The sequence below is a fragment of the Chiloscyllium punctatum genome, chromosome 11 (genome assembly GCF_047496795.1).
Source record: "Chiloscyllium punctatum isolate Juve2018m chromosome 11, sChiPun1.3, whole genome shotgun sequence".
NCBI lineage: Eukaryota > Metazoa > Chordata > Chondrichthyes > Orectolobiformes > Hemiscylliidae > Chiloscyllium > Chiloscyllium punctatum.
The window spans coordinates 94,031,297-94,083,415 of record NC_092749.1 but is presented as its reverse complement, the minus strand read 5'-3'; the positions used below and the strand labels follow the sequence as shown (position 1 = coordinate 94,083,415).

At 42.2% G+C, this 52,119-nt stretch overlaps 1 protein-coding gene across 1 annotated transcript; it reads right to left on the bottom strand.

Moving 5' to 3' along the window:
• Positions 1-20,336: 20,336 nt before the first annotated feature.
• vsx1 (visual system homeobox 1 homolog, chx10-like) lies at positions 20,337-43,207 on the bottom strand. The gene is made up of 5 exons (XM_072581307.1): positions 42,580-43,207; positions 39,439-39,520; positions 36,999-37,122; positions 36,310-36,490; positions 20,337-27,333 (listed from the first exon to the last, which is right to left on the bottom strand). The coding sequence occupies exons 1-5, from the start codon at positions 42,941-42,943 to the stop codon at positions 27,059-27,061; spliced, it is 1,026 nt and encodes a 341-aa protein (XP_072437408.1). The 5' UTR covers positions 42,944-43,207; the 3' UTR covers positions 20,337-27,058.
• Between the last annotated feature and the right edge of the window lie 8,912 nt (positions 43,208-52,119).

The following is a 52,119-nucleotide window of genomic DNA, read 5'->3' as shown; positions in this document are numbered from 1 at the left end:
ATGCACAGGACCTGGTCAATATTCAGGCTTGGGCTGAAAAGTGGTGAGTAACATTTCTAGGCGAAAGTGAGCACTGCAGAGTCGAGAGTGTGGTGATGGAGAAGCACAGCAGGTCAGGCAGCATCTAAGGAGCAGACAAATCAACATTTCAGGCAAATGCCCTTCATTAGGAATGAGGCTTGTGGGTCAGGGCTGAGAGATAAATGGGAGAAGGTGGGGTTTGGGAGAAGGTAGCTCAAAGCGATAGGTGAATGAAGGTGAGCGAGAAGGTGATAGGTCACAGGGGGGAGTGATGGACGGGTCCGGAGGGTGGTGCCGAGTTGGAGGCTTGGGACTGGGATAATGTGGAGGGAGGAGAAATGAGGAAGCTGTTGAAATCCACATTTATCCCATGTGGTTGCAGGGTGCCAAGGCGGAATATGAGGCGTTCCTCCTCCAGGTGTCGGGTGGTAATGGTTTGGTGGTGGAGGACGCCCAGGACCTGCATGGCTTTGATGGAGTGGGAGGGAGAGTTGAAGTGTTTAGCCTTGGCACAGTGGGTTTTGTGGGTGAAGGAGTCCCAGAGATGTTCTCTGAAATGATCCACAAAAAGGCGTCCATGTAGTTGAAAAGAACTTCAGGCAACTCCATGTCAACAGCACCACTTGTGAATATAAGCAATAAATGGGTAGGGCTTTCACTGTTTTGTTATACTTTGCTTTAATCAAAAACATTGGGTATATTTTGTTGTTAGCATTCTTGTACTAATATCCGGGCTAAATCCAAGGCACCATGAAAATGGGAAAAAATCATAACAATTTACATTCTCACAGAGTACACTGATAGTCCTGAAAATGTCTGCATTTTCACAGTCCACACTGACCCCCCTGAAACTGTCCCTGTTCTCAGATTCCATGTTGATACCCCTGAAATTATCAGCATTCTAACTTTCCTCGATAGCACCCCTCACTGTCGACACTGACATCCTGAAAATGACCAATTCTCACTGTCCACATTGACAACCCGAGACTGTCCCCATTCTCACTGTCCACAGTGACACCGCTGAATCTGTCTCCATTCTCACTGTCCACAGTGACAACCCGAGACTTGTCCCCATTCTCACTGTCCACAGTGACAACCCGAGACTGTCCCCATTCTCACTGTCTATAGTGACAACCTGAGACTGTCCCCATTCTCACTGTCTATAGTGACAACCCGAGACTGTCCCCATTCTCACTGTCTATAGTGACAACCTGAGACTGTCCCCATTCTCACTGTCCACAGCGACAACCCGAGACTGTCCCCATTCTCACTGTCCACAGTGACAACCCGAGACTGTCCCCATTCTAACTGTCCACACTGACACCGCAGAATCTGTCTCCATTCTCACTGTCCACAGTGACAACCCGAGACTGTCCCCATTCCCACTGTCCACAGTGACAACCCGAGTCTGCCCCCATTCTCACTGTCCACAGTGACAACCCGAGACTGTCCCCTTTCTCACTGTCCACAGTGACAACCCGAGACTGTCCCCATTCTCACTGTCCACAGTGACAACCCGAGACTGTCCCCATTCTCACTGTCCACAGTGACAACCCGAGACTGTCCCCATTCTCACTGTCCACAGTGACAACCCGAGACTGTCCTCATTCTCTCTCTCTACAGTGACAACCCGGGACTGTCCCCATTCTCTCTGTCCACCCTGATACCCCTGAGACTGTCCCCATTCCCACTGTCCACACTGACACCCCTGAGACTGTCCCCATTCCCACTGCCCACTCTGACATCCCTTCAACTGTCCCCATTCCCACTGTCCACACTGACACCCCTGAGTCTGTTCCCATTCTCACTGTCCACAGTGACAACCCGAGACTGTCCCCATTCTCACTGTCCACAGTGACAACCCGAACTGTCCCCATTCTCACTGTCCACAGTGACAACCCGAGACTGTCCCCATTCTCACTGTCCACACTGGCACCGCTGAGTCTGTCCCCATTCTCACTGTCCACGGTGACAACCCGAGACTGTCCCCATTCTCACTGTCCACATTGACAACCCGAGACTGTCCCCATTCTCACTGTCCACAGTGACACCGCTGAATCTGTCTCCATTCTCACTGTCCACAGTGACAACCCGAGACTTGTCCCCATTCTCACTGTCCACAGTGACAACCCGAGACTGTCCCCATTCTCACTGTCTATAGTGACAACCTGAGACTGTCCCCATTCTCACTGTCTATAGTGACAACCCGAGACTGTCCCCATTCTCACTGTCCACAGTGACAACCCGAGACTGTCCCCATTCTCACTGTCCACAGTGACAACCCGAGACTGTCCCCATTCTCACTGTCCACACTGACACCGCTGAATCTGTCTCCATTCTCACTGTCCACAGTGACAACCCGAGACTGTCCCCATTCCCACTGTCCACAGTGACAACCCGAGTCTGCCCCCATTCTCACTGTCCACAGTGACAACCCGAGACTGTCCCCATTCTCACTGTCCACACTGACACCGCTGAATCTGTCTCCATTCTCACTGTCCACACTGACACCGCTGAATCTGTCTCCATTCTCACTGTCCACAGTGACAACCCGAGACTGTCCCCATTCCCACTGTCCACAGTGACAACCCGAGTCTGCCCCCATTCTCACTGTCCACAGTGACAACCCGAGACTGTCCCCATTCTCACTGTCCACAGTGACAACCCGAGACTGTCCCCATTCTCACTGTCCACAGTGACAACCCGAGACTGTCCCCATTCTCACTGTCCACAGTGACAACCTGAGACTGTCCCCATTCTCACTGTCCACAGTGACAACCCGAGACTGTCCTCATTCTCTCTCTCTACAGTGACAACCCGGGACTGTCCCCATTCTCTCTGTCCACCCTGATACCCCTGAGACTGTCCCCATTCCCACTGTCCACACTGACACCCCTGAGACTGTCCCCATTCCCACTGCCCACTCTGACATCCCTTCGACTGTCCCCATTCCCACTGTCCACACTGACACCCCTGAGTCTGTTCCCATTCTCACTGTTCCCATTCTCATAACATTATTGGAGGATCTGCGGCCCTTTATGAAGCCCATCTGGTCCTCTTTAAAAATAAAAGGTAACACAGTCTCCAACCTTAACACAAGAGCCTTACAGAGGATTTTAAAGTCCACATTTAAAAGTGAAATGGGCCTGTAAGAAGCACAGTCCTCTGGAACCTTCCCTTTTTAAGAATAAATGAAATATTGGCCTCTGTTAGAGATGGCAGGAGACGATCGTGACTGTACGAGTCATTGAACATGTTGAGCATCGGGCCTGACAATATGTTTATACATTCCTTATAGAATTCACTGGGAAATCCATCAGGACTGGGTGCCTTTCCACTCTGAAGCTGCTTCACAGCCTCCTGCACCTCTTCCTCTGATAAGGGGGCATTGACAAAAGACTCTTGTTTAGGGGTTACACCTGGGAGCTACATAAACTAAAACCACTACAATCAACAAACCCACAAAGCTAAAAATCACACAACACCAGGTTAGAGTCCAACAGGTTTAATTGGAAGCACAATTAAACCTGTTGGACTATAACCTGGTGTTGTGTGATTTTTAACTTTGTACACCCCAGTCCAACACCGGCATCTCCAAATCAAACCTACAAAGCTATCAAAGATTATAAACAACAAAAAACAAAAAAAAGTCAACCAACATATAAAGTGCCAATGGCACTGAAAAGGGGAACCCAAAGGGGCATTTACACATCCTAGAACCCAATTTCCCATCCCACTGCCAATACTGCAGCTAGGGCATTTAAATACCTGAACTGGGCATAAAGTGCCTGTAGTAGGCATCTTGCCATCCCAACCATTTTCTCCCCTCCTAGCTAGAGCTGCACCATAAACACAAGCTGAAAAGAAAGAAAATACACCATGAATTAACAATGTGAACAAAGAAATTTTGAAAAAATGGTAAGTACACCACCCATCCTTTGGGATAACTTAACTTAGAAGTGGAAAGTACACATTCCAACTGCCCCGAACATAGTTTAGACCAGATTGTTACCAATAAAAAAAGGAAAAGAAAGTCCCGACCAGACTTCGTGTCTTTTTTTAAAGACACACAGAGACATATCTGGATAACTCTACTATTTGTACATACTAAATTGTTCAAATTAAGTTAATTTGTCCACAAAGTCTCTCGCCTTCTTCAATGTGTCAAAGAGATGTACAGATCCATCTAAGGTGATCTGAAGCACCCACCGGATACTTCAGAGAGTACTGGAACCCAAGCTCCCTCAGTCTTCTCTCGACACCATCACAGGATTTTCTTTTCCAGATCACTGCCGCTGAGAAGTCCTGGAAGAACATGATTTTAGAGCTCTCGTAAACTTGGGCCTTTGGATCCTTCCCCTGGATTCTGGAAGCTCCCATGATTCCCTCCTTATTTTGATAGTAATGAAACTGCACCAAGGCAGGATGAGGACGTTGATCCAGATCTGACCTCCGCGCCGTGACCCGGTGAGCCCTCTCCATCTTCAAGCCTCTCATTTCAGCTTCCAAGTTAAGGAATTTCAACAACCAGTCCTCAATAAATTCTGCAGGCCTCTCACCTTCCTTACCCTCTGGCAGAACAACGATCCGAATATTTTTTCTCCTGCCCCTGTTCTCGAGGTCATCAACCTGGTCAAGCAAATTACGGACCTGTGTCTCCAGGGCTTGGATCCTATCCTTGGAGGAATCTGTATCGGCTTCCACCACTGTGACCCTGTGTTCTACCTCATCCGTCCTTTTCTCCAGGTCTCCCATCTGCAGTTCATGCTTCTGCAGCATGATAGAGATCAGGGCCAGCTTCTCCTCTATCTGTTTGCCCAATATCTTGTGAGATTTCGTGAGGTCCTTTACCAGGACCTGGTAAGAAATCGACTCCGAGGATCCTCCTGCCTGGACTGCGGGCCCAGCCTCAGATGTACCTCCTCCCTTCTTCAGCATCCCTGGACGGTGAAAACCGAGGTAAGTTGCTCTCTGATAGTGTCCTGAAACTCCATGGAGGAAGTGGGAGGATTCAAAGGAGAAATTGTTAAGGGTGAGGACCAGTTTGGCCAAACGAATGAGAGTGTCGGTGGAAGGGTACTGTTGGGGACGTCGGGAGAGGAAAAAACGGAGAGCTTGGAGGCCCTGGTCATGGCGGATGGAGGTATAGAGGGATTGGATATCCATGGTGAAGATGAGGCGTTGGGGGCCGTGGAAACGGAAGTCTTGGAGGAGGTGGAGGGCGTGGGTGGTGTCTCGAACGTATGTGGGGAACTCCTGGACTAGGGGGGATAGGACAGTGTCGAAGTAGGTAGAGATGAGTTCAGTGGGGCAGGAGCATGCTGAGACAATGGGTCGGCCAGGGTGGTCATGCTTGTGGATCTTGGGAAGGAGGTAGAACCGGGCAGTGCGGGGTTCCCGGACTATGAGGTTGGAAGCTGTGGGTGGGAGATCTCCTGAGGTGATGAGGTTTTGTATGGTCTGGAAGATGATGGTTTGGTGATGGGGGGTGGGATCATGGTCGAGGGGGCAGTAGGAAGAGGTGTCCTCGAGTTGGCCTTTGGCTTCAGCAGTGTAGAGGTCAGTGCGCCAGACTACCACTGCGCCCCCTTTATCCGCTGGCTTGGTGGTGAGGTTGGGATTGGAGCAGAGGGATTGGAGGGCTGCGCGTTGTGAGGGTGAGAGGTTGGAGTGGGGGAGGGGGTAGACAGGTTGAGGCGGTTAATGTCCTGGCGGCAGTTGGAAATGAAGAGGTCGAGGGCAGGTAATAGGCCAGCACGGGGTGTCCAGGTGGATGCAGTGTGTTGGAGGTGGGCGAAGGGGTCCTCAGAAGGTGGGCGGGAGTCCTGCATCATCCTTCTGTCATTTAACTTCTGCTTTCTAGCCAACTGTTTTGTTCAGCACGTCCCGTGCTGTCCATGTCTCTGTATTAGCTTAATGACTTACTTCTCTAACTTTTTTAATGCATGATTGTGTTTCTCTCAGCATAGATACTACCTTATCCAATTCCTGGCATTTCCCATCATTATTTTAGAATTGTAGGGAACTGCCCTAAGCCAATGAATCAATGAGTATTCACAGAAATTCAATGCAGTGAAAAAAAGACTCTGCAGTTTTTAAAACATTTAGTTGATCATTACTCATTAATTTATATGAAATGCATCTATTAAAATCATCTACTACAGTAGTGACTGGGTTGAGGTTCTTCAAGTGAACTGAGAGAGAACTCACCCATATTAAGAGCAGACTGATCACACTCCTGTGTAATTTCAAACTCTGCAGTTTGTGTATATGGCAACACAGGATGGATCAATTCAGAATTGCCATGGCGTTTCATAAGGAGGTGAATTTAGCACCCTCTATTTTCTGTAAAACAGGTTCAGAAATAGACATTATGGTCTATTTTAGTAATTCAGCAAACCATTAGAGTACCAAATATACTATTTAATACAACATTTTATAAACTTAATGGTAATTTCTTTATACTTACTATTATTTAAAACAAAATAGGATGTTGGTATGTTCAAAGTAATTCCAAAATACACACTTACTTATGTTTAAATGATTTAGAAAATGTGTTTATGATTTACCCAAGCTTCTAAACTATTATTATTGCAGACCTATGTCTTGATATCCTTATTACAAATAAGGTTATTTTGCAATGTGTTTCATTTTATCTATTTTCCCACTCTTGGATTTATTGTGCTATTACTACAGACTCTTGCTTCTATGGAATGGTCATGCACTCAGAACTTCATACACCATTTTCCACCAAATCATTAATGCAGTAATGGTTTTGTACTCCGACCATTATGATTAATATTGCAGCCCAAGATAGTCCCCTTGTTTCTATAGTGTATGACTCTCATCAGATGTTTATAATTTCTTCAGACACAGATTCATACTGCTGTTTATCACATTATTACTGCAATACTTGGTTCATTTTGTTTCTTTAGGATTATTATCTCAATCAGATTCTTATTCCTATTTCACTAGGATAATAAGTGCACTCTCAAATTCTTACATTTATAAAGTTATTGTTACAGTTTGAGGGTTTTTAATTCACTCATGGGATGTGCGCATCACTGTTCAGGCCAGCAGCCAGACTTTCTGATATGTCTTTCTATAGATTTGTTACTGCAGTTGAAAATTCTAGTCACTGTTTCTTTGGTGTTATTACTGCAGTCAGAAATCTTAATGCTGTGTCTGCTCTGCTTCTGCAGATGGAGATTCTTACTTTTCTGCCTATTGTATTATTGCTGAAGTTAGCATACTTGTTCCTGTTTGTGGTTAATTGAGCAGTCAGAAATTCTACCTTCCTTTTTTATAATTATTAGTTCTTACCCCTATGTTGAAGAACTATACTGCACTTAAAGATACCAACTGTCATTTCTATCTGGTTCTTACTACAGTCAGCAATTCTTACTTCTGTTCTTTGGAACTTTATAATCTTGTTTTTAACAGCCTATTACTACATTCAGGAATTTCGATCCTGCTTCGTGTCACAAAGCTAGTCCCTTTTTTTTCCTAAAAGCTGTTCCTTGGCTCAAGGAGACTCTGTCCTTGATTATTTTCAGAGGGGTAATAAACTGGGCCGGACTCCAATCAGTTTGATTTGGTACAGAGATGAAAAGGATTTTGAGAGGCCTTTTGTTTCTATGTGAACAGATGAGACTTCAAGCCAAAGTGGTCATGTTTTAGAAGTGACCTGTATAAAGCAAGGGGAGTGGTCAGCTCTCCAGCTGAGCTGAGCAGTTTTAGTTCAGTCTTGAACTGGTTGGAAGTTCAACAGGGAGCTGTGTGGAAATTCTCTCTCTCTTTCTGCCCTTCAACTTCAACCTGTCAGCATATGTTCCATTTACACTGGTTTTTAAAGGGAATTTGCTTAGTGAGACTGTTGTGAATATTTGGAACAGCATAATTAAGTCTAGTTAGATAGGCTGAGTTCTGTAGGGGTTCTTTATTCTGTTCTTTGTGTTTCATTGTGTAATTTTGTAAATAAATATTTGTCTATTTTGAAATCTCGTAGTCAACCTACCTAACTTAATCCAGGTCATTTTCACTACACGTTTACCGAAACAAATTGCAAAGTTATGGTCTGGGCTGCATGCTTAAGCATGTTTTGAGTGGTCTGGCCTAGTCCATAACAGATTGAAGGCTCTTTGCAGGATTTTAAACAGTGAATGATAGGTGTGAGTATCTTTATTTTGGGTGTTGGTTTGGTTTGGTAGACAAAGTTTGGGATGGAAATGGCTCTTTCAGTCACCAAAGGTTTTCAGGATGTGGATGCGGTGACTTTGGAAGTTTTGCAAAAAGTGACTAAGACCAAGTTGCAAGAATTAGCAGAGAATCTGGAATTGGAACTGTCAGCTTCTGTGAGGAAACATGAGATAATTACAGCAGTAGCTCAGCATTTAAACTTGCTGGAGAAATCATCAGAATCTATTGAGATGGATGGCAAGAATTCAATTGCAAATGAAGCAGCTTGAATTAGGGACGAGAGATAAGGAAAGGGCAGCAGAACTGAAACAGTTTGAGTCACGATTAAAAGCAGAAGAGAGGGAAAAAGAGAAAGCAGAGAAAGAAAAAGAGTGTGTTTGAACTTCAAAAACTGACACTTAAAAAGGAAAGTCAGCTTAAACGGCTGGAGATAAAGACTGAGGTGGGCTGAGTGAGGAAGAGACTGAAGAGCCTGGTAATCAGAAGCCTAGTGAGAAACTGTTTAAGTATATTCAAGCATTGCCTAAATTTGGTGAGAAGGATGTAGAAGCCTTTTTCATCTCATATGAAAAGGTGGCTAGACAAATGCAGTGGCCAGTGGCAATGTGGATGTTGTTGATCCAAGCGAAACTTGTACGCAGGGCTAGTGAGGTGTTTACATCTTTAACAAAAGAGGTATCTAAGGAATATGAGGAGGTGAAAAAAGCCATTTTAAGTGCATATGAGCTTGTACCAGAAGCCGATGGACTTCAAGGAGGGACCCTGGTCAAACCTATATTGAGTTTGAAAGGATCAAACAGAGTAATTTCGATAGATGGATAAGAGCTTTAAAAATCAAACAAACCTAAGATGCCCTTACAGAGGTAATTATTTTGGAGGAATTCAAAAATTCACTATCTGAAGTAGTGTAAATTCATTGAAAGAGGAGTTAAAACAAAAAGAGGTTAGCAACTGAATTGGCTGATGATTATGAGCTGGTCCATAAAACTTGATTTTGCTTCCTGAATCAATTTCAGTCCATGAGGGATAGAAATTGGGGCAAAGAGAAATCCTCATGTGGAAAGTGAAAGGTAGATCTCAGTGAAGATCAGAAGGGTAATTTACCACAGGGTAAAAACGAAACCCTTGAGGGGGACAAAGAAGTTAAAACACTCCAGTGTTTTCATTGTAATAAAGTGGGCCACACAAAATCAGTGTTGGTGGGCTAGGAGAAAGCCAGATGTAGGAAAACGAGAAAAGCCTAGAAGTTTTATTGGACTAGTAATAAAAAGCACAAGGGAAGTTAGACAACTGCCTCAGAGTGTACAAGATGATCAGAGGTTGACGAAGAAAGAGGTGTCAGATCTGCTTAGAAAATATACATGCAAGGGTAAAGTTTATTCACATAGGCCAGGAGTAATAGGTAAGGAGGTCACAATATTAAGGGACATAGGATCCTCTCGGTCTGTGATGCTGAAGAACGAGGAGATATGTACTCCTGAGAGACTATTGCCAGAAAAGGTACTTGTAACAGGAATTCATGGTGCGACAAAAAGTGCTCAGTTATGTAAAGTGAGGCTAGAGAGTCCAGAGAAGAGTGGAGAATTTGTGGTAGCAGTACTGGACAAACCCTCAGATGCAGGAATACAATTTGTCCTTGCAAATGATATCGCTGATTCACCAGTAGGCATGCAGCCTACTGTAGTTGAAAAGCCAGTGGAGATGCAGACAACTGAAGACATGGAAGATGTTTATCCAGGAATTTTCCCTGATTGTGTGATCACATGATCACAGAGGCACAAGCTGAAGCAGAAGAGATAAGGAAGTTGATATAATGTTATTCGAAACTTACTTTGATCAGATAAGTGGAGCAGAGAAGGAGCAAATAAGTAAACATGCCAGTACGTTTAGCTCTGCTAAGCTGATCGAATTACAGCAGAAAGATGAGGAGTTAAAACAGTTATATCAAAAGGCATTTACAAAGAAAAAAAGTGAATGCATTCCTGTGTATTATTACTTAACAAATGATGTCTTAATGAGGAAATAGAGACCATCACACATTCAAGCAGATGGGAAATGGGCAGAGATTCATCAAATAGAAAGGAGGTGCTGCCAGAAGCATATGACTTACCACTTGGAGATCATTTTAGGGTGAGGAAAACACAGGCTAAAATACAAAGACAATTTTACTGGCCTGGACTACACAAGGATGGAGTTGAATTTTGCCAGACATGTCATACATGTCAGCTAATCGAAAAACAACAGGCAGTAATAAAACCTGCACCTTTAATACTTATTCCAGCATTTGAGGAGCCTTTCACATGAGTCTTGATTGATTGTGTAGATTCCCCACCTCAAACAACAAATGTGAATAAGTATTTATGAACAATAATGGATGTGTCAATCAATTTCCAGAGGCAATCCCATTATGCAACATCACATCTAAAAGGGTTGTAGAAGAATTACTTACTGTTTTTACTAGATACAGAGATATGGAATACCAATAGAGGTACAATCAGATCAAGGATCAAACTTCACATCCAAACTATTCAAGGAGGTTATGGATAACTTGGAAATAAAGCAATTCAAGTCTACTGCGTACCGTCCAGAATCACAGGGAGTGCTAAAGAGATGGCACCAAACACTAAAGACCATGTTGAGGGCTATGGTCAGGATTATCCAGATGATTGGGAGGAGGGAGTTCTATTTGTACTTCTTGCGATCAGAGATGCACCAAATGAATCGACCAAATTCAGTCCATTTGAATTAATGTTTGGGCATGAAGTAAGAGGACTGTTAAAATTGATTAAGGAGAAATGAATAAGTCAGAATTCAGAGACCACCCATTTGGACGATGTGTCAAATTTTAGAGAACAATTAAATAGAGCTGGAGAGTTGGCTAGACAGCATTAAAAAATATCACAGCATACAATGCAACAGGAAGCGGATAATCACAAATTCGCAATTTTGCAACTGGGGATAAGGTATTGGTGTTACTTCCAGTAACAGGTGAGCCCTTGAAAACAAGGTTTAGTGGCCGTATCAAATCGAGAGGAAATTGAGTGAGGTGAACTACTTGATAAGGAGTCCAGACGGGAAGAAATCTCACAGACAGTGTCATGTGAATATGCTCAAAAGGTATTTTGATAGGGAAGGAAAGCAAGAGGAGAAGGTGTTAATGATTACAGCACAGAAGGAAGAACCAAGTTCAAAGGATTCTGAATTGGACATTCCTCAAATCAATTGGACAATGAGGAAGTTGTCAAAAATTGGGATAAATTATTGAGTTACCTTCCACAAGAAAATCGAAATGACTTTAAAGACTTATTACTATCACATGGGGAGATATGCGGAAATAAACTGGGAAGTACTAACCGAATTGTGCATGATGTAGATATAGGAGATGCTGTTCCCATTAAGCAATATCCTTATAGGCATAACCCTCTAAAGTTGGCACAGGTTCAGAAGGAGATAGCGTGCATGTTCCAAGATGGCATAATCGAAGTGAGTTACAATGACTGGTGCCAAAGCCAGATGGTACCCAACGGTTATGTGTGGACTATCGCAAAGTTAACGCTATTACAAAGACTGATGCGTATCCAATTCCATAGTTGGAGGACTGTGTTGAAAAAGCGGGACAAGCAATTTACATTTCTAAGTTAGACTTGTCAGAGGCTACTGTAAGTACCTCTGTCAGAGACAGCAAAGGCTATTTCAGCTTTCGTAATGCCAAATGGACTATATCAGTTTAAAGTCATGCCATTTGGTATGAAAAATGCTCCAGCCACATTTCAGAGACTGACTAATAAGATCTTTGCCGGATTACCCAACTGTGTGGTGTACATTGATGACCTGGTGATTTTTAGTCACTCATAGAAAGAATATTTACGGAATTTATTGGACTTATTCGATTGACTTCGGAAGGCAGGCTTGATGGTAAACCTAGCTAAAAGTGAATTTTCCAAAGCTCAAGTCACCTTCCTGGACCATGTTATCGGACATGGAAAAATGGCCCCATGGGATGCAAAAATAAAAGTAATTGGGGAATTACCACACCGTCAACAAAAAAAGCGGTACTATGGTTCCTGGGATTGAGTGGATTTTACCAAAAGCTTTTGCCGAACTTTAGCAGTGTGGCTGCTCCACTCACTGAATTGTTAAAAAAAAGGCAAGAAGTTTCAGTGGATAGCTGACTGTCTAAAGGCATTTGACAGCCTAAAAACTCTGTTGACTTCTGCCCCAGTATTAGCCACACCAGATTACATGAAACCTTTCAAGGTTGCTATCAATGCTAGTGACATGGATGTCGCTGCGGTGTTCCTGCATGAAGATGATGGAGAGAATAGAAAGACCCATTGGGTATTTTTCCAGGAAGTTGAACATTCATCAACAGAAATATTCAATGGTGGAGAAAGAGACATTAAGTCTGGTGTTGGCATTACTACATTTCAGTGTTTATATTACCATGGAAAAATTCAAGGACAAAAATGCCAGACTGTTTAGATGGAGCTTGTTGTTGCAGCCATTCAATTTGACAATTGTGCATGTGGCAGATTGAGAAAACGTGATTGCCGATGCATTATCAAGGCTTGAATGAGATGTAGAGATGTTCGGTGGTGGGTCTACCACAGCCTGAATTTGCATGGGGTTGTGCGTGTTTGCATGTTTATAGTTGGTATAGTGGTTTAGACCACTAACCGGGTTTTGAAGGGTCAAAAATGAAGCCGTCCTTTTAAGGGAGGAGGTGTCACAAAGCTAGTCCCATTTTTTTAAAAGCTGTTCCTTGGCTCAAGGAGAGTCTGTCCATGATTATTTTAAGAGGGGCTCTGATAAGTTTGGTTTGGTACAGAGATGAAAAGGATTTGACAGGCCTTTTGTTTCTATGTAAACAGATGAGACTTCAGGCTAAAGTGGTCATGTTTTAGAAGTGACCGGTATAAAGAAAGAGGAGTGGTCAGCTCTCTAGCAAGCTGAGCTGAGCAGTTTTTAGTTCAGTCTTGAACAGAGAGCTATGTGGAAACTCTCTCTCTCTCTTTTGTGCCCTTCAACTTCAACCTGTAAGCATGTGTTCCATTTATACTGGATTTTAAAGGGAGTTTGCTTATTGGGACTGTTGTGTATATTCGGAGCAGCATAATTAAGTCTAGTTGATTAGGTTGAGTTCTGTAGGGGTTCTTTATTCTGTTCTTTGTGTTTCATTGTGTAATTTTGTGAATAAATTTTTGTCTTTTAAAATATAGCAATCAACCTCGCTAATTTAATCTGAGTAATTTTCACTGTATACTTAACGGAACAAATTGCAAAGTTATGTTCTGGGCTGCCTGCTTAAGAATGTTTTGAGTGGTCTGGCTTAGTCCATAACAGATTATTACTGCAATCAGAAAGTCTTCCTCTGGTTTCTATGCCATGGTTCCACAAAATCATAGAACAGTTACATTACAGAAGGAGATAATTTGGCCCTTGGTGTCTATCTCAGTTCTCTACAAGAGCAAGTTATTTAATCCCATTTCTATCCACCATTACCTCATAGACCAGAAAATGTATCCAGGTCTGTCTGTTCCAGTAACCTTTATCAAACTCACAAATAGTTACAGAAAGTAAAGTTGAAGAGAATAGTGCAGGTATACAAGTAATAAACAAAAGGGACAGTTCACAATACATGCTGTAGAAAACATGCCTTGCAAACTTGAGAAACAGAAATTTTCACTCCTGAACTGCTGAATTAAACAGCTGAGTCTTAAGCTGCAAACCTTTTCAGGATTCTCGAACAGACAAACTTTCTGTTGGTCACAAAATTACTTGCTTATAATCTTGGTACCAGGAGATTATTTTTCTGTCATGCTAGACCTGAAAACGAAAGACTTGGAGACCTTTTGGCAGCATATTGGCCAATTTTAAATGGGGTATATCTTTCCAATTGGAAGTTAGATTGACACCATTCAACATGGCTGCTGTGGTCCACTTGTACATGGGCACTGCATACATAACATCACTCCATTAGTGCAGTGTAAAAGCTCATGGTGCACTTTCAAAAGGTTGCAAGTCTCAAGTAATACTTACTGTATCTTAAGGTCATTGTGTCCAAAAAGCTAACAGATTTTAATCATCGAATCCCTACAGGATGGCTATTTGGCCCATTGAGTCCACACCAACCCTCCAAATAGCATCCCACCCCAACTCAAACCTATGCCTGAAACCCTGTATTTCCCATGGCTAATCCACCTAGCCTGCACATCATGGGCAATTTTAGCATGGCCAATCCATAGAGACTGCACATCATTGGACTGTGGGAAGAAACCAAAGCACCTGGAGGGGACCTGCACAGAAACAGGAGGGTGGGGGGGTGGCGGTTGAACATGCAAACTTCAACAGATAGTCACTCAAAAATGGAATCAAACCCACGACGGTGGTGCTGTGAGGCAACAGTGTTAACCACTGAGCCACCACCGTTCCTCCTATTAACATTAATGTCAATAATTCACCATAAAGTACAGTCAGACTGGTTTCAGGATAATTAAAAATAGCCTTCAGCCAGAAAATTAAATAGGAATACTGGAGTAGATCCAAAGTGAAGTGCTGAGATTGGATATATGCAAGATTGAACGAACTGGCCCAGAAGGCAATCAGAACTGAACACACTGTACATTGGGTCTATCAAACACGGGGGAGGGGGAAGCATACAAAATAGGGCTCCTACGAAATATACTTACATTTATTTGGCACTGGTGACCTTATTTTTATTGTATAATACGCAGTGCTCTGATACTAGAAGAAAATTTAAAATCAGCTCATTGATTTTGCACATACTGCGCGGTGCTCCACCTAGTGGTCACGTTGTGAACATTGGGTAAAGTTCGTGAAATTGGGAACGCAATGGATCACAACAGTAACAATGCACTAGCAAATTTCATACTTTGACTGCTGTAATTGTGTTATAAATGTAAGATTTCTTACTTCTGTTTTTGTTTAGATTTTTTATGGCAGTTAACAAATTATATTCCGGTTCTTAAAGAGATGAGCCGATTTGTGCTCCTTTTTCTATGGGCTGCTGCTGTAGGCAGGATGGATCAGCACTGCCATTTTCATATGGTTACTATTACTCCCACTGAGTAGTACTCCAGATACTATTGTAGTATTACTGCTACAATAAATTGTTACTCCTGTTTCTATGGATGTTTGTAATGAACTTATGTAGATGGGCTGTGACACACCACTAGAGCAGGTGGGAGTTGAGCCCACAGATGGGGGCATTACCACTGCACCATAAGAGCCCCTCAGCTTGTTTCAATTACCACAGTCAGCCATGGTTGCGGCAAACAATTACTATTAAAGTTGGAGATTCATATTTCTGCTTGAGATGCTGTGGTGTGTCTCTGAGTCAATATATCAGCATGCCTTTAAAATAACAATAAAATATGCTGCCCTTTGTAAACCTAATAGCTTAATGATGGCCCAGAAGTTGAGGTGCTATGAATGTAATATTTGTATATAATATATAGGGTTAATAAATGTCTGTTGGATCTTCAACACTCCATACCTAATTTCTTATGTGAAATAGCATAAGCATTACAACCATTAGCTAAAAGACACTCATGTAGGCAAAATCCACAACGATAGAGGATCATTACTACAGTAAGAAATCCTTACTTCTATTTCTATAGGATGATTACAACAGTAAGAGAAAGGTGCTCCTGTTTCTCTGACAGGACCATTATGGCAGTGAAAATTCTTATGCATGTTCTATAAAGTTAATGTTGCAGTCACAGATCCTTATTCCTCTTTCTAACAGTCATTAATACACTCAGAGTTGTTAATACTCTCAGAGATTATGATTCCTACGTTATAAGCTTAAAACTGCAATCCGAAATTTGAACTGCTTTTAGCATTTTAAAAGAACAAAGAACAGTACAGTACAGCACAGGAACAGATCCTATGGTCCACCAAGCCTGCACCAATTAGTGACACTTTTCTAAATTAAAAGCCTTTTGCCTATATGTGATCCATATCCCTCTATCCCTATCTATCCACACATTCCAAAGACTCATGAACAGAGTTGTGGCTGGGTTAACAAACTGTGCAGCCTATTTGGACAGTGTAATGAGTTTTAGTAAGTCCTGGAAAGATCACATGGTACAGTTGGCAGAGGTCTTTGAGCAACTGCGAGAAGCAAAACTTGTGATAAACTTAAATAAAACGGAATTCACGAAAGCAAGGGTGATGTTTTTGGGACGTAACATTGGGCATGGAAGGTTGACCCCATGGAATGCAAAGACGAAGGCCATGGAGGAATTTCCATGAACAACCTCAAAGAAAGAGGTGCTTCGATTCTTAGGACTCAGCGGAGTTTATTGGAAGTTTGTTCCAAACTTCAACAGTGTAGTGGCACCATTAACCAATTTGCAGATGAAGAACACAAAGTTTTGGTGGACGGAACAATGCCAGGAGGCATTCGACCATTTGAAATTGATATTAACCACCAAACCAGTTTTAGCAGTGCCAAACTTTTCAAAACCCATTAAAGTCTCCATCGATGTGAATGACATAGGAGTTGGAGCTGCACCCCTACAGGAAGATGAGGCTGGGATTGATCTGCCAGCTGGTTACTTTTCAAAGAAGATCAACGTCCACCAGAGGAAATACTCCACAATTGAAAAGGAATTATTGAGTTTGGTACTGGCCTCACAACATTTTAATGTGTATGTCACAAACAATGCATTGGAGACAGTCGTGTACACTGACCACAATCCGCTTACATTCTTAGAATGCTTTAAAGACAAGAATAGGAGACTATTTCATTGGAGTCTTATGTTACAGACTTTTAATTCAAAAATCATACATGTTGCAGGTTGGAAGAATGTAATTGCAGACGCATTATCGCAGATTTAACTGAAAGAGTTTAGATGAGATTTGTCTTTATTTAATGTTTTATGTATATGGGAAGGAGTTAAGGTGAACTTATATTAAAGTTATCTGTACGTTAGGATAACGTGTTTAGAAAGCAGAGGAAAAAAAGAAGCCATCTTTTCATTATGATGGTTCATTTTCTTCTTAAGTGGGGAGGTGGTATGAAGATGTGGGTATAGCTGTAAGAGAGTTAAAAGCAGTGGAACTACCGGACACAGCACTAAGTGTTCGTAATAAGGCAACAATGTATGTAACACCGGGTTGAACAATTGGAGTAGTTCATTGCCTGGATACAAAAACAAATTCGAGTTCAGCCAATCAGTTTAAATTATACACCGATAAAAATATCAATTTCCAATCAAGCTTGAACTGATTATACTGACAATCTTAAAAGCCAATGACACAATCCAATGCTCTGTGGTATAAGAGCAGGGGAAAATTGAACAGTTGAGGGGAGATCTGCCACATCCTAGCATGTAAGAGACTGCTTGAAAAAATATTTTTCTTAAAAGTCCCTTTTTGATCAGTAACCTGTAATGCAGAAATTCCTAACAAGGAGGAAAGAAGACACAGGAACATCCGAAGACAAGAACCTACAGCTGCCTGGTTTTGAGATAAGACGTGTTGTTTTGTAAATCTTAATTGGGAGTTTCATCGGGCTAGTATTATAGAAGGGAAGGTAAAAGATAGGTTAGACACAGAAATTGTAAATAGTGGTTAGCTAATTATTCTCTGTTATACTTTAAGAAATAAAGTTGTTCATTTTTATTTTACATTGTTCTTGGCCACTCGAATTTTTACAGATTACTGTACGGGATAAATTTTTTTTTGTGTTGTTGGTTTTAAATTAAGCAGGAGAGTTTACCCAATGTCATAACAATTTTTTCTAAAGCAATGATAGATAATTTTTTTTAACAGTAAAGGGAGTAAGGGTTATAGTGAGAGGGTGGGTAAGTGGAACTGAGGCCATGGAAAGATCCACCATGATTTTATTGAATGGCAGAGCAGGCTTGAAGGGCCAGATGGCCTACTCCTGCTCTTGTTCTTACGTTCTTATGTTTTTGCTTATCTGTGAGCTAGTTTATCCCTTATTAACCGTAGCATTTCTCAAGGTGTTCACTCAAAGTATTCTTGATTGATGTCAAGTTATCCTCACTTATGTTATACATAGCTTCTAATCCACTAAAGGTTGTAACTCCTCTCGTAATATGTTTTATAGCCAACAATTGTTATTAAATCCCTCTCCCAAATATGCATTCTTTACAGCTGAGGCAAGATGAATAATTTCTGGTGTTGGAGGAAGATGTCAAAAGCACAAGTGACATTCCCACAGTACTCATTGAATAGAGGTTATTGGTTAATGGTAATCAATCAAAATCATGGCAGTTTTGGCCTTTGATCTAATTCAAAGCATAGAGATCTACAGTTGTCCTCTTAGTAATATCTCAACTGAGATCACGTGAGGTGAAAGTGATTGCGTTTGATGCCAAGGCAGCATTGTTGGCATCAAGGAACTCCAAAAGAACTGGAATCAATGGGTATCAAACTCTCCACTAGTTGGAGTCATACCCAACATAGGAAGATGGTTGTGGATGTTGGAGGTCAGTTATCTGAGCTCCAGGACATCTCTGCAGGAGTTCCTCGGGATTGTGATCTAGGCCCAACCATCCTCATTTGCTTCATCAATGACCTTCCCTCCATCATAAGGTAAAAAGTGGGGATGTTCGCACAATGTTAGGCATCAATTGTGACTCCTCAGGTACTGAAGCAGCCCATGTTCAAATGAAAGAAGATCTGGACAATACCCAGGCTTGGGCTGACAAGTGGCAAGTAACATTCATGCCATACAAATGTCAGGCTTTGATCATTACCAATAAGAGACAATCTAACCACCGCCCCTTGATATTCAATGGTGTTGCCGTCACTGAATCCCACACTATCAACATCCTGGGGGTTACCATTGACCAGAAACTCAATTGGACTCACCACATAAACACACAAAAGCAGATTGGAGGCTTACTGAGGCAGGTAACTCACATCTTGACACCTCAAAGCCTGTCCACACGGCACAACTCAGGAGTATGATAGAATGCTCCCCATTTGTCTGGATGGGTGCAGCTCCAACAATACTCAGGAAGCTTGACACCATCTAGGACAAAGAAGCTGCTTGATTGGCATTACATCCACAGGCATCCACTCCCTCAACCACTGATGCTCAATAGCAGCAGTGTGTACTATCTACAAGATGCACTGCAGAAATTCACCAAAAATTCTCAGACAGCACAGGCCAAACCCATAACCACTTTCATCTAGAAGGACAAGGGCAACAGATATTTGGCAAACCCACCATCTTCAAGTTCCCTTCCAAACCACACATCATCCTGACTTGGAAATATATCCCCATTCCTTCACTGTCACTGTATGAAAATCCTGTAATTCCCTTCCTAATGGCAAAGTGGGTCAACCTACAGCAGATAGATAACAACAGTTGGAGAAGGCAGCTCACCATCACCTTCTCATGGACAACTAGGGACGGGCAATAAATACTGGGCAGCCAGTGACACCCAAATCTCACAAAAATGAATAAATATTCTTGGTACACACTAAACAGCCAAATCAGGATCTTTTAAGGGAATCAACTTTATTTCTTAGGGTTAATTGAATGAAGAAATTGGATTTCCCTGTAACGTCTTGTTAATTTGGAGAGGTTGCAGAGGAGATTTACCAAAATGGTGCCAGGGTTATGGAACTTCAGTTGTATGGAGGAACACAAGGAATGGAGAATATTTTCTTTACAACTTGGAAAATTAAGGGGAAATTTAATAGAGGTATTCCAAATGATATGGGTTTTGATTAGGGTAGCCAAGAAGGGATTCTCTCCACTAGCTGGTAAGTTTAAAATCAGTGGTTGGCAAAACAGCTAAAGAAGAGAGCAGTATGCATTGTTGTGCAAAATGCAATGGAAAGCAATGCTTCAGAAGGTGGACAAGCAGGTTTAATAGTAACTTGCAAACGGGGAACTGTATGTGTATTAATGTGGGAACCCTTGCAGGATAACAGGGAACGTGGACTAGGACAGGCTAACTGAATGGCCATTTTAAAGAGCCAGCACCAACAAAGTAGGCCAAAGTGTCCTCTTTGTGTGCTGTATGATCCTAATGTTACTTTCATTCCTGCATTCCTTATAACATTATTATCTTCACAATTACAATCAATGGCATTCTATAAACTCATCCACAATTATGACCTCAATCATTGCAAAGTTGCAATGAGAAAGCAAAGCACATTTACTCCGATTTGAAAGTTTATTCTGCACCAAGCGTCTAAAACATATGAATAATTACAAGTGGAAAATAGATAATATATAAAGATTTATATAGCTGTACAGCCAATAGTGCTTTCTGACAAACATGACAGGGCTAAGACTATTAGTCAAAAACAGAGTGCTAGTTTCACAGAATTCTTTGTATTTGCCAACGAATAATTTATACTTTCTGCTCTGAAGAATGTTCATACTGAAGTGAGAGTCATTTCCACAATCATACACTATGTTAGAGAAGTCATTATGGCTTATTGAGCATTTTGTGTTTCACTTTGATACAATGTAGGCTATGTATTAGGCAGCAGTAGACAATTAGGCCTAAAGTGGACACAAATGTACAATTGAAGCACAAAGAATGGTGTGTTTGTTTCATATTTCCAGCATCCACAATACTTTGCTTTTATTCAATTGTACAAAGCTCTGCCTAGAAAGGGAAATCTAGATTTCAACTGTTGCTGGTGTTTTGTAAGTCATAGATAGTCAAATCCAAGTCAGTCCAAAGTTTCTGATGCTTTCTTCAGGTATTTTAGACTGTGCAGTGCTGGATGCAACCAATATAACCAAAGGCCCATTGAAGGCTTTATGTTCTAATTATATCTATTCATACTATTAGAACCTAAGCAAAATTCTCCAATTTCTTTCAGCTATTCAGTTCAACGTGTCTGTGCTGTCTCTTTGGGAGAGTTATCTAATTAAATTCACTATCTCCATACTTTCCTACAGACCTTGGAGAAAAATATCACATATCAGTCCTTTGTAGCTTCTTTAAGTATAGTTTATTGATTTTTAATGCTGATTATCATTCCAAAACCAGTCTTATTCCTTTATCTGTCGACTTCACCCACATGCTTGCCATTGTGTCCCTGAGTGTATTTTTTTCATGGTCACTAGTTGTGGGATGTCAGCCTGACATAAAACAGCATAAATTCTCCAGGCATTAGAAAACAAGAATTCATCATGTTTCCATACAATGAAAACACCTCATCAGGATTTGGGTGTCACTGGCCAGGCTAGCATTTATTGTCCATGAGAAGGTGGTGGTGATGAGCCACCTTCTTGATCTAGAACAGTTTTTGTGTTATAGTTATATCTACAATCTTATTAGTTCCAGAATTCCACAGTATACAACGGTGATGTAGCTTCAAGTCAAGGTGCTGTTTCCATACATCTACTGCCTTTGTCCTTTTCGCTGGTGTACAGACTTTGGTGAATCAGTCGGACAGTTACTCGCCATTGAATTCCCAGCTTCTGACCTGTCCTTGTAGCCACTCTATTTATATGGCTAGTCCAGTTCGGTTTGTAATTAATGATAACACCCCAGGATGCTGATAGTGGAGTATTCTGCAATGTTAATGTCATTGAGTTTCAAGGAGAAATTATTGTATTCTCATTTGTTGGATATGGACATTGTCTGGGTATTTTGTAGCATGGTTGTTGTCCAGATCTTGTTGAATGTGCTGAACCCTGCACAATCATCAGCGTAGTGCAACATCCCCATTCTTATTGTTACAACCAGCTCAGGTGGTGTAGACAAGTCACCATGTCACTAAGAGGTTTGCCGATTGTAGTTGGATGTATTCCTGTACATTTTGTCATTTGACCTCCCGCAATCTACCTTGATGTTGCAACATTCCTGTTGCTGATCCCTTATTATATTCATTCTTGCCCCAAGTCTCCAGACCAATTGGAAAGTGAACAACGACCTACTGGAATAATTTTTTGAATGTCAGTAATACAGTCTTTTCTCTTTAAAAACCGAAAAAAAAGCTGCAGATGAGAAACAAAAATAGAAATTGCTGGAAAAGCTCAGCTGGTCTGGCAGATCTTCTGAGGAAGGGTCACTCGACCAAAAACGTTAATTCTGATTTCTGTCCACAGATGCTGCCAAACCTGCTGAGCATATCCAGCAATCTCTGTTTTTGTTTCAGTCTTTTTTTCTTGATTTGTTTACACAATATATGGGTCATTAGCAAGGCCAGAGTTTGTTGTCCATCAGTAATTGGCTTTGAGAGGCCGATAATGAGCTGCTGTCATGAGCCCCTTTTGCCCATCTACTGTGGGTATACTTACAGGGAAGACATTCTTGAATTTTGATCTCTCAACTTTGATACAATGTAGGCTATGTTTTAGACAGTGATGTAGTTTCAAGTCAGGTTAGAGTCTGAGTTGGAGGGGAACTTACAGATGGTGATGTTCCCATTTATCAGCTCTGCTGTCCTTCAGGGTTGTGGCTTTTAAGAAGTTGCTACCAAAGAAGACCTTGTGAGTTGCAGCAGTGCAGCTTGAGATGGTACACACTGATGGTGGGGAGAGTGAATGCTTAAAGAGGCAGATCAGGTGGACTGTTTTGTCCTGGATGATGTTGAAGTTCTTAGAAGTTGTTAGAGCTGCACCCATCCAGTAAAATGGAGACTGTTTCATCCCACACCTGGTGTGCACCATGTAGTGGCTTTGTGGATTCAAATTATGACATAATTGCAACAGAATTGCTAGCCTCTCATCTCCAATATGTTTAGAACTGAAGCTTACTCTTTAAAGGAAAATATTCTTTATTTGAATGTCACTATAGTATTTCTCCTTTATGGAGCCATATTGAGAATACTAAACTTCAATTCCTGGTAACTTCGGGATAATACTCAAAAGTTATTCAACGTTTCACCTGAATTTATGAGATTATCAATAGTTACGTATACACTATTTAAAAACACAATAAATTTATCCCTTTCTCTTCTCAAGGTGACGGGGTGCTTTTTTGCAATGATAGGTGCATTGCCACAGAGACAAGTCAGTTTGGTTTGGTGAGTGCTTCGCCTGCCCAAAGCTACCATTATCAGTCATGAGGTGCATTGGACCACTTAAAATGGGCTGTTGATGTAATAATATTGACCCTTCTCTCGCCTTCTTAGACTGACCCAGATGCACTGTTGGATACTTCCAAGGCTTCTTCAATAATCCTTCCCGAGCCTGTTAACTTGACCATCGAACAGGGCAATCAGTATATAGAAACAATGCTGTCCATATCCTGCCTCCCAAGTTATACACCATCTTGATAAAAGTAACATATTGTGAATGCTGGAAATTTGAAACAAACTCAGCAGGTCAAGTTGCATCTATGGAGAGAGAAACAGATTTAATGTTTCAAGTCTAATATGACTCTTCATCAGAATTGAAAGAGCAGAAGTTGCCACAAAGCAGTAACCCAGTCTGAATTTGATCTCACCAATGTAAAGGGGACAGCATTGTGAGCAGTGCATACAGTGGACTAGTTTGAATTATGTACAAGTAAAACACAGCTTTGCTCTAAAGGTGCGTTTGGGGACCTCAGACAATGAGAATAGAGGAGGTAAATGGACAAGTGTTATACCTTCTGCAATTGCATGTAATGATGCCATGAGGGAGTGAGAAAGTGTCTGAGGAATGCACCAGGGTGTCACAGAATGAAAGGCTCCTGCAGAATACTGATAGTGATGGGGAGGGGAAGATGTGTTTGGTGGTGGCATTCTGCTGGAAGTGGCAAAAATAGGGGAACTAATCTTTTGAATGGGGAGATTAGTGGAGTGGGAAATAAGAACAAGGGGAACCATACCTGGGAAGAAGGGGATGGGTGAGGGCAGACATGAAAGAGATGGGTCAGGCACGGCTGAGGGCTGTGTCAACTACAATGGTGGGAAGTTGGTTAAGGAAAAAGGAGGACATGTTGGAGGCAGTCTGGTGGAAGGTGGCGTCATCAGAACAGATGTGACAGAGATGGAGAAACTGGGAGAAAAAATTGGAATCCTGGCAGGGATACCTCCGCTCCGACCTTAAGAATGACCCTGACCTTCCAGTTGCTTGCTATTTCAATAAAACTCCCTTGCTATCACGTTAACAGTTAGTATTGGGCCTATTACAATGTTCCATTGAAGCACAACTCAAGCTCGAGGAATAACATTTCATTTTCTGCTTAGGCAATTTACAGCCTCCAGGTTTCAATATTGAATTCCACGACTTTGGAGTCTGACTGCACAATGTCAGTTCTCCATTTATTTTACATTCTTCACCACAAATTCCCAACAACTCTCAGGTCTGAAGAAGAGTCATATTGGACTGAAAACATTAACTGTGTTTCTCTCTCCACAGATGCTGCCAGACCTGGTAAGGTACCCCTTCCTGACTTGGACATAATTTGTCATTCCTCAATGCCACTGTTTCAAAATCCTTGAATACCCTGTCATCACCACAGTTGGTGTTGTTGGTGCTTCATCACATAAATTGTAATGGTTCAAGAAGGAGACACTCCATCATCTTCTGAAGGGCAAATTGTGATGGATAATAAATGTAGGCATCGTCAATGTTGCCCTACATCTCGAGAATTCATGAAAAAAAAGAACTGTGATTAATATGCTACCCAGGGAAAATCAGAAGCTGACCATGTGATAGAGGTCCCACTCAAATCTATTATTGTCCATTCACCTCTCCATCTCTTAAAAATGCCCCAATGGGCAGGACAATCTTTAGGGTTGTGACTCGTGCCAAAACTTTACTAGGACACCACTCCTGAGAATGACACACAATAATGTGGATATCCTTTTTTGTCAAAACAAAGGCAAGGTCACAAAATTATTAAAATAGATTGAATTTGTCAAGTTTTGAGCATCACACAAGTATGCAACACATAGCCAAACCTAAAAATCATTTATAATTGTATTGAGAAATCTTTAAAGAGACAGCAATATGTAATTTTCAACCTTTTTTTGCTGCTTGCTCGCAGGTGAATTTGCAAATTGGACTAATTGTGTTGATGTTTGAAACAGGAATAACTGCAAAAGAGTTTAGGATTAGATATGGGTTTGAGTTGTGCATTCTTTGTGTATTCTCTACAATTTAAGTAAATTGAATCTTATTTGGCTTATTTAAATTACTGACTGGTTGGAAGTATGCTACAAGGTTGTAAAACAATCCTGGTTTATTCAAAATTTTGTTTATTCTTTGTGAGGTGTCAAAACCCAGAAATTGTATTATACCCCAGCACTCTTGTATCTCCCACTGCATAACGCAACCCAATTGCTGCATACTGTAGTACATCTCCCATGTACTATCCTTGAAATAACATGTTAAAGAATCCATGTATTACATAGGAACAAAAATAGACCATTTATCTCTCAAACCTGATCCATCATTCAGTTAAATTGTGGCTGATCTGTATCTTAAACACCATCTATCTACCTTTATCTGGAACTGTCAATATGTTTGTCCAATAAAAATCTATTTCTCTCAGTTTTGAATTTTGTAATTAGCTGAGTCCCAACAGCTCTTTCAGGGAGAGAGCTCCAGATTTCCATTACCCATTGTTGGAAGTGCTTTCTCACATTAAAATGGCCTAACACTAATTTTAAGGTCAAATGTTTCTGAACTCTTCTACAGACGAAATTCTTTCTCTCCAAATCCTCTTTCAAATCATTTAATAATCTAAAACATCTTTAAATCATTACCGATGGTCTAACACACTCCAGTACCTGCACATTGCCTTTTACAATGATCCCAACTCACCCCAACCATACAATTCCTTTGCATGACACACTACAGACTGTGCATTAACCTTTGTAAGACACACCTCAACGTACATTCTACCCTTTGTATACAATTCTCAACTCTGTGCCCACACCAGCCCATATGGTACCCTCTGCTAAACCTATCACAGCCTGTGCATTTCACTTAGTGTAACACATACCAGTCTATTGCATATTTGTTGCCTTCCTGGTAATATGCCACAGACTATGCACAGCTCTCTATTCAAGGTACATTTGAGTTGAAAATTCACTTTACTTCTTACCCTCGATGTTACACAATTAAAGGAATTCTTTTTCCAATGCCTTTTGTTTTGCAATCTTTTCTCTTTCTCCTATCCTTTCTCCAGAAGCCATTCTCCAACCAAGTCAATTGAGAGACAACATATTTTCAGTATTCTCCATCATAACTCCTCACTCAATAGCAAGGAGATACCTAAGATAAACTTGAAGTGATGCTGTCTTCCTGCGGAATGACTTGAGTCTACTTTTACTTCCTTGTTGCTTCAATCCACCAAAGATTGAGACCTTTTTTTACATAGGTGACTGGCTGCACCTCCTACCACTGCAATGGACAATTCACTCATGCACTTGTGTGTGTCCTATTTGTGGTGCCTAGGCTACTACTCTTTCAATGTATGTAATTTTTCATTTGGGTTTACTGTATTATTGTAGCTGCCAGTTACCACTCACAATCACGTTTTCCACATTGAAAGTCATATATTTCCATATGGACTGGGATCACCCCTTTCCATTCACAGGGGTTAGAGTTATTGGTCAGTAAGAGGAGATTTATCCATGATATTTTCAATCCTGTGTACATCTCCATTGGAATACCCTGCTTTACTTCATACATTTATTAGGAGCAAACCATGATGCTATTTGTCGGTCATTGTATTAACAACCCACAAACTAATAGCAGCTCAGTAGCAGAGGTAATTGGTCATCTTCCTCTTTTGTTGTGGCCACTCATTTATTTTCATTGCTGTAGGAACCTGTTTTAAAATCGGATGAGTGCAGCTTATCAGTGGGAAGACTGTACCCTATCCTGAATCTTATTTGTTAACACAATAGCTTTCTGAGTATTTTAGTTTTTCTTCAGTCCTCTCTGTCTGACCTCCACATAGGACCGCCTTGAAATGCATTGCTTTGAAGCATTTTCCTTGTTCAGTGGTTTTTCCGCGCTGGAGAGGTCTAAAGCCATGTCGTCCTCTTTAGCTGTAGTGGCACAGTTGGTTGCAGGCATCCGGTCTGTGCCACCCTCAATGGGCAATGCCTGTGTTCTGCTCTCCACATAATCAACTCCGACAGTTGCTTCACTTTTAGTTTTCAATGTTGAGTCAACGGATTTTTTGTGCATTCCTAGATTTGAATGAAAGGTTGATTAGTGATGCCCAACTCATATGTTCTTTATTTTTACACCCCTTACTCTATTTTCCTGTATATTTCACTTTTTCTATTCTAAATAATTTTGGTATATATTAGATCATCTCACACAGTAGGCTTCTTACATTCTAACTGTAGAATTTATACAGTACAGAATGTTTAGCTTTTGAAACAGCTTTCTATAAAAAAAAAGCTATCCACATATTCCAATTCCCCTCCTCATTCCCAGGAGAACTGAAAATGTTTTCTTTCAAGTGTATATTCAGTTAAATCCTGAAAACCACACAAAGGAAGTTGACAGGTAAGAGCTGAATGATCATATCAAGTTTCAACAAATGTTTAAAATTACTGCTCTACGATAAGGACCGTGCAATTGTGTTGGCATCACTGAACTGATTAACGTAGCCCAAGAGCTTCCATGTTTGCCAAACTGCAAGTGGTCAGGATAAAGAAATGGGATTGCAAAACATTAAACGTGTAAACTGCAATGCAAATTTTAAACATACTATACAAATATAAATATAGTTTATCTAGGATGATGATGGCGTAGAAGGCATTTGGCACTCTTGTCTTCATCGGTCAGAGCATTGGGTACCAGAGTTGGGACATCATGTTACAGCTGTATAAGGTATATCTAAGGCCAGATTTCCATGCTATAGGAAGGATGTTACTAAACTGAAAAGAGTGAAATAAAGGATTTACAAGAAAGTTACTGAGACTGGAGTGTTTGAGTTACAATGAAAGGCTGGATAGACTGAGACCTTTTTCTCTGAAGCGTCAGAGGCTGAAAGGGTGACCTTATAGAGGTTTATAAAATCATGAGGGGCATAGATAAGGTGAATAGCCAAGATCTTTTCCTAGTGTAAGGGAGTCCAAAACTAAAGGGCATAAGTTTAAGGTGAGAGGGGAAAGATTTAAAAGGGACCTGAGGGACAACTTTTTCATACAGAGGGTTGTGCATATATGGCAGAGGAAAGTGAGTATAATTGCAACATTTAAAAGACATTTGGGCAGGTATATGAATAGGAAAGGTTTAGAGGGATGTAGACCTAATGCAGACAAATAAGACTGGTTCAATTTAGCAAACCTGGTCTGCATGGACTCGTTGGGCCGAAGGGTATGTTTCCATGCTGTATGACCCGAGAACTCTATGGATAGGACTAATCCCTTCAGTTCTTCAAGTCTATTTCATCATTCAATACAAGCATGACTGATCTGGTTGTGGACTTTACTCCACCTTCCTATCTACCCCATTGCCCTTGACTCCCTTGTCATTCAAAATTCCTTGTAACACTACCTTGAATAAATTCAATGTCTCAGCCTTCACTGCCTTCTATGTCAGTAAGAGATGCATGTTGAAAAGACAAAGCCTGGGTGACCAGTTAGTAATGAATTGAGTTCACATGGGAATGTGGTGCAAAGGAGACAGAGGTGATTTAAGTAAGCGCTCTCACAACTAGTAAAGTGCGTTAAGCACTAATCAGATTTATCGGTACTAGTAAGGTTTATCAATAGTTGTAATGTTTATGAAGGTAAGGGAAACTAAAATAAAGTTAATATAAATAAACCAAGTGAAATATAGTGTAAGTGAAATAAAATTAGGGTGTGACATGGTAGTTTGATCATGGGAAATGCATATTCTGTACACTGGGAAAACCTGGAGGCTAGATGATACATGTACAGAGACTAGATTCCCTACAGTATGGAAACAGGCCCTTTGGCCCAACAAGTCCACACCAACCCTCCGAAGAGTAACCCGCCCAGACTCACTTCCTGGCATTTACCCCTGACTAATGCACCTAACACTATGGGCAATTTAGCATGGCCAACTCACCTGATCTGCACATCTTTTGGAATGAGGGAAGAAACTGGAGCACCCAGAGGAAACCCACACAGACACAGGGAGAATGTGCAAACTCCACACAGTCACCCAAGGCAGGAATCAAACCTGTGTCCATGGTGCTGTGAGGCAGCAGTGTTAGCCACTGAGCAATTGTGTCACCCATATAGGAAGCACTCCCAGTTGCAGAACCTTGAGGTCTGGATTTTGGAGTTAAAGCAGTAGCAAGAGTCACTGTGGAACACCCACAAGGCTGACAGATATATTGACAGCACATTCAGAGAGTTTCTCAGACCATAGGCCAGGAGCATGGTATCAACAGGGGAATGAATCACTGCCAGGCAGCCCAGAAAACTAGGCAAAAGTGAGGACTGCAGATGCTGGAAACCAGAGTTTAGATCAGAGCGATGCTGGAAAAGCACAGCAGGTTAGGCAGCATCTGAAATTGACATTTCGGGCAAAAGCTCTTCATCAGGAATGGAGGGAAGGAGCCTCCAGGGTGGACATAAATGGTGGGCGGGTGGGGGGAGCTGGGGAGAAGGTTGCAAAGAGTACAATAGGTGAATGGGGGGTGGGGATGGAGGTGATAGGTCAGGGGGAGAGTGGAGCAGATAGGTGGGAATTGAGATTGGCAGGTAGGACAGGTCATGAGGATGGAACTGAGGTAAGGTGGGTGGAGAGGGGAAATGAGGAAACTGGTGAAGTCCACATTGATGCCCTGGGGTTGAAGTGTTCCGTGGCAGAAGATGAGGCGTTCTTCCTCCAGGCATCGGGTGGTGAGGGAGCAGCAGTGGAGGAGGCCCAGGACCTGCATGTCCTCGGCAGAGTGGGAGGAGGAGTTGAAATGTTGGGCCATGGGGCGGTGGGGTTGATTGGTGTGGGTGTCCCAGAGATGTTCCCTGAAGCACTTTGCGTGGAGGTGTTCAGTCTCCCTAATGTAGAGGAGACCGCATTGGGAGCAATGGATACAATAAATGACATTGGTGGATGGGCAGGTGAAACTTTGATGGATGTGGAAGACACCTTTGGGGCCTTGGATGGAGATGAGCAAGGAGGTGTGGGCGCAGGTTTTGCAATTCCTGCGGTGGCAGGTGAGGGTGCCAGGATGGGAGGGTGGGTTGTAGGGGGGGGCGGCGTGGACCTGACCAGGTAGTCACGGAGGGAACGGTCTTTGCGGAAAGTGAAAAGCGGTGGGGAGGGAAATATATCCCTGGTGGTGGGGTCCATTTGGAGGTGGCGGAAATGTCAGCAGATGGTGTGGTTAATACGAAGAAACTGGCAGGCACGGAGGCCCCACTAGCTAGTTACTTTTCTTTTTTGGGTGATCCTCTGAAGGTGTGATTCCTCAAAGATATGCAGTAAGAGCCATGTCCTTGCACCTTGGATGCCTTAGCTATATAGGAAGAAGGAAGAAAGAGCTAATAACACCAAAGGGGCAAGAACATAATTATAAAAAGGATGCAAGGAGACATTGATAAGGTGAATGGGCGAGAACTTGGCAGATGGAATATAATGTTAAATGATTCACTTTTGCACAAAATAAACAGAAAGACACAATATGGTGAATGATTGGAAACAGTGCGACCATAATGTCATGTTTATGAGTCACATGTTAGCACATAGCAATTAGGAAACCAAATGGTATGTTGACCATCACTGCAAGCAGATTTAAACAGGTCTTATTGCAGTTTTATATGACCTTAGTGAAACCTCAGCTGGAACACTGAGCACAGTTTGGTTGCTTTATCCATCAATGGATATCCTTGAGATGGAGGGAATGATGCAATATAGGTTCACCAAATTAATCCCTGGGAAGGTAGAATTATCTTAAGAAGAGAGATTGAGGTGACTGGGTCTGTATTCCAAAGAGATAAGTGTGACTTCAAATGGGTTGCTAAAGTTGGGTGCTTCAGGGGGGTTAATGGAGAAAAAGAAAAAGGTAATCTGTTGCTTTTTGCCAAACTTTTTTCAGCTTTCAGGAATTAATTCTTGCTCTGCTACAGGAGAAGGAGTCAGTTATTTGGTGAGCATCTAACAAGTGATTAAAGTTTATTCTATTCCTAAGACTCAAAATACTATATTTTGAGCAGAAGGTGAATGACTGAGGATGAAAGGCACCGATTGAGAGGCCTATCTGCAGTGAGACCAGCAGCAGAGTGACACCATGTATCACAGCTTGACATGAGTGCAGGGAAAGCAGGTGATTCATGAGTAGAATTGGTGAACATTTCTAGTCTTTAAATTAAAAGTAGAATCTTTAGTGTGTGTATGGATCCCTGGTCTTCTTTCACCTTCTTCTTGAAAGTAGTTTGTTAAGTATAAAGTTGTAACTAGTGCAAAAATCATTACAATAAACTGAAAAGAACAGGGACTTTCCAAGGCCGGATGAGTGGTGTGTCGCTTCAGCAGCATGTGGGGGGGGGGCGCTGACACCAAGATGATCCACAGCAAACACATCTGTGTTAAGTGTTGAAGCTTGAGGAATTTTGGATCCAATTTGAGCTAAAGTCATGTTGCAGACATTGCAGCACATCAGTGAGGGAGAAACTTATTTAGACACCTTGTTCTGGGATGCAGTCACACCCCTCAGACTAGTTCATTCAAATTTGATCTGTGCTCAGAGACAGCAGGATGTTACTGTATATATGGGGACCAAGGAGATTTTGAGGAGCCTTTTCCTTTCAATCATTCAACAGTTATGAGGTTTGTGTAAACTATGTGGAAGAGAGTGGGTCTGCAAGGAACATGACTAACAATGTGTGTATGGCACTGTGGAATATGGTAGGAGAGGAAATAGAAAAGTAGTTATGGTAGAAACACTATAATTGGGGGTTAAGTATTGATCTTTGCAGCTATAAGCTTAAGTCCCAGAGACTGTCTTACATGTCTGGTGCCAGGGTTAAGGACATCTCCTCAGGCTAAAGAGAAACTTGGAGTGGGAGGATAGGAGTTGTAAGTGTCCACATTGGTATCAATGACATTGATATGAATAAAAAGAAGGTTCTCCTGAAGGAATTTGAATAGTTATGAGATAAATTGAAAAGCAGAACATTTAAGATAACAATCTTGGGACTGCTACCTGAGCAAACTGGCATAGGTAAATAAAGTCGCAGAGTTAATTGCATGGTTCAAAGATTGCTCTGGGAGAGGTGGGTTCACTTACTGGGGCATTGTCACCAGTACTGGGATAGAGGAAACTGTTCTGATGGTGTGGACTTCACTTGAACCATGCTAGTACCAGTGTCTTGGCAAATTGAAAATCTGGCAGCTAATTAGATAAAGATACCTAGTGTGCACCAACATAGATAAATAACAAAAAAAAAAGACTAATGCATAATGAGGCAAGTTTAATAAACAATTTCAGCATAAAAGATCTTCAAGGAAACAGTGGCCATAACATAGGAAAATTTAGAATTCAGTTTGAGGATAAGAAATCTGAATTGGAAACATTAAGGGCAGCATGGTGGCTCAGTGGTTAGCACTGCCGCCTCACGGCGCCAGGGACCCAGGTTTGATTCCAGCCTCGGGGGTGACTGTGTAGGGGGAGTTTGCACATTCTCCCTGTGTCCGCGTGGATTTGCTCTGGTTTCCTCCCACAATCCAAAGATGTAGAGATCAGGGCCAATTGGCTGTGCTAAATCACCCCTTGGGTAGTTTAGGTGCACGAGTCAGGAGTAAATGTCGGGGAATGGGTCTGGATGGGATACTCTTAAGAGGGGCCATTGTGGATTTGTTGGGCCAAACAGTCTGTTTCCACCCAGCAAGGATTCTAATTCAAGAGCGACACGGTGGCTCAGTAGTTAGCACTGCTGCCTCACAGCACCAGGGTCCCAGGTTCGATTCCAGTCTCAGGTGACTGTCAGTATGGAGTTTGCACATTCTCCCCACATTCTCGTGGGTTTTCTCCGGGTGCTCCGGCTTTCTCCCACAATCCAAAGATGTGCAGGTCAGGTGAGTTGGTCATTCTAAATTGCCCACTAGTCCTAGTGTTAGGAGAGAAATGGTTCTAGGTGGGTTACTCTTCGGAGGGTCGGTGTGGACTGGTTTCACACTGTAAGGAATCTAATCTAATCTAAAAACTATACTAAATCTAAATAAGGATACTCACATGGGAATGAGGGCAGAGTTGGAAGGGTGGGCTGAGAAAGGAGTTTAACAGAAAAGATGGGTTATGAACAATGGCACATACTTAAGAAAATAGTTCATGACTCCCAACAAAGGTATAGTCTAGTGAGGAGAAAGGATGCATGGAAGGGGATAAACCAATCATGGTTAATAAAGGAGGTTAAGGATGGTATTAAATTGGAAATAAAACCATACAATGTAGTAAAGACTATTGGTAAGCCAGAGAATTGAAGAAGCCTTAAAAACCAACAAAAGATAACAAAAAAGAGGAACTAAACTTTGAGTGTAAACAGATAAAAACAATGACTGCAGATGCTGGAAACCAGATTCTGGATTAGTGGTGCTGGAAGAGCACAGCAGTTCAGGCAACTTCGAAGCTACTTGGATGCTGCTTGAGTGTAAACAATCAAGTGATATAAAAACAGATATTAACAGCTTCTTTAAATATATATTAATAATGGGGCAACCACAACAATACAAAGGAGTTGAATAAAAAATTTGCATCAATCTTCACAGTAGATGGAAATGGGCATAAGTGAGGGGAGAAAAAAAGTACAATAAGTGTCACTAGTGAAAAGGTATTAAGAGGGGAACTCAGGGTGTGAAATGTGGTGGGTTGTATCCGAGGATATTAAAGTAAGTAGCTAAAGAGATAGTAGAAGCACTGGTAAAATTTTCCAAGAATCTTTAGATTCTGGAAAAATCCAGAGCATTAGAAAACTGCCAATGTCACACCCTTGCTTAAAAAGTAATGGAGTCAAAACATGGCAAGTATGGGCTAGTTAGCTTAATATCTGTCATTGGGAAAATGTTAGTGTCTATTACACAGCTGTATAATAACGGAACATTTAGAAGAGCATAATATAATCAAGCAGAGTCAATATGGTTTTGTGAAGGAGAGATATCTGTGAACAGGTAACAAGTAGGATAGAGAAGGCGGATACTGTACTTGTAATATATTTGGATTTCCAAAAGACATTCAGTCAGGCCCTTTTTATAAGGTTTCTTAATAAGCACCCATGCTGTTGTGAGCAGGCTGATTAATGCAAGACAGAGAGTTAGGATAAGGGGACATTTTCATGATGACAATCTGTAACTATTAGAGTGTCACAGAGATGTGGCCACAATTATTTACAATATTTATAAACCATTTGGGTGACAAAGGTTATATGCTATTGCCGTGTTTGCAGATGACACAAAAGTAGGTGGGAAGACATGTGGTGAGGATAATGCAAAGAGTCTACAGAGGGATCTAGACAGGTTAAGTGAGTGCACAAATACTTGGCAGATGGAATATGTGGTAAATGTGAGATTATGCACTTTGACAAGAAAAGTAAATGAGCTCAATATTACATATGTTAGAAAGATAGGGAGAACTAGAGATTGGCAAAAGACTGCAGAAAGCTGCAGCACTGAGGGATTTGGGTATACTTGGGATTGAATCACAGCATACAAGTTCAGCAGGTAATATAGAAGACAAATTTGCTGTTGGCCTTTATTTCAAAGGTAATGAAGTATAAAAAAATAGAAATTTCTTGCTAAAACTAAACAGAACCCTAGTTAGATTGCAACTAGAAAACTGTGAGCAGTTTTGGGTCCCTTATCTAATCAAGGTATGTTCGCATTGGGGGCAGTCCAGAGATTGTCACCAGGTTGATCACAGGGATAGAGGGATTTATTTTTACAAGGAGAGGTTGAGTAGGTTGGGCTTGTACTCATCAGAGTTTAGAAGAATTAAAAGCTACTTTATTGAAAGAGATGAAATTCTTAGGGATTTGAAAAGATAGATATGGAAAGGTTGTTCCCTGTTGTGGGAGTGTCTAGAACTAGAGTGCATAATGTCAGAGTAAGTGGACAGCCTTCTAAGACAGGAATGAGAAGAAATTTCTACTCTCAGAAAGTAGTGAATAGGTGGAATTCTTTACCACAAAGGGCAGTAGAGACTGTGTCCTTAAGAATATTCAAAGCTGAGATTGACAGATTTTTATTCAGTTAGATATTGAAGGTTCGTGGAGCAAAGGCAGGAAAGCGTTAAGGATTTTCACGTCATCTATGATTTATTTGAATGACAATACAAATTTGATGGGCCAAGTATGCTATTTTTGCTCCTACGTTTTATAGTCCTACAGTAATTTTAAGAAAGAGAGATGACCTTTTGAAATTTACAACATTTGAACAGGATGGTAGATAAGATCTTTCCCCTTGCTGGTGAGACTAAATCTTGGGATAGTAATCTCAACAAAAGAGATAGGTCAATAAAGACTGAGGCAAGGAGGAATTTCTTCATTCAGTTGGCAATGAATCTTTGGAATGCCAAGAGAACTGGGGAAACTCAATAATTGAGCATGTTCAAGACAGAATCTGATCTATTTCCGGAGACTAACTGCATCAACGGATATAGAGATGGTCCAGAAAAGTGAATCGAGGTGGGTGATCTGTCATGGTCTAACTGAATAGTGGAGTAGGCTTAACAGGCTGAACAGGCCATTCCTGAAGAAGGGCTTATGCCTGAAATGTCGATTCTCCTGTTCCTTGGATGCTGCCTGACCTGCTGCGCTTTTCCAGCAGCACATTTTCATCTTTGACAGGCTGAACAGCCCATCCTGTTCTTATGTTCTTTATTTGTTTCAAAAATATCACCTCTCATTCTTCTAAACTTCAATGGGTGTAGGTCCAACCTGTTCAATCTTTCAACTCCAGCAAGGACTAAGCAATTGATAATTGTAAGGAGCTTGTATAGAGTCCAACAGGTTGTATATGTTTTCTGTTGGCATTTAAAAAGACGCCAGAATTAGAATGGGGTGAAATTTGTCTTGGGTGATAGGACAAAATGGGCACTAGCAAATTAGCAGTATCTTTTTACACCATGCTCCATTTTCTTCTCCAGCCTTTGAGACAGGGGGATAGTTTATTTTCACCACCTTATGCTGTTGCATGTCCCTCTCCACTCCTGTCTCCTTGTCCCCCAATAATCTTCAATTGCTTACCAAGCAGCCAGGGGGCACAAGATCCTACCAAACCATTTTTGCCAGAGTTGAGTATGGATTCGGGCAGGGGAATGGAGTGCCGGACCATGGCACCGTACAGTCCATACTCGGCCATCACACTGCTCCTGCCCCAGCATTTCTCCCGCTTCCTCCATTTCGCTCTTCGATTTTGAAACCACACCTGGTGGGATAAGGGGTGAACAAACTTTATTGACAAACTCTAAACATCCACTGCTATTGCACCTTGGCTTCCTCCCATCATCATAGGTGCCAATGAGAAGCTGCCTTGGTTCACTCTATGTGATATTGAGCAGAAGTCAGATGGGACTTTGATTTAAAGTCTTATCTAAAAGATGGTGCTTCTAATAGTGCAGCTCTATTTCAATCTCTAGGGTGTAAATCTAGATTTTATCCTCGAGTCTATACTGTATGAATTGAACTTACAACTTTCAGACTCAGGGAGACATGGAAGTGCTATCAAATGAAACAAAATTAAAGCCATGAAATACAGCCAACAGGCTCATTAGTGTGGAAAGAATTTTGTATTATCATTTCAATTTTCAATTTTGACCTCAAGTGACTAGCATGAAATTGTTGCATCAAATTAGATCATAGCTGAGATTTTACATAAATATGGGAAATCCTGGCAACTTCCCCTCCAAATGGCACATGATGACGTGTGAAATTACCTGTATTCGGTCTTCAGCGAGCTCTGTCTTCATCGCTAACATTTCTCTTGCATATACATCTGGGTAATGAGCCTCATTAAAAGATTTCTCTAGTTCCTCCAACTGGTGAGTTGTGAACACAGTCCTGTGGCAATCAAAGAGCAGACATATTGCTCACAAGCAACAAAGAAAGAAAGTAATCTTACCTATACAGCACCTTTCAAAACCTCAGAATTTTCCATAACACTTTAAGGCTAATTAACTAATGTTAAAGCATCACCACTGTTGTAGTTTAGGGACATTAGAAACAGGGATAGGCCATTAGGTATCTCAAGGAGCATCCCAGGATGGTCCTGAACTGCTGTGCTTTTCCAGCAACACACTCTCAATTCTGCTCTCTAGCATCTGCAGACTCACTGTCTCCCATTCGGCATCTCAAGTCTACTCACCATTTAACTAGGTCATAGCTGATCTGCACCTCAAATTCATTTCCAGCCTTTGCTTCATAATCAGTTGAAACAATTAACCAATAAAAATACACATTCATGCATAGATTCTGCATCACACACTTTCAAATAACATTGGTGTAAGAATAAAATTGGCTTTGGGTCAAACCATGATAGTGAATGACCCACTCTAGTTGCTACCTGCCTTATTGAAATCAACAACAAAGGAATATTAAGTGCTGAGTAAAATGTGTTGCAAATTTGTCATCAGCTGTTTTATGCTGTCCTCCAAGACCAATTTCACACAATTAAATTCCTGTGAAAAGTCAGTTTACAAGAATCCAAACGCAGTTCAAATACCGGGAATAGGATGTAATGTATGTCATACAGTTGTTAAACAGCAGCAGTAATGACACAGTTTTGTTTTTATGCTACTGGGGCTTGTTCTATTCATTAAACATCAGCATGTTAGCCTACAATTCTCATGACTTATGTAAAAGAAGTCATATTAAATTACTTTGTGACAGCCTTTTTATTTCACTTGCTATATAACAGATAATCAAAATGGCAGCTTTTTCCAAAACAATTCCTTTTAAGATTTCACAGGATCATGGGAACAGGAGTAAGCCATTCAGCCCATCATCTCTGTCCCACCATTGGGGATTATAGATGATCATCACTTCCCTGCATTATCTCCATATCCCTTAATAGTGTAGTCTCCAGAAACCCATCAATTTTTTTGTCTGAAACTGCTCAATGGTTTAGTTTTCACAGCCCTCTTGCTAGATAATTCCAAAGATTGAGCACCCTCTAGATGGAAAAATTAAAAATGGCCTTCCCTTTACATTGAGATTATGTCCCACATCATACCAACATCTACCCTGTCACATCCTGTAAAAACATTATAAATTTCAATTAGATTACCTCTCGATCTATGAAACTCCAGAGAATGCAGATCCTCTTTCATACTGCCCATTACAAGTTGCCTTACTGTATATATTAAAGCAATTCTCAACACAAGATATCTTCTGAGCTTTCAAACTTTTTAACCTGCTACCCTTTTTATTTGGATTAAAAAGGAAGTATCCTATGTTAACATTAACCCATTCTAACAGTCTAAACCTAAAAGGCTGTGCACAGCAGCAACAAATTCATTGTAACTTAGCAACAAATTAAAATGATTCAAAGGCTCTGGTGTGTTCTGGAGGTGGCAGATTTATGCCTGGTACTTGATGTTGACCAGTCATGGGTAGCAAGTTAAATCTGCTGACCTGGCACACATGAATGGCAGTACGGCTAAATTATTGACCACAGTCAATGTGCCTTTTGGGCCCAGCATCATTGAGAGTGTCACTGCTTTATGGTGTTTAAATAAGATTAAACTGTGTTTGAGATCATATTCTGTGATTCTGTTCATAGAATCATAGATACCTACAGCACAGAAACAGGTCCTTTGGTCCATTCACTCTGTGCCAGTCAAAAACCTAACTATTCTAATTTCCAGCATTTAGCCCGGAACCCTGTATGCTTTAGCTTTGTAAGTGTACGTCTGAATACTCCTTAAATGTTATGAAGGTTTCTGCCTCTACTATCCTTTCAGGCAGTGAATTCCAGATTCCTGCCACTCCCTCACACCTCTTCTAAATCTCCTGCCCCCTACCTTAAATCGATTCTCCCTGCTCACTGATCCTTTACCGGCCAGCAATCAGAAAGTGGGCACGGGATCCAACTGTACCAACCTGAGTGATTATCAAGGACTGGGGAATGTAATCTAGCACGCCTTGAGTTTGGTCTTGTTCTGATCTCATCATTAAACCAGAATTAGGATACTTCAATTTGATAATTATATAACACACAAGGGGCCCATTTGGTGCAACGTGTCTGTACCAGTCCTTTCACCCCAGTTGCAGGCAAAACATAAATTAGAAAGGCACTAATGCAATGTCCTTCCAAGGTGCATCTCATCACAATCTCCATTCACTCAGGATTGTTTTCAACAGAGGCCACTCACATACCTGTGTCGCCTCTTCTTCCTTTTCACCTGCGATGCTGTGGAGTTCTTCAAGTTGCTGTGATCATACGATGTATTCTCATCATCTGGTGCCAGGGGAATGGATTAGACCACAGTCACTATTATAGCCACCAAACCCAAACCAGCCAGCATGAAAAACATCCCCGGTGTTGGAGCTCTAAGTCTCCTCATGACCAAACCTGATTTAGCAGAATACAGTGGTTTAACAAAAGAATATGTTATTGGATCAGACTTCCCATGCCTAGAGTCACACAAGGTAGATCAAGTACGAATTTACGTCTGTTTCTGGAACAGCTCACTAGCTGACAATATAAACCTTGAGGGGCACAAATTTGCATCAGGCATGAGTTAGCAGGAATCTCCCGATAGTGAGCTGGAGGGATTTTCAAGCATAAGCTACAAATGTAACCTTCGTTATCTTGGTTTGGGACTCAGACTGGGAGTTTCTACCCACTGCACCACAAGATTTCCCCTGTTACTGTGTTAGGAATCCAAAGATCATTGATCCTCTCCTGGCAGTCTGAGAATTTGCATTTGAAAAGAAAATGCAGATCAGTGAAAGTGATGATGTTATTGAAGAACCCAATGCATTCTGTGCTTTAGAGAAGGAAGCCTGCTGGTTTTATCCATCTGATCCTGTGTAGAAGGCCAGTTCCAAGCCAGTGTGATTGACTGGTAACTGCACTCTGAGATGGTCTGGTAAGGCTCTCAGAGCAGCTAGCGATGGACAATAAATACCCTACCTACATCCTGAAAATGTATAAGAATCAAGAGTTTTTTTTAATAGAATCCCTACAGTGTGGAAACAAGCCCTTTGGCCCAATAAGTCTGCACTGACCCTCCAGGAAGCAATCCATCCCCCTAACTTATTATCCGATATTTAGGATATACATTTGCCCCTAACCAAGGGGCAATTTATGAAGGTCAATTCACCCACATAGCACATATTTGCAGTGCAGGAGAAAACCCATGCAGACACAGGGACAATGTGTAAACTTTACACAGTCACCTGTGGCTGGAATCGAAACCAGGTTCCCAGTACTGTGAGGCAGCAGTGCTAACCACTGAGCCACCCTGCCATTTTTACATCAATAGGTTATGGACTCAGCATACCTTGTTTTTAATCATGTGAATTATATTGAGTTGGAACTTTACTGAGAATAAAACTTTTCAAGGCAAGATCTGAAAAACACGACAAGCCAATTGCTCGCTGCTATTGGCTACGCTGTTTCATTGGCATGTTGCCCTCTCACCCAGGGAAGGGGCACTGAGTCTCTGGGCAGACTGCAGTCAGCAGCAGATTTACAAGCAGGCGGGAATGTAACTAGCGCCCAGTACTCCTCAAATAAACGGCGGGGTATTCACATATAAACAGCTCCCAGGGGGCAGCACGGTGGCTCACTACTACCTCACAGTGCCAGGGACCCTAGTTCAATTCCCGCCTCAGGCGCCTCAGGTGTGGAATTTGTACATTCACCCTGAATCTGTGTGGGTTCCCTTTGGGTGCTGTGGTTTCCCACAGTTGAAAGATGTGCAGGTTAGGTGAATTGGCCGTGCTAAAATTGCCCATTATGTTCAGAGATGTGTAGGTTAGATGCATTAGTCAGGGGAATGGGTCTGGATGGGATGCTGTTCGGAGGGTCGGTGTGGTCTTGTTGGGCCAAATGGCCTATTTCCACACTGGAGGGATTCTATGATTTTAAAAAGTAAGCAGTTCCTTCACATACAAAACTCCCCAAATTCATTGTTTCCTTTCAGCCTTTGGAAATCATGTGTTGCATTTAATTTCGAATTTAAATTAGATTAGATTCCCTCCAGTGTGGAAACAGGCCTTTTGGCCCAACAAGTCCGCACTGACCCTCCGACGAGTAACCCAGCCATTCCCATTTTCCTCTGACTATTGCACCGAATGCTATGGGCAATTTAGCATGGCCAATTCACTTGACCTGCACATCTTTGGACCGTGGGAGGAAACCCACCCAGACACCGGAAGAATGTGCAAACTCCACACAGACAGTCACCCGAGGCTGGAATCAAACCTGGGACCTTGGTGCTGTGAGGCAGCAGTGCTAATCACCGTGCCACCCCTTAAAGGTCAATGAACAATCGGAAATTACAAATCTACAATTCAGTAGAAAACATAACATAGAAAATTCAAAACAAGCAAATGTAAAACTAGACGGTGGCTCCCATACTCTGGGATATTTATCTATATGCAAGGAATAGAAACGACCAAACAAGGTAGATGCCTCTAAACCAACTTTCATCTGTTTGAACCATCACTGTCCCTCGTCTAGTTTCCCTCTCCCTTCAGTTTGATCCCCAGAACCGCCTGTTCCACCGATTTGCTTTTGATTCATATTACAATAAAGTTCAGCATTTGTTAGAGACAGTAAGCTGCCTGTTGCAATGCTAACCTAAGGGTTACCTCACCAAAGTTGCAGGATTCCCCACCCCACCCCCCAGGAGACGGGGAATGGGGTATGGAAAGAGGGAGCAGAAGACAGAGTGAAAGTCTGTGCCAACCTACAGACGCTATGCCAACCTACAGAGACCTCACCAAACTCGCTAGGGCTGGAGACCCCAAAACCCAGGGCTGGGTTTTTGTCAGGAACCATTGATCTTGTCAGCCCAGTTTTCTCTGTTTTCAGGCTTGCTTTACAATGGTACACCTTATTTTCGTAAAAGTAGGAGAACTGCAAGGATCCAATTTAATAATAAAAAGAGAATTTGGTTCCACGTATCGATGAAAAGCCCCAGGGGAACTTCGCTCAGCCAATAGACAATGCGATAGCTTTCACTGTCCTGGGATACTCCAAGGTAGAGACAAGCCGGAGGCTGAAAGAACACACAAGCCTAACCGGGATATTCTTATACAAGCAGTAAAATACATTCCAAACACGGTCACCGTCTGAAAAGGGCATCTGACCTGCGCACAGCAAGATCCCACACTCAACACCAACGAGACAAGAGGCTAGGTTCACTGTTTGATACTGATCTGGAGTTCCCGGAAAGTGTGTGTGGGGGGGGGGGGGGCGGTAACAGGGAGGGAGGGTGTGGGGTGGGGAACGGGTCCGGTGTGGACAGGCGGGCGGGCTCGGTGACAGACTGCTGCTGGCTTTACCGGAGTTGTGAAGCGGCTGGAGACTGTCCAGGAGGCTGACCCTCCGGAGTAGCGGCATTCGGCCGGGCAGAGCTGACAGAGTGTCCAGGAGAGAGGATCCGGGCGGCCGGAAGGCGCTGCACAGCAACCCAAGGCCGGCGGTGAGCATCGGCGGCGGTTCCCTCGGCGGCTGGGGGGCAGCAGCAGGATGGGCTGATGGGCCTCCCGAGCGGCCGCCCTCACTGCTGCTGGTGTCCAGTCCCAGCAGCTCGGTGATGCCGAAACCCCGGCAGCGGCTGCTTTTCTCCGGCGCTTTGCTCCCACTCAGCAAACTGGCTGCAAGGACTTTGCTGTCAGCCTCAGATCTCCCCTGTGTCCCGGGCATGACCCTGAGCTCTCCTTCCTCTCTCTCTCACACTCATACACACTCACTCACTCACACACACTCTCTGACTTTCATTCACACTCTCTCTGACACTCTCTCTCCCTCTTTCTCTTTGTGACTCTCCCTCTCCCTCTCCCTCTCTGACTCTGTCTCTGTGACTCTCTTTCTCTCTCTCTTCCCCGTCTCCCCCACCCACTTTAAACATCCCGCTGTGAACAGGCAGGGCTTTTCTAGCTGCCCTCCACCCAGCCAGACGCTGCTCAGATCCAATCAGCGAGAAGGTAGCCTCTCCCCTCCTCCCTGCCCCTCACCCCTACTGCCCAACCTGCAACCCCCCCCCCCCCCCCCTCAGCTAATGCTGCCCCTGAACAACCCACCTCCCCACCCCCCCCCCCCCACCCACCCCGCCAACACACACCCACACACCAATCGGATCCGGATTATCGTCAGATGCAAGTCTAGCATTCCAGACCAGTAAAATTGCTAATATCGTTATTACACTTATTCAAGAGGTGAAATCTTTCTTCCAGTCATTCAGCATTGAAACAGACGCTTCTGTCCAACTCCTCTATGCCAAGCAGATCTCCTGACCTAATCTAGCACTTGGCCCATATCCCTCCAAACCCTTCCTACTCATAAACCCATCCAGATGCCTTTTTAAATGTTATAATTGTGCCACCACTTCCTCTGACTGCTCATTCCACACACTCACCACCCTCTGCGTGAAAAAGGTACCTCTCAGGTCCCTTTTAAATATTTCCCCTCTCACCTTAAACCTATGCCCTCGTGTTTTGGTTTCCCCTACCCTGGCGAAAAGACCTTGACTATTCACCCCAACGACACCCCTCATGATTTTATAAACCTCTATAAGGACCCCTCAGCCTCCGACGCTCCAGGGAAAACAGCCCCAGAATATTCAGCCTCTCCCTGTAGCTCAAACCCTCCAAACCTGGCCACATCCTTGTAAATCTTCTCTGAACCCTTTTCAAGTTTAACAACATCTTTCCTTAACTAAATGCAGGAAATATTCGCACTTTTTAAAGTCAAAAGTATCCTTAATGCATCACATTTGTTAAATAACATTTTAAATGGAATATCACAGAAAGTTCAACTTTTTTTCCCCATGGCATTTTTTACTCTGAGGGGCTCCGTCAAGCTGACGACATTCAAAATAACCATTTTATGCCGGATTTACAGCCTGGCAGGGAGGGGCGAGCAAAACATATCAGGTTTTCACATAAATGTTTACTTATATTTTAACCGTACTTTATTCGTAAAACGAATGTAGCAATGGATGTTACACTTTCCAAACATTTCAATAAAATGTAACTTGTCTCCATGCAGCGTGTTCCATTTTTGGGTACTTCAGTACAATTGTAGAACTTTAGTCCTGTGCCTTTTCCCCCCGCCTGTGTGTTTTTGTAATTGGCCCTAATTATCTTTCTTGTTTTGTTAGCTTGCTTCTCCGTTTTATTTTAATGAACTGTTTTGCTTAATTTTTCGATGAAAGAAAGTGAGGAGCAGGGAGTAAATTCAATTTGGTGAGACGATGTGTTTTAAATATTTGAATTCCTACCGGGCACCAGGATCCAGGAGGAATATTTACATCACCCTTTGTAATTGACCTCATCATGAGCGGTTGATCCAACTCATTTTTTTACATCAGAAATTCCGTTCGAACGAACTCAATCCTTATTAAATCAGAGGCTTTTGTTTTGCATTTTAAATAAACTCGATTTAGAATTCTAAAATGAAGTGGTGTATAGGAAACTGGATATTTGGACCTTTTACAAACATTGTGGTTTACTGCCTCTGGTCGAACCAAATCCGTTTAAATGGCCGTAGGTTTGTTTTGGCAGAATAGTGGGTTGTTTAGTAACAATGGTACTATGTTATAGCCTTGTTCTTTGTACTGTTTTTTTCTGTTTTGATGGGTTTTTTTCTTTATGTATAAATGTTTTGTAAAATATTTTTTTAAAAAGTGTTTTAATAAAAACATTTATTTAAAAAAATACCCAAGCCTGTAAAGGGACAGTGAGATGGATATCATTGTGTATTTACCGACACACACCAGCGGCATTCTTCACTTTCAAACACAAACACAAGTTGCTGTGAAAACTCAGCAGGCCTGGCAGCGTCTGTGCAGAGAAATCAGAGTTAACGTTCCGGTTTCAGTGACCCTTCCTCAGAACTGCTGCATTATCTGCTTCCCCTGACCAGTGCTTTGAGCGGGGAACCTGGTGAAAGGGGGTGGGGGGCGCTGGAGAAGTTGGGGCAAAAACTCTGCCAACAAAACTTTTTTTTAAATTTCAAGATCTGGTATGATTGAAATCTTTAGCGGGATGATATGTTGCAGGATCATTGAACCCCCCGGGTTAGTCACCAAATCACCATCAATGCGATGAAAGTATTTTTCCCGTCCTTGTTCCGCAGTGTAGACCAAAGAGACGGAGAGTGGACCCAGTTATCTGGATAAGTCACTCTCTGACTAACCCACTTTCAACCCTCACGCCCCATTGCCTCTTTTGTCGATCTGTAACGGAGATTTAACGCCGATAAATGGGAACATTTCCGTTTGCATAGTTCGGAATAACGGTCATTAGGATAAAGTAGCTATTTCCATCTCAAAGGACATTACGAACAACATTCAATAGCCCCCTTACAGACCTGTCCAAGGTTATTGGTGGGGGTGGAATGCGGGTGTGAAGAGAACATTCGTTTAACACCCCCTTCCCCCAAGCAATTATACTTTTTACTTCTTATTTCAGCTTTTGTAGCAACTTCAAATGTTTCAAATAATCTTTACGCAGATATATTGGAGATTATACCGCGTGTTCTCAACTCAGATCAGTCGGGAACTGGGAAATTTCATCTCATTCTGTCTCGTTCACAAAACTCCAGACTGAACGACAGCCTTCAGAGGCAGTTACTTCCCAAAGATTTCCCTTTCACTTTGACATTCCACGAAGCAGAATGTCTAAAGGAGAGGACTTTGCTATTTAAACACAGCCCGAAACGGGATTCCAGTGATGCCTCCCGAAATATTTGCAAAAAGGTAACTGACTTTCATGAAAGCACCGGATGAGAAAACTTTAAACAAGAACAAAGATTGCTAGAGACTCTCGGCTGCATTTGGGGACAGAAAGCAGAGTTTGGTTTTGTTGAAAATAAATATTGGAATTCGGGGATCAGAACACAGCTCAGCGGGTCGTGCAGCATCCACGGAGAGAGAGTGGTCAATGTTTGAGTGGTCAATGCTTCGGATTGATGACCTTCCATCAGGAGGTTATAGAGAAGGAAATGTTCGAATGTAATTGAGACAATGCAAAGTTACGGTCAGACTCTATACATTAGGACTGATAGCCGCCAGAATTGAACATCCTTAGAAGTTCCCAGGAATTTGCTCGCTTTGCACTGTCCTGTACATAATTGCGAATCGCTTCTGTTTTAGTGGCACGGGAGCGAATTAAGACACGGAGACTCAAAGGCAGAATGAAATCAACTCAGAAATTGCCAGATACTCAGTAAGTCTAACGAGAATCTGTAAAGAGCTTTTTGTTCATATTGTCCTTTGATGGGCGGAAGAAAACTATCGGCGCTAACCGCACTTGATGAAGAAGGCTAGGGTGCAGTATACCCTCCTGGTGCCCAGATGAATGTGTCTTCTGCTGATAACAAAGAGGGGAGCGCTGTTTCACCCACCACTACAGCCTGGTGCTCCACCTCTGAAGGTCTGAGTCCTTCAGCTGACCAGGCGGGTGGCTTACAAACAGCTTATCCGAACTTTTGCGAGCGGATCTCCTTTGATTTGCTGCTAAACAGTCAGATTAAAGAGAAAGTCCCTCAGATAACGATTACCACAAGGGGAGCGCGCATCGACCTTCCGTTATTAAAAAGGAAAGACCCAATTCTCTCTTTACAAGCTGTTCTTCGGGATTAACGAAATTATAATTTTCATTTGGGATAATTGTCCGTTGAATGTCCAAGAGAATTTGTGGGGTTTTTTTTAACAATGATTACACTCCATCCATCTATCAATTCCTTCAGGGCAAATCTAACCTGATCAAATTGTTCCTGCCCATTCAAACAGTTTGAAGGTATGAATTATACTAATTACAATTATACCAGTTCGAATTATATTTTTGTTTGTCCATACATCCACCAAAACAAAAACAAAATTGGGTAGCTCCGATATGTATTAGCAATTTATCTATAAAAGAGATGTCGATATCTTAACGGTAAAGCGGAATAAGAAAGTCAGGGTTCAGTTCTGGCGTTGGTTTGCTCCAAGATAATAATGGCTTGAGCTATAATTGGGCAAAATGTTCAACAAATGCGCTTGTACAGTACTCCAGTTGTTCATTTCCACCGGGGCTAGTAATTCACAAACTCGGTCCGCTTACGATGTCAACCTCAGTAACCAGTTTCCTTTCATCTCAACTCTTTCCCGCATCCCTTTTTCCTTCAGCCCAGCACGAACAGGCGAGAAACAGACGCTGTTATTTAAAACGCCGATTTGCAAAGAAGCTGAAAAGACAATTGAGTGCACACTTTCACCCCGGGTCTCAAAAGACGATAAAATGGTCAGAGGGGAACAACGCAAACATTTTGATGTTACAAAAAAAAATCAGCTTAATTCCAGCAATTAATGTCTCAGGTTAATTTTGCAAAACAGAAAGATCTTGAAATCCGATTAAATATGACCACCCCCTCAAAAAAGATTCAATTCATAACGCCAAAAATATACCAAAAATACTATCCTGCAAAAGCTTTAACATTTCCATAATAACGGGAGAGGGAAACTTAATTTAAACTCAAGCTGGGGTTTTTAATTCAACCTTTTGCTGTAAGTGATTTAGAGACGATCCTGATACATGGTTAATCTGATAAAGATTTTCCAGGATTAGTCTAATCAGTGAATGTTTCTCTGCTCGTTACCCCAAATAAAGATTGCATGCCATCCTCAACAGCCAGATTATTGACCACTTAAAGAAGAATAATGTCAAAAAATCGCTCCTCCTTGTAATTTTCTCCAAATATCTGACTCTCACGGCAGTTCTGATGTGTGGAGAGTTCATATTTTGTTTTCCACTCCACACTTTATCTAATACAAGTCGTGCACAAGAAATTAATCACAAAGAAAATTGAATATAAAGTATTGTTCTGTCTGCCTCCCAACCCTAAGAAGATGTTCAGAAGCAGAGTCACTGAACTGGAAATGTTAACTCTGTTACTCCCTCCACAGATGCTGCCAGACCCGATGGGTTTCTCCAGCATTTTCTGCTTATACATCAGATTCCCAGCAGTTACAGTATTTTACTTTTATCAAAGGAACAGGGGACAAAAACGAGGCCATTTAACCCTCACCCCAGAGCCAGTGCTGCCATTCAATTAGATCCTGCTTGTCTGTATTATAACCTCATCTACCCCCTAAAACAAAAATAAATCAACCTCAGTTTTGACACTTTCTAAGTTCAAACATCTTCTGGGGATAGAGGGTTCCACACTTACACTAGTGTATGGAGAATTGGGGTCTGGCATTGCCTTAGCACAGCCTGACTTTCATTTTAGGATTGTGCTGACTTGTCTGCACATACCCATATTATGAAGGCAGGGTTGTCTAGTGATTCAAGAGTTGCAGTAAAGTCACCACAATCCCACTCTCTCTACTTTAGATTAGATTACTTACAGTGTGGAAACAGGCGCTTCGGCCCAAGAAGTCCACACCGACCCGCCGAAGCACAACCCACCCATTCCCCAACATTTACCCCTTTACCTAACACTAGGGGCAATTTAGCATGACCAATTCACCTGACCTGCACATCTTTGGAATGTGGGAGGAAACCCACGCAGACATGGGGAGAATGTGCAAACAGACAGTTGCCTGAGGTGGGAATTGAACCCGGATCTCTGGTGCTGTAAGGCAGCAATGCTAACCACTGTGCCACCGTGCCACCCTTATTAGGGAAAGGTTGAAATGAGAGTCCTTCATAAAAACCTCAGCTGGTGCAGGATTGAACTTACACTGTTGATGTTATTTTGCATTACAAACCAGCTGTCCAGTAAACTGAGTAAACAGAGCTCCGACCACCCCGACCCAAGGTATATGCTATAGGAATTCACAGGGAATTTAGATTAGTTTCCACCACTTCCCATCCAAGCCCTAGATAATGCATCTGTTGTGTATTCTGTTGATATACCAGATATCAGTGAACTAAATGATTTTACCTCCTATGTTGTCATAGCCAGAATGCATGGAGGGAATTCTCAAAGAAAACTGCATTCTCTTCCTTATTTTTTGTGTTTAGAACGCTGTTTCACCGAAAAGTGGGCAGAATTGATAAAGAATGGAACTGGAAAAGATACAGCAGGTCAGGCAGCATCCAAGGAGCAAGAGAGATAACGTTTCATGCAGGACCCTTCTTCAGGACTGGGGAGGAGGAAGGGAATTGGGAAATAAATAGTGAAAAGGGGGGTGGGGCTTGGGGAATGGTAGGCAATAGGTGGGCGAAAGTAGGTGATAGTGATAGGTTAGTGGAGTGGATAGGTGGGAAGGAAGATGGACAGGTAGGTCAGGTCAAGAGGGCAGATCTGAGTTGGAGGGTTGGATATAGGATGGGTTGGGCGAGGGGAGATTTGGAAACTGGTGAATTCAATGCTCATGCCGTGTGGTTGTAGGCTCCTGAGGTGGAAGTTGAGGTGTTCCTCCTCTGGCTTGCAGGTAGCCTTGTGTAGGCAATGAGGAGGCTCAGAATAGCTCTGTCCTTAGGAGAGTGGGAGGGGGAGTTGAAGTGGACAGCCACTGGAAGGTGGGGTTGGTTAGTGCATATGGACCAGAGATATTCCCTGCAAGTTAGCATTTGGTCTCTCTGATGTAGAGGAGACCACATCAAGAGTGACTAGGTTGGAGGATGTACAACTAAATCTCTGCTGGATTTGAAGTGATCTTTTAGGGCTTTGAGAGGGTGAGGGTGTGGGTGCTGGTTGCACCTCGTGCGGTGGCAAGGGAAGGTACCAGGAGGGGAGAGGGGGTCAGTGGGCAGGGTGGACCTAATGAGGGAGTCGCCGAGGTAATAGTCGAAATGGAATGCAGATAGGGGTGGGGAGGGAAATATATGTTTGATGGTGAGGTCTGACTGTAGATGGCGAAAGTAACGGAGGATGATGCGCTGGATTTGGAGATTTGTGGGTTTGAATGTGAGGAACAGGGTTTCTATCTTTGTTGAGGTCACGGGGGTTGGTGTTCAAGGACAGAAGTGTGGGAAATGGAGGAGACGTGATTGAAGGCACCGTTGATGTCTGGGGAGGGAAAATTACAGTCCTTGAAGTCGGCGGATGTCCTGGAATAGAAGTGCTCATCTTGAGAGCAGATATGCTGGAGGAATTGGGAGTTGGTGGTTGCAATTTTACAGGAGGGGAGATGGGAGGAGATCTTGCCCAAAACGTCGACTCTCCTGCTCCTCAGGTGCTGCCTGACCTGCTGTCCATTTTCCACTACCACACTTTATCAATTCTGATTCTCCAGCTTCTGCAGTCCCCACTGTCTCCTGGTTCTGAAAAGTGGGCAACCTTGTTGGACTCATAACCTGGCTGAGGCTGATCACATGATTGTATTTGCAGGAGTTTCTGAACCCTCTGCATTGTATAGACATTCCAGCGAAAGCAGCTATATGGAGACACTCCATCAAGGAAAGCATCAAACTTCATTTTATAAAAATGGGCATAATACTTTTACGTTTACATCCTCATCTTAAATGGAAACTCTTATGATGGGGGTAAAGCTGTATTGGTAACTTAGTAATCTTCCAAATCACCCTCTGAGGTGGTTCATCAACACAGAAACACTTTGTCACATGACTGAAGTCAGACTTTTGAGTTCTGTGATTCCTAGTCTTTGTTATTTACGCTGTCTGAGAGAGAGAGTAGGACTACAGGCTGAGTTAGCAGCCTATCTTTGAAGCCATATCTTTGTATTCAAGTTGATGACAGAAAAATAGCCAAATTTGTCTACACAAGAAAGAAAACAACTTGGCTCAGCTCACCAAGGAAACTATTATTGGACACAATGTCCAGAAAGCTTTAAGTCACATGAACGGAGTTTTAATACCTCATAATTTACCAAAACTTACCATTTATAACCTACTTCCAGTACTATCTTCTTTAATTTCCTAAGTGATTGTGTGTGGATGGAGGAGTGATGCAATTATCTCATATATTTAATGTATTACTAATAAACCCTATCTTTGATTTAATCTTAAAGGATTTTGCTGTGGGTTTATTTCAAGTGTTCGGATCTGAGAAGCAGAGTTTGGGGAACACTCCACAGCCTACCTCAGGAAGGGACAGGAGTGAAAAGGGAAAGGTGTAAATCAAACGATGCCTTCCTGTCTCAGGCTTAAGGTGGGGAAAGCAATCACAAATTAAATTCACCCCATTCCCCCAATGACATATATTTACAAATGAAAGAGCTGAATAAAAATGAGTGTGAGAAAGTGCACATGATGAGACATCACACATGCATTGCATGAAGTCTGTGTCACAGTTGCCACAGATCTAACACAGCAAATGATAAACCAAAAGTTTTATTCACTGGCAGCATGCGTGTACCTGAGTCATTCAGATGTGAGTTTGAGCCTCCTCTAGAAATTTGAAACCATAACTGTGGCTGACATTTCATACAGTACTAAGGGAGCATTGCCTTGTTGCAAGTGCTAACGCATTTTCAATTGTCATCTGGCTCCACTACCCGTAGGATGTGAGTGTGGGACTGGAGGTAGTGGTCTGACATGGATCGATGGCTGGTTGTCAGATTGGAAAAAAGGAACAGGAATACATGGGTCATTTTCTGAGTGGCAACCAATGACTTGCACCCCAGTTATTCACAATATATATTAATGATTTAGATGAGGGAACTAAATATAATGTCTCAAGTTTATACATGATACAAATCTGGGCATGAGGATGAATTGTGAAGAAGGTGCAGAAATGCTTCAGTGTGATTTAGACAATGTGATTGAGTGTCAAATGCATGGCAGATGAAGCATAATGTGGATGAATATGACATTATCCACCTTAGTATCAAAAACAAAAGGTGGATTATTATCTGAATAGCGATAGTTTGGGAAATGGGGAGGTGCAACAAGACCTGGATGCCCTTGCATATCAGTCGCTGAAGG

Coding starts and splice junctions, on each gene's coding strand:
- vsx1 (XM_072581307.1), bottom strand. CDS start 42,943: ATGCCCGGGACACAGGGGAGATCTGAGGCTGACAGCAAAGTCCTTGCA. Junction 39,521..42,579: donor CCAGCCGCTTCACAACTCCG/GTAAAGCCAGCA, acceptor CCCTGGCACCAG/ATGATGAGAATACATCGTAT. Junction 27,334..36,309: donor TTGTGCCCCCTGGCTGCTTG/GTAAGCAATTGA, acceptor ATTCAAATCTAG/GAATGCACAAAAAATCCGTT.